This window comes from Chiloscyllium plagiosum, unplaced genomic scaffold (assembly GCF_037043375.1).
Source record: "Chiloscyllium plagiosum isolate Xiang-an unplaced genomic scaffold, Cpla_swu_hap1 HiC_scaffold_18, whole genome shotgun sequence".
Lineage (NCBI taxonomy): Eukaryota > Metazoa > Chordata > Chondrichthyes > Orectolobiformes > Hemiscylliidae > Chiloscyllium > Chiloscyllium plagiosum.
Window position 1 is genome coordinate 69,708,580 of NW_028270156.1, and position 62,016 is coordinate 69,770,595.

A 62,016-nucleotide genomic window follows, 5' to 3' on the forward strand; every position below is an offset into this window, starting at 1 on the left:
TCCATGTACTGTAGGTAGACCCACATGCCATTATGGAGGGAATTTCAGGATTTTGTTCTAACAACACTGAAGGAATGGTGACATGTTTCTACTCACAAGAGAAGGCTATACAAGGAAGGTGGCATATTGTAAAGCTCCAAGTCTGGGAGGGAAAAATCCTGGAAATTCAGAACTTTGAATCAAAGCATATTGATATTGTGGGAATTAAAACATTAGGATGAACAGGGGATGGATTCTGTGATACGCATTTCAGTTGAATCATTCAATGATTGAAGTCTGTGTACCTTCTTAGAGATAGGATGTTGTAATTGTAATGAAAATTTACCCACTTCCATCTACAAAAGCTAAACATTGTAGAGGCAGGAAATTTAAAATCAAAACAGAAATGCTAAAAATACTCAGCAAGTGAGGTAGCACTTCTCCATCCCAACAACAAAAGTTTTATCAGTATCCTTGTAAACCTCTTTTGCATTTGCTGCAATGCCTTTGCATCCTTTTTAAAGTTTGGCAATAAGACTGCATGATAGTGAGGACTGCAGATCCTGGAGAGTAAGAGTCGATAAAGTGTAACGCTGGAAAAGGCACAGCAGGTCAGGCAGCCTGACCTACTGTGCCCTTTCCAGTGCAGCACATTATCAAATAAGACATCCTTAAGTTGTGAAAAGAGGATTTGCTTCGGAAGTGAATTACTTGGTTTGAGATGCAGTGTCTAGACCACAGCAGCTGTTTAAAAATGATCACGGTTGCAATTGAATCACTTCTTACAAAGTTCTGGGAAGGAAGCACTGTCTCCTGACTTCTCCAATGCCATTTTTGATTCACTTTCCAGGAAGCATGGTGAATTAATTTGGGGAAACCTAACCCTCTTTTCACTGTGAAGATTCCCAAACAATCCTGATCCATCTCTCAGCACAGACTCATTCTCATTTCTGGCAATATCAAAACCAACCATTGGCATGACCTTTACTGGTTGACCAATACAAGCAAAGTATTGGTACAATACACAGAACTCTACATGGCCTTTATTGACCTTCATTGATCAATTCCACCTCAGAAAGTCCCAGATGGCCTCCTTCTTCCATGATTGTAACTTCCCTTCCCATACGGTTGACAATGCCCTCCAGTGCATCTCCTCTACTTCACGCATCACCGCCCTGGAACCCCACCCCTCCCAAAGCAACAAGGGCAGAACCTCCCTGGTCCTCACCTTCCACCCCATCAACCTCTGCATACATTGCATCATCCTCCACCACCTCCAAACAGACCCCATCACCAAAGATATATTTCATCCCCACCTCTATCAGCATTCCGGAAAGACCATTCCCTTTGTGACTCCCTTGTCAGGTTGACACCCCACACCAGCCCAGACCCTACTCCTGGCACCTTTCCCTGTCATCGCAGAAAGCGCAAAACCTGCACTCACACCATGCCCCTCACCTCTGTCCAAGGCTGCAAGAGATCCTTCCACATCCGTCAGAATTTACCTGTACCTCTACCAAAGTATAAATTGCACCTGGTGTGGTCTCCTCTACATTGGGGAGACAGGATGCCTTCTTGCAGATCATTTCAGAGAACATCTCTGGGACATCCACACCCATCAAACCCACTGCCCCGTGGCAGAACACTTCAACTCCCCTTGCCATTCTGTCAAGGACATGCAGGTCCTGGGCCTCCTCCACCACCAAACCATTACCACCCGATGCCTGGAGGAAGAACACATCATATTCCACCTTGGGACGCTGCAACCAGATGGGATTAATGTGGATTTCAACAGTTTCCTCATTCCCCTCCCCCCACATTGTTCCAGTCCCAAGCCTCCAACTCTGCACCACCCTCCAGACCTATCCACCACTTCCCCCCTTTGACCTATCACCTTCTCCCTCACCTTCATCCACCTATCGCTTTCTCAACTACCTCCCCCCCCCGCCCCACCTCGTTCCTACTTATCTCTCAGCCCCAGCCCACAAGTTTCATTCCTGATGAAGGGCTTATGCTCGAAACGTTTGTTCTCCTGCTCCTCAGATGCTGCCTGACCTGCCATGCTTTTCCAGCAACACACTCTCAACTCTGATCACCAGCACGGAGACAGTGAGGTCTGCAGATGCTGGAGATCAGAGTTGAGAGTGTGCTGATGTGTGTCTCAACTCTGACCTCCAGCATCTGCAGTCCTCACTTTCTCCTCCTTTATTGACCTGTGAAAAACCTTTGGCCCCCATTAACCACGAGGCCCTTTGAAAGTTCTCCTGAGTCTTGAATGCCCAATAAAATTTCTTAGTACCCTTCGATTCTTTCAACTTTTGATTCCTTGATTCTTGTGTGATTCCATCGGCTCTCATCATCTTTAATCCAACGCCTGGTCATTTGCGAGCTGCTTCCATCAAGGGATGATTCTTGGAGCCTTGACTTGACAGGGAGCTTTTTAATCTCAGCAGGGTGAAGAGTCCAGCCTAGGGTCACATGAGTCAAAGCCAAGTTCCCAACACACAAACATTTCACCATGGGCAAGGCTGTGCAGTTCACATGCGGGTCGCAAGGTAGTTCCAGCGCCAAAACTGCGAAGTGTTGACAGTACGTGGATTTGAAAGTGAAGCCTGACTGAGGTGAAGTGAGTCCACACTCTTTCCCCACTACATACACAAACACACACACAGACATCTTGACACCAAACCGACTACAGCTCCCAGAATACAGTGCGCCGCTCACCGCGCCTGCGCACTGGCTGTCCGTCCGGCGGCAGCAAGATGGCGGCTCGGCTGGGCAGCCTCCCGGAGCTTGGAGCCCTGCAGCTGCTCTTGAAGGTAATGCGAGAGAGGCTCAGAAACCCTCACTGGTACCGATGGATCCCACTAGCGGCCTGGCAAACTCAGAACCTGCTCACCCTTCCTGATCAATGACCCGAAACCACCGAGTTTGCTCCCAAAACGTTCGGCGTGTGTGTAATTTTCCCCAAGATACGGGGCGGGGTGGTCAGGCAACTGTATTGATGCATGTACTTTTTTTTCCCTTCGGCGGATTTCTCTGTGTGAAATCGTCACGTTTTAAAAAAGTATAGGAACGCAAAATAAAATCAAAGTACAGGAAATTCGGCCTACAAGCAATTGCGCAAGCAACTTGTTAAAGTTTTGATAGAATTATGAAGGATGAACAAGACTAATTATTTCCTCTGCTTGTAGTTCAGTGACCAAGGGTCGTCAACTTAAAATTCATCACTGAGTGAGGAGAAGCAGTTCTTTCGATCTAATCTTTAAATCCTTACAGTGTGGAAGCAGCCAATTCAGCCCATCAAGTCCACACCGACCCTTGGAAGAGCATCCCACCCACACTGCATAACCCTGCATTCCCCATGGCTAAGTCACCTAACCAACACATTCCTGGACACTATGGGTAATTTAGCATAGCTAATCCACCTAACCAGCTCATCTTTGGATACCTCTGTGGGAGAAAACTAGAGCACCCAGAGGAAACCCACACAGTTACCCAAGGGTGGAATCTAATCTGGCTTCCTGGTGCTGTGAGGCAGCATTGCTAACAACTGAGCCACCGTGCAAACATTAATAGATTATTTACTGCTCACAATGACGACTTTATATTGGCAAGGCCAAATGCAGACTAAATGCCTTCTTTTTGGAACACCTCTGTAGGAATGATTGTGATCTTCCAGTTGCTTGCCATTTCTGTAAACCATCTGATGCTTTTGGTAACATTTCTGTCCTGGGTCTGCTGCAATGTTCCAATGAAGCATAATGCAAGCTTGAGGCTTAGACACCTTACAGCTTCTAGGACTTTATGAATTGCACAACTTCATAGCCTACTACAAAACATTGTCCTCTATATGTTCTTACTCCCTCCCCCAGGCCTTGTTTACTTTGCTCTTGGCAAAGAGGACTCATTTTCTCCCTTTCAAACCTTAATTTACACCCATTTTACATCTCTCTCACAACAATTAAAACCTCTTTTTCACTGGGCCACCACATCATTTGTTCACTTGCTACCAGCCTTTTGTCAAAAGTACACAATATACCATTTTCCAAACCCTTTCAGTTCTGAAGGAGAGTCACGTTGGACTCTGTCTCTTTTATTACAGATGCTACCAGACTTGCTGAGTTTGTCTAGCATTTTGTTTTTATAGCAGTTTAGTGAGATCCATTTACAAAATGATGCATAGAGGTTATAAAGGAAGAATAATAAACGTTTGAAGGAAAAAGAACAGGACGTGTTTTGAGAAAGTAAGGCAGCAGTTTGGATTTTTCAAGCACTCATAAGAGTCCTGTACTATAAGAGGTTATAAGCAGTAATTTTACTTAAAGTGCCACTGGCACCAGTACAGAGAAGGGTCTTCAAATTTTTAAATTGTGTTATAACATTTAATTGCATCAAAAGTTGAGTGCTACGAAGAAACAAGGGACAGAAAGGAATTAGTTCACAAACTCCTGAGCAGTAACATAAATCAGTGAATCAGAGGTACATGTAACAAGGATGATACAATAATTATGGGTGACTTCAATCTTCGTACAGATTGGACAGAGCAGATTTGCAGCAATAATGTGCAAGATGAGATCATGGAACAGTATGTCTGGGAACCAACCCAACGATAGATAATTCTAGATCTAGTTTTGTGCAATGAGACAGGAATAATAGTAAAGGGATGTCTTGGGAAAAGTTATCAGGGAAAGGTGACTATAATGTGGTAGAGCGTTATATTGAATTTGAAAATAATTTACTAAAGTGTGGAACTAAATCCAGAAATTAAGCTAATAGATATGGAATCATAGTTTTACAGCACAAAAAGAGGCCTTCAGCCCATCATGTCTGCAACAGTCATTAAACATAGGAATGTTGTGCTCGGCCAGCACTAGTTGCACTTGAGAAGGTAATGTTAAGTTATAAGTAATGTGATAGCAAATTACAGTTTCCAAGTTTGAGGATATGAGAGAAACTCACCAGCTACTAAAGATTTGTTTTTAAAAAAACACAAACTTTCCTTTCTAGTTTTTTTGAAAAATGTTTACAAAGTATTCTCTTAACCACTCTGTGCTCCATTCTCTTCACTCAGAATCTGACAATGATTTTCCATTTGTTAGCTTGAAACAATAATGCAAGCTAAGTCAAACTGCAATATACATTAAGAAATTTACAGAAGAGAATGGAAATTTTGCATTTCTCCCAAGAGAATATTTCAAGGAGAAAGCATCCTTTAAAAGGTGGTTATTTTTCTGCATTGACTATATGTTTTTAGATGGTAAGAGATTAAGAAGCATTTACATTCAGAGGGCTCCTTGTACAAGTTAACATATAGGTACAGCAAGCAGTTAGGAAGACAAATGGTATGGTAGATTTTATTACAAAATGATTGGAGTGAAAGTGTAATGAATTACTCCAATTGTACAGAATGCTGACCACAATTGGAGTACAGGCTACTCTTTGAGTCTCCTTGCCCTAAAGTGAATGCAGCGAAGTTTCACTAGATTGACTGAGTCAAGACAAGGCAATGTTCTATGGAACTGAAGATAATGAAAACTCATCCAATTATTAAAGGACTTGGCTGAGTCTATCAAGGGAGAGTGTTTCTCCTGATTGGATCCAGAGTGTTACTGCTTCAGGCTAAGATGAGAAATATTTTTCACTAAGTATCATAGAGTCATAGAGATGTACAGCATGGAAACAAACCCTTCGGTTCAACCTGTCCATGCTGATCAGATATCCCAACCCAATCTAGTCCCATCTGCCAGCACCCTGCCCATATCCCTCCAAACCCTTCCTATTCATATACCCATCCCAATGCCTTTTAAACGTTGCAATCGTACTAGCCTCCACCACTTCTTCTGGTTGCTCAATCCATACTCCTACCACCCTCTGTGTGAAAAAGTTGCCCCTTAGGTCTCTTTTATATCTTTCCCCTCTCACCCTAAACCTATGCCCACTAGTTCTGCACTCCCCAACCCATGGAAAAGACTTTGTCTATTTATCCTATCCATGCCCCTCATAATTTTGTAAACCTCTTATAATGTCACTCCTCAGCCTCCGACACACCAGGGAAAATAGCCCCAGTCTATTCAGCCTCTCCCTATAGTTCAAATCCTTCATCCCTGGCAACATCCTTGTAAATCTTTTCAGAACCCTTCCAAGTTTCACAACATCGTTCCGATAGGAAGAATGGTGGTAGATCTTTGGAATTTTCTCCTCCAAAATGAGCCTGTTGTTCAGTTGCTGAGTGTATTCAAAACTGGTGGATTTTTAGTTTGTGGATCTTAAGAGGTCAGGGAGAGTGATGCTGCAGTAGAAGATCGGTTCTGATGTATGACAGAGTAAAAACTGAAAGAGTCCAGATCCTTTTTATGTTCACGATAGTGATGCCCCTTTATAATTTGTTTTCATCTATGTAAAAATCTTCAGCTTGAAGAGCTCAGTGGTCATCTATCTAAATTAAAGAATATGATGTCTATGTTTTTGTGTAAGGAATCAGTCTCTTTAATTCATGTTGCAGGATCATTATGGCTAAAATTTCACCCGATATAACTTTGTTAGTGTTGGTGCTGTGGTGACTTCTGAGCCTGAAAGGATTGATGAGGGCAGACCAATGGAAATCATCTTTATCGACTTCAGTAAGACATTCAACAAGATTTCTCATGGTAGACTGATTTGCAAGATTGGAAAAAGTGAGGACTGGAGATGCTGGAGAATCAGAATCAAAAAGTGTGATGCTGGAAAAGCACAGCAGGTCAGGTGACATCTGAGGAGCAGGAGAATCGACATTTTGGGCATAAGTCTTTCTTCAGGAATGTGAAGGGAGAAGGGGACTGAGAGATAAATAGGGGAGTTGGGATGGGGGGGAGGTAGCTGGGAAGCCAATGGATGCAGGTGGGGGAGTAATTGTGATAGGTCATTGGGGAGGGTGGAAACTGGTGAAATTGATGTTGAAGCCATGTGGTTGAAGGGTCACATGGAGGAAGATGAGGTGTTCTTCCTCCCATTGGTGGGTGGCTTTGGTTTGCAGAAGAGCAAACACAGGATTTGCATGTCCTTGGGATAGTGGGAGGGGGAATTGAAGTGGTCGACCACAGCGCGTTGGGATTGTTTGGTGCATGTGTCCCAGACATGTTCTCTGAAATGTTCCGCGACTTGGAGCCCACTCACAGCATTTCAAGGAACATCTCTGGGACACGTACACCAAACCAACCCACTAACCTTTGGCTGACCACTTCAACACCCCCTCCCACTACCCCAAAGACATGCAAACCCTGGGCTTGCTCCACCACCAAACCAAAGCCACCCGCCAACTGGAAGAAGAACGCCTCATCTTCCGCCATTGGACCCTTCAACCACATGGCATCAGCATCAACTTCACCAGTTTCCAAATCTCCCCTCCCCCCACCTCATCCCAGATTCAACCCTCAGTATCACCCTCTTGATCTGTCTACCTGTCCATCTTCCCTCCCACCTATCATAATTACCCTCCACCTGCACCTGCCTGTCACCTTCCCAGCAATCTTCTTCCCAGCCTCACCGCCAGCCCCATTTATCTCTTAGCCCCCTTCCCCCTCCAAATTCCTGAAGAAGAGCTTATGCCCAAAACGTCAACTCTTCTGTTCCTTGGATACTACCTGACCTGCTGTGCTTTTCCAACCCCACACTTTTCGACGCTGACTAGCAAGGTTAGACCACACTGAACACGGGGAGAACTAGCCATTTGGATACAGAACTGGCTTGAAGGAAGAAGACAGAGGGTGGTGGTGGAAAGATGCTTTTCATTCTGGAGGCTTGTGACCAGCAGTGTTGCACTGCTGGATCCACTGATTTTCATCATGTATCTAAATGATTTGGATGTGAACATAGGAGATATGGTTAGTAATTTTGCAGATGACACCAAAATTGGAGGTGTAGTGGACAGTGAAGAAAGTTATCTGAGTACAACGGGACCTTGATCAGATGGGCCAGTGGGCTGAGGACTGGCAGATGGAGTTTAATTTAGATGAACGCAAGATGCTGCATTATGGAAAGGCAAATCAGAGCAGAACTTATACACTTAATGATAAGGTCTTGGGAAGTGTTGCTGAACAAAGCAACCTTGGAGTGCAGGTTCATAGAGAGTGGAGCCACAGAGATGCACAGCACAGAAACAAACCCTTTGGTCCAACTTGTCCATGCCAACCAGATATCCTAAATTGATCTGGTCCTATTTGTCAGCACTTGGCCCATTATAACTGGGACCTCTAAACCCTTCCTATTCATATATCCATCCAAATGTTTTTTAAATGTAATTGTACCAGCCTCCACCATATCCTCTGGCAGCTCATTCCATACACGCACCACCCTCTGCGTGAAAAAGTTGCCCTTTAGGTCCCTTTTAAATCTTTCCCCTCTCACCCTAAACCTATGCCCTTTAGTTCTGGACTCCTCCAACCCAGGGAAAAAAGACCTATTTACCATATCCATGCCCCTCATGATTTTATAAACCTCTATAAGGTCACCCCTCAGTCTCCGATGCTCCAGGGAAAACAGCCCCAGCCTATTAACCTTCTCCCTGTAGCTCAAACCCTCTAGTTGCAAATAGACAGAATAGTGAAGAAGGCGTTTAGTATGCTTGCCTTTATTAGTCAGTGCATTGAGTATAGGAGTTGGGACGTCATGTTGTGGCTGTACAGGACATTGGTTAAGCCACTTTTGGAATATTATGTGCAATTCTGGTCTTCCTGCTATAGGAAGGATGTTGTGAAACTGAAAGGGTTCAGAAAAGATATACAAGGATGTTGGCAGGGTTGGAGAGGTTGAGCTATGGGGAGAGGCTGAATAGGCTGATGGTACTTTCCCTGGAGCGTTGGAGGCTGAGGGGTGAACTTACAGTGGTTCGTGAAATCATGAAGGGCATGGATAGGGTGAATAAGTAAGGACTTTTCCCTGGGGTGGGAAAGTCCAAAACGAGAGGGCGTAGGTTTAAGGTGAGAGGGGAAAGACTTAAAACGGATCTAAGGGGCAACTTTTTCACGCAGAGGGTGGTGCATGTGTGGAAAGAGCTGCCAGAGAAAGTGGTGAAGGCTAGTACAATTGCAACACTTAAATCTGGATCAGTATATGACCAGGAAGGGTTTAGAGGGATATGGGGCAAATTCTGATAGATGTGACTAGGACATCTGGTTAACATGGACGAGTTGGACTGAAGGGTCTGTTTCCATGCTGTACAGCTCTCTGACTTTAAATGACATTCAGACTTGAACCCATATTGTAGGTGCTGAGGGAAGGCCTCTCCCTGATGAGGCTTTAAAATGAGTCGCAAGTGAGGACTGCAGATGCTGGAGATTAGAGTAGAGAGTGTGGTGCTGGAAAAGCACAGCAGGTCAGGCAGCATCCAAGGAGCAGGAGAATCATCAGGCAGGGCTTTTGCCTGAAACATTGATTCCCCTGCTCCTTGGATGCTGCCTGACCTGCTGTGCTTTTCCAGCCCTACACTCCCAAGCTTTAAACTGCAGCCAGGTTTGCTCTCTTAGGTGGAAGGAAAAAAGATTCCATAGCACTATTGTAGGAGTGGGGAAATTCTCCTCAGGAATAGTAGTTGACTATCCAGTTACTTATCTCCCTGTTATTTGCATGTGTGCCTATTCGCTTATATTACAATCATTGAACTACTTTGCATTGATATAGAGAATGAATGGTGAGTAAATTGAAGTTATTTGCTAAATGATTCTAGTGGTCTTGCCTCTGTCCTGTTTGGAAGGTTCTTTCAAAGATCTGTCTGATGTAATGTGGATTTTTTAGTATTGTGCAGAATTTTGCTTTATGCCTAATTTGCGTGTCCTTTTTCGAGAGCTACATTTGTATTGATTCATGTGTCTCTGGAAGAGTAATCCCAGCTCTCTTCCAATGAAAGGATTTACACTATTTCAGCTTTTTTTCTGTTGGCAAGAATCCCAGAGCTCTTTTGGAATGCTGATCACCTTTGCACAGTTCCCAGTGAAATAAAGGAAATGCAGTCATTCAGTCTCCCAAGTGCTTTGCTGCTAGCGAGACCTCTGCTTTTACCATGTCGCTGATACTTGGAACTGTAACATTGAAGTCTTGTGCATTTCAGTCCGTGAGGCGCCTCTGTGAGCTCTTGAGTAGTTTTCATTTTTTACTTCTGTGAGAGGAACTCTGATTCCTGTTCCATTACTCAGTAACAGGCTAGTGATTCTGATGGAAGGAAAGCACTGATAATCAAGCTCCATTACTCCATGAGCCAAGCCAAAAGTGTAAATGCTTTATTTAATCATCAAAATATTCAATTTGTTCATTTTTATATTATTCGAGATAAAAGAAATGTACACCAGGCATTAACTTATCAAAAACTAAACCAAACTTACTCCTCTTATGTTAAGTGGTTAAACCAATTACTAGCAAGGCTGTTATGCAAAAGTAAACTCTATTCCATTATTCTCAAACGCACGCATTCACGCTATTGATAAGACAATGCAGTTCTATAGGGATAATATGTTTAACAAAAATCCCCAAAGGGAAAAAGCAATGAATAAGTGTTAAAGTTCTCTTACACGTTCTCAACATTTCTGTGCGGGTTTCCCCCAGGTGCTCTGGTTTCTTGCTCCAGTTCAAAGATGTGCAGGTCAGGTGGATTAGCCACGGGAAATGCAGGGTTACAAGGCCAGAGTATGGAGGTGGGTCTAAGTGGGATCGTCTTTGGAAGGGTGGTGTGGACTTGATGGGCAGAATGGCCTGCTACTACACTATATGGTTTCCTGTGGTAAAGGATACAAATAGGAAGAGTTCTTAACAGTCCAGTCATTAGATTAGATTAGATTAGATTAGATTACAGTGTGGAAACAGGCCCTTCGGCCCAACAAGTCCACACCGACCCGCCGAAGCGAAACCCACCCATACCCCCACATTTACCCCTTACCTAACACTATGGGCAATTTAGTATGGCCAATTCACCTGACACTGCACATCTTTGGATTGTGGGAGGAAACCGGAGCACCCGGAGGAAACCCACGCAGACACAGGGAGAACGTGCAAACTCCACACAGTCAGTCGCCTGAGGCGGGAATTGAACCCGGGTCTCTGGCGCTGTGAGGCAGCAGTGCTAACCACTGTGCCACTTTCCACTGACAGAATCAAGATACTGACTGCCATAGAATTGATATGGTCTTCAAATCAGATTTGAGTTCAGATGAGAGTTAGTTAGAAGTCATGATATTTAATGTTATCATGCTCCCACAATATTTCAGCTGAGGGAGAGTGAGTGTGGGATCCTTGTGGCTGATTCAGCTTTAAGATATTCTGCTTATGTTTCAGGAGAGTCAGAACCTGGTCTGTCCAGGCTGGAAGACTTTCTTCAACGGACTCAACAAATGGAAAACAGCAACTGCAGCCCACAGGCTGTTGCCATATAACCTTTAGCATGGGTCTTCTTTCAAGCCAGTTTTACAGCAATTAAAGTAATAAAATCCATCACTTAACTGTCTCAAACGTTTTGCTTGCCTTCAAAATGCAAAGTCATCTGATTTTTTTTGTAAGCAGTTTTGTAAACACTCTAATCATTTGACTTTTCAATTTCAAGAAGTCATATAGTAAACCCTCTTCAACCCAGACGTTGTTGAAATCTTCCATCTCTCTGCCTCTGTTATGAAGTTATTTTTTAAGGATAGTATATTTTCAACAGTAATCACAACTATTGTATAAGGTGGTATATTTTATTATGTTCGAATTGTAAGCTATTCAGATCCATTTGGATTCTATTCGAAAACATTTAGGAGCTTTACCCTTAGTGAGAAATTCAGATGTTTTGTATTGTGAGCAACATTGTCTATACAGTGGATCCAATTATCCAATATCCTCCAATGAACTTTTGCTGTCTCCATTTACAGTTTTAAATTAAATTTCTATTTTTTAAGCAGTGTCAGTTTGTAATTGTAACTTCTATGCCTTCACTTCCTTGATAAAACTCTGTAGCTCGTTTTCTGCTCTGCTCACAACTAATCTTCTTAAAGTCATCAACAACAAGTACTGGCTGTGACAAGAGAAACTTCCCCCTTCAAGTCATCTTTAATATCCATGTTTTGAATATCCTTTAGCCCCTGCTGTTCCTCTCTTATCCAGCTCCATGTGACTGGTCTTTCTCAGTCTGTTGCTTCTATTCCAGTGCAGCTACTGAATGTTGAATAGTTTCTCCTTGAGCTGCTTCATAATCAACAATTCAGGACTTCCACTTCTCCTCTTGAGTTTATGCTGTATAATGTTCTCCATGTATTCTGATAACACCCAGTTCTCCCTTTTTCAAAGAACTCATTAGAGTTTGCCTGATTGCTTGAGGATAAGCCAGAATTTCCTCAGAGCCAGAAATTGCTGGAGACACTCAACAGGTCAAGCAGCATCTATGGAGGGAAGCACAGTGAATGTCTCAAATCCAGTGACTCTACTTCAGAATTGAACTTGAAGACTCTCAACAGATGCTGCCTGACCTGCTGAGGTCCTCCAGCAATTTCTGTCTTTGTTTCAGACATCAGCATCCACAGTTCTTTGTTTTACCTCCTCAAAGCTATCCTGTTTAAATGCTACCAAAACACCACCATTGTGTTTTCCAGACTACCAATGTGAGTAGAGACAAACTCTTTTTAAATATAATATGTTTGAACAAGATTTGAGTTTTTAAATGCATGGCTTAAGGAGGTACATCGATCCAAAAGAATCCTTATCACATGCTATGACCTTTCTTCTTATCCTACACCTTTACCACTGGTACCTCATGATCTATTCTTGGCCCTTTGTATTTCACATCCGTACCATCCATTGTTGATATCATCATCCAAAGACACAGCGCTAGTTTTCACGTGCACTGATGATGACACTCCGATCTGTCTCCTTGCTGCCTCTCGCCCCTTTTATTATCTACAAATTATCAAATTGTTTATCTGACATCCAGTGCTGGATGAGCCGAACTTTGCTCCAGTTAAGTACAGTAAACGCCCTAATAACTGGCATGCATGAAGAATAGGGGTGTGCCAGTTATGAGAATGCACCAGTTGCAGTGAGGACCACTCGTAAATACCGACAGTGAGATTTGATCAAAAGGAGAGAGGAAGATCAGTTCCCAGAGCGAGGAAATATACTCCTGTCGATTGGTGGTTACATGAGAATTCCTGATAACACCTTTGTCTCTGTTCCCTGTTGCAAACTGCTTTCCTTAGTCACCAACTCGTTCTTTCTATCTTCCTGGCTGAACCAGACAATTACCAACCTAAGTACTATTTTTGACCCCATAATGAGTTAAAACTTAAATCCGCGCCACCAGGAGAACCAACTTGTTCCACCTCCTGAACACAGCTCAATTTTACTCCTGTATCAATTTGCATAATGAAACCCTCATCCATTTTCTTTTTTTGTTCCAATGCATTTTTCCTGGCCAAATTTCCATATTCTACTTTCCCTAAATTTGAGGTCATCCAAAATTCCACCTGTGTAAGAGTCCCATTTGTCTATTATCCCTGTGCATATCTGCCTACTGCTCAAACAATCTTTTGATTTTAGAATTCCCTTTCTAGTTTTCTAATCTTCCTGTCACCTCTCCCAGCCCCACAGCCCTCAGAGATATCTGTACTTCTCTACCTCCAGTCCCTTGAACATTCCTGATATTGATCCATCCATTATTGACAGCCATGCCTTCAGTTTTCCAAGCCTAAAGTCCTGGAATTCCTCTCCAAAGCCTCTGCTTTTCTACATTTCCTTTTCCATTGATCTTCCTTAAAACCTAACTGTTTGACCAAACTTTCAATCTGCAATTTGACTTATGTGGTACAGTGTCTCACCTTTGCTTTATGGTGTTCTTGTGAGGCACTCAGGATGTTTTCTTACATTAAAGATCTTACAGAAACACAAATAGTTATATCATCAAAACACATTCGTTCAATTTGGCCACATTTCCCATTCTACCCCAGTTTCTGTTCCTGTGGCTGGTTCCAGATTGAATATTCCAGAGTCTACTCTCTAGCCTCCCAATCTCCACAAATCGAACTTGTTTGTTAATCTGTCACCAGCGCAGAGAGTTTAAAATCATTGCATTCATCCATATGGGCTCATCTCACTATAGTTCTGTGACCTAATATTCATGGTGTTTTACATAAGTGTAAATACAGATAATTAATGATTACCTACTTGGATTTCTGTTCTTTTTAGGCTCCCTCAAAGGATGTGGTGAGGCAGTTATGTCAGGAATGTTTTTCCACTTCAGCAACCAACTCAGTCAGGTTAGTTGACAGCACCGCCAAAAGTTTATCGGTGACCCCTGAGGAGGCAAAGCAGGTAGGTGAACCTCTGAGTTTTTAAGTCTGTACAATAATGATGCATTTATGGACAGCCTTGTCTGCACCTAAAAAGTAAATTACAGAGGAGCCTCGATTATACGAACGAGATGGGCGGGCATAATTTCATTCGGAAAATCGATTATTTGGTTAATCGATTAAATACCTTTCCTCTGGGACTCGGAGTTTTTAAAGTCTGCTTCCAATACAGGAGACTAGCGGCAGCACACAATGCGCGAGCCCCCGCCCCCGCTTCAACCCCGCCCATCCCCCAAACCCCTTCCACCTCCCAAACCCCTTCCAACACTGTCCCTGCCCCACGCCTACCTCCAGAATACCATCAAACCCCGCCTGCACCCGCCCCCCCCCCAACCCCGTCCAACACTACCCCGCACCTGCCCTCGGCCCCAATCCTGTCCAACACCGCACCCCTCCCCGCTCCCCAGCACAAAGCGGGCGAACCTCCACCCCAACACCACCCCCCCCCCACCCACACCCAGAACCCGTCCAACCCTGTCCCCTACCCTGAACCCCATCCAACACTGCGCCCCCGCTCCCCAACCTCATTCAACATTGCCCCCCCCACACCCCAATCCCGTCCTACCCTGCCCCCTTGTTTTAAAAAAATTCTCAAGGTCAAGGACCAGGCTCGCAGGAAAGTAGTCTGACACAGAACAAACAGCCAAGAGGCGAGTCTGCTAGAATATAAGTGTTTTATTCCCCGCAGCGTCGCCACAACCAGGTCTCGTACTTACAACGGGTCTGGTTTATACTCACTCTACGTGTTACCGGAACTGGGAGCCGTCAGTTCTCGTAGAGCGGTTGCCAACAACCCACGCTCGGCGGTTAAACGCAACCCCGGAGCAGACTCGACCGAACTGGAGACTTTTCCAGCTGATATACTCTTTTCGAGATCTAAACATTCATGTGAACAGCAGAGCAAGGCTGAAAAACACATTCCATTCTGGTCACATACAGATAAGAAGATTCACACGGGAAGGTGTGTAATAAGATTCACACGGGACTAAGCGACACCTTCCATTTTCGGTTAGATTCACACATGTATTGGGACACAATTTTAACCCTTTCACCACACCCCTCACTAGGGCAGCCGGACTGGTCACCAACATGGAGACTACTACTACTGCTGCTGCCTTTGTGGGGTAAGTCTCCATATGGTGTGCGCGCACAAGCACACTCGCACACACACAGCCACAGCCACACACACAACTTATTACTGCAACTTTTTGACAGGTTCCACATTTGCCATGTACAGAACAATGTTGGAGAGATTATCTGTGGAAGGGAGAGGGGGGTGGTTAGGGCACACAACTCTGTAGAACTCCACGGAAAGTGTGGGGGAGAGAGCGGGCGGGAGGTCAGTCATTTGGAGACGGTGCCTGTTTAATCACTAAACAAAAGACGCGATCACTGTTGGAAACACGTCTTTGATATAATGTTTCTATCGGGACCTCGAGATCTCCTTCGGATAATGTGATTTTCGGATAATTTGTATTCGGATAATCAAGGTTCCTCTGTAATGCTTTCCTGCAAATTTAGTGAATAATATGAATTGAGAAAGTAGAACATGGAGCAGTGTTTTGGGATCCAACATAAAAAGTTAGAGACAAACATGACTTTGCAAGAATCACAAAAACATCTTGTGCATCAGATACATAAGAGTCTGTGTCTGATGGACTTACCAAAAACATTGATTTGAAGAGGAAGTCTCTGTCTTTTTGCAGAAAACGTGGCCTCTTCACTCCTGATCTTTAGTGATTCAGATTCAGCACAAAATAACGGGATGAGGGTCCCTAAAATGTCTATAGATTAATTGTATCAGTTCCCTCTCAATATAGTGTCCTGCAAATGTTCCAGATGCAATGTTTCTTTTAACTGTGGGGCAGATTCTAAAAACCATCAGCATTTGCTATTTGTTATCAAACCTCACTGGGGTGGTGCGGTGCGGTGCAGTGGAAATCAAGCCCCACCATTCCTGGGGTCATCACACAAGTTAAAGATTTTTAAAACTTTTGCAGCAATTTCACAATTTTCCCGATTTTCAGATCTAGGTTGACAGAAAGTTGGGCCATGTATCTGTACTTAAAAGGAATTACTATTTATTAAAAGTAGTTAGACTCTAGCTAGAGGTAAATAACATCAACGTATAACACTAAGTTAAAAGAAAAAACTGTGAATGCCAGAAATCTGAAACAAAACAGAAATTGCTGGAGAAACTCAGCAGGTCTGGTATTTTCTGTGAAGAGAAAAACCCTCTGAGTCTCTGACTTATCATTTAGAAATCACAGTTTACAGCTACTGATGAAGCAAAGGTAAGCTGATTCGCTTCATGTTTATTGTTACTTGCTGCAGTGAACAAAGTGGGAGCTCCTGGTTAGTGGAGACCTTATAGATTCTCTTGTTCCCAACCTCAAGTTGTTCAGTTACCTGAGAACCAATCACCTGATTGTTAGCAGACAGAAGATGTTTGACATTGGGGTTTTAGACAATGGCCAGTTTTTAATCAGCTTGTTGCCACTCAAAGCTCCAGTTCCTCTGCAAACACCAGTGTAATCCACAGCTGTAAAAACAGTGTTCACAATTAATATCAAATGTCTTGATTTTAAACCGTGCAGCAATCTTCAGATTTAAAACTTTTCTTTTCTCATTTCAGCACACGTTTAAAAAAAAATGAAAAGGTATTATCTTTACAGTGTGCAAAACCAAAGTTTTTAACTCTGGATATTGATTACGCTGGAGGGGCAAAATATCGGGCAGTCTAGGGGGGTCCACTAGAATCAAAACTTACTAATTTGTCAATTTTATTCCGATTACAAAATAGCAAAAAAAAAACTCTGATGCAATAAAACTGAAGTAGATCGTTCACGTGAAGAAATTTGGACTTGTCACATTGATGCATGGAATTTTCAATTGCTTTTTCCAAAAATGTACTTTATTCACTTACAGAAGTACAGAAGAAAGTTGACATTTGAAAAGTTGCAAACTAAATCCGTTTCTTCCAGTACTATATATTACCATTATATTTACAGTATGCATTCACAATATTTATTCAGTGTCAAACAGACAACCCAAGAGGCTTTATCCAATTTTCAGCCTCTCTGTGAAATTATGTGAACTGGCTGAGATTTTGGATGCACCGGATGGATCTGACTGGAAGGGTACTTGTCAACACCAGCCAATGTTGGCGTTGAAACTTCTGGAGATGAGACATTGTATGGAATGACATTGGCAGTCTAATTAGAGTCATAGAAATGTACAACACAGAAACAGACCGTGCAGTCCAACTTGTCCATGCAGACCAGATATCCCAACCTAATCTCGTTCCATTTGCCAGCACTTGGCCCATTTTTCTCTAAACCCGTCCTATTCATAAACCCATCAAGATGCCTTTTAAATGCTGCAATTGTACCAGCCTACACCACTTCCTCTGGCAGCACATTCTGTACATGTGCCACTCTTTGCGTGAAAACGTTGCCCCTTGGGTCCTTTTTATATCTTTTCCCCTCTCACACTAAACCTATGCCCTCTAGTTCTGGACTCCCCCACCCCAGGGTAAAGACTTTGTCTATTTATCCTGTCCATGCCCCTCATGATTTTATAAACCTCGATAAGGTCACCCCTCAGCCTCCGATGCTCCAGGGAAAACAGCCCCAGCCTTTTTAACTTCTCCCTATAGCTCAAATCCTCCAACTCTGGCAATATTCTTATAAATCTTTTCTGAACCCTCAGTTTATAGAAAGTGAGGGACTGCAGATGCTGGAGATCAGAGTCGAGAGTGTGGTGCTGGAAAAGCACGGCAGGTCAGGCAGCATCCGAGGAGCAGGAGAATCGACGTTTTGGGCATAAGCATTCAGGCATTTCTGATGAAGGGCTTATGGACGAAACACCAATTCTCCTGCTCCTCGGATGCTGCCTGACCTGCTGTGCTTTTCCAGCACCACACACTTGACTTTGAACCCTCAGTTTGTTGATTTTAAAAAGTGGACCAATTTATCCCAAATCCAGGATTGGCTAACAGGGCAAAGTGGGACCAGCTAAACTTTGTAACTTGCAAATTCTGACGTAGGGCAAGGAAAGAAGTCCATTTTCTCAGAGTTGGGTATTTTGCTGGGGTAATAGTTTTTAATCAGCTTGTTGCCACTCAAAGCTCCAGTTCCTCTGCAAACACCAGTGTAATCCACAGCTGTAAAAACAGTGTTCACAATTAATATCAAATGTCTTGATTTTAAACCGTGCAGCAATCTTCAGATTTAAAACTTTTCTTTTCTCATTTCAGCACACGTTTAAAAAAAAATGAAAAGGTATTATCTTTACAGTGTGCAAAACCAAAGTTTTTAACTCTGGATATTGATTACGCTGGAGGGGCAAAATATCGGGCAGTCTAGGGGGGTCCACTAGAATCAAAACTTACTAATTTGTCAATTTTATTCCGATTACAAAATAGCAAAAAAAAAACTCTGATGCAATAAAACTGAAGTAGATCGTTCACGTGAAGAAATTTGGACTTGTCACATTGATGCATGGAATTTTCAATTGCTTTTTCCAAAAATGTACTTTATTCACTTACAGAAGTACAGAAGAAAGTTGACATTTGAAAAGTTGCAAACTAAATCCGTTTCTTCCAGTACTATATATTACCATTATATTTACAGTATGCATTCACAATATTTATTCAGTGTCAAACAGACAACCCAAGAGGCTTTATCCAATTTTCAGCCTCTCTGTGAAATTATGTGAACTGGCTGAGATTTTGGATGCACCGGATGGATCTGACTGGAAGGGTACTTGTCAACACCAGCCAATGTTGGCGTTGAAACTTCTGGAGATGAGACATTGTATGGAATGACATTGGCAGTCTAATTAGAGTCATAGAAATGTACAACACAGAAACAGACCGTGCAGTCCAACTTGTCCATGCAGACCAGATATCCCAACCTAATCTCGTTCCATTTGCCAGCACTTGGCCCATTTTTCTCTAAACCCGTCCTATTCATAAACCCATCAAGATGCCTTTTAAATGCTGCAATTGTACCAGCCTACACCACTTCCTCTGGCAGCACATTCTGTACATGTGCCACTCTTTGCGTGAAAACGTTGCCCCTTGGGTCCTTTTTATATCTTTTCCCCTCTCACACTAAACCTATGCCCTCTAGTTCTGGACTCCCCCACCCCAGGGTAAAGACTTTGTCTATTTATCCTGTCCATGCCCCTCATGATTTTATAAACCTCGATAAGGTCACCCCTCAGCCTCCGATGCTCCAGGGAAAACAGCCCCAGCCTTTTTAACTTCTCCCTATAGCTCAAATCCTCCAACTCTGGCAATATTCTTATAAATCTTTTCTGAACCCTCAGTTTATAGAAAGTGAGGGACTGCAGATGCTGGAGATCAGAGTCGAGAGTGTGGTGCTGGAAAAGCACGGCAGGTCAGGCAGCATCCGAGGAGCAGGAGAATCGACGTTTTGGGCATAAGCATTCAGGCATTTCTGATGAAGGGCTTATGGACGAAACACCAATTCTCCTGCTCCTCGGATGCTGCCTGACCTGCTGTGCTTTTCCAGCACCACACACTTGACTTTGAACCCTCAGTTTGTTGATTTTAAAAAGTGGACCAATTTATCCCAAATCCAGGATTGGCTAACAGGGCAAAGTGGGACCAGCTAAACTTTGTAACTTGCAAATTCTGACGTAGGGCAAGGAAAGAAGTCCATTTTCTCAGAGTTGGGTATTTTGCTGGGGTAATAGTTTTTAATCAGCTTGTTGCCACTCAAAGCTCCAGTTCCTCTGCAAACACCAGTGTAATCCACAGCTGTAAAAACAGTGTTCACAATTAATATCAAATGTCTTGATTTTAAACCGTGCAGCAATCTTCAGATTTAAAACTTTTCTTTTCTCATTTCAGCACACGTTTAAAAAAAAATGAAAAGGTATTATCTTTACAGTGTGCAAAACCAAAGTTTTTAACTCTGGATATTGATTACGCTGGAGGGGCAAAATATCGGGCAGTCTAGGGGGGTCCACTAGAATCAAAACTTACTAATTTGTCAATTTTATTCCGATTACAAAATAGCAAAAAAAAAACTCTGATGCAATAAAACTGAAGTAGATCGTTCACGTGAAGAAATTTGGACTTGTCACATTGATGCATGGAATTTTCAATTGCTTTTTCCAAAAATGTACTTTATTCACTTACAGAAGTACAGAAGAAAGTTGACATTTGAAAAGTTGCAAACTAAATCCGTTTCTTCCAGTACTATATATTACCATTATATTTACAGTATGCATTCACAATATTTATTCAGTGTCAAACAGACAACCCAAGAGGCTTTATCCAATTTTCAGCCTCTCTGTGAAATTATGTGAACTGGCTGAGATTTTGGATGCACCGGATGGATCTGACTGGAAGGGTACTTGTCAACACCAGCCAATGTTGGCGTTGAAACTTCTGGAGATGAGACATTGTATGGAATGACATTGGCAGTCTAATTAGAGTCATAGAAATGTACAACACAGAAACAGACCGTGCAGTCCAACTTGTCCATGCAGACCAGATATCCCAACCTAATCTCGTTCCATTTGCCAGCACTTGGCCCATTTTTCTCTAAACCCGTCCTATTCATAAACCCATCAAGATGCCTTTTAAATGCTGCAATTGTACCAGCCTACACCACTTCCTCTGGCAGCACATTCTGTACATGTGCCACTCTTTGCGTGAAAACGTTGCCCCTTGGGTCCTTTTTATATCTTTTCCCCTCTCACACTAAACCTATGCCCTCTAGTTCTGGACTCCCCCACCCCAGGGTAAAGACTTTGTCTATTTATCCTGTCCATGCCCCTCATGATTTTATAAACCTCGATAAGGTCACCCCTCAGCCTCCGATGCTCCAGGGAAAACAGCCCCAGCCTTTTTAACTTCTCCCTATAGCTCAAATCCTCCAACTCTGGCAATATTCTTATAAATCTTTTCTGAACCCTCAGTTTATAGAAAGTGAGGGACTGCAGATGCTGGAGATCAGAGTCGAGAGTGTGGTGCTGGAAAAGCACGGCAGGTCAGGCAGCATCCGAGGAGCAGGAGAATCGACGTTTTGGGCATAAGCATTCAGGCATTTCTGATGAAGGGCTTATGGACGAAACACCAATTCTCCTGCTCCTCGGATGCTGCCTGACCTGCTGTGCTTTTCCAGCACCACACACTTGACTTTGAACCCTCAGTTTGTTGATTTTAAAAAGTGGACCAATTTATCCCAAATCCAGGATTGGCTAACAGGGCAAAGTGGGACCAGCTAAACTTTGTAACTTGCAAATTCTGACGTAGGGCAAGGAAAGAAGTCCATTTTCTCAGAGTTGGGTATTTTGCTGGGGTAATAGATGGCCATAAAGAATCTCTCTGAAAATGCCTTTTCCTTTGAGTACTTGGGTTGGCATTTATTTATTAAGGTTTATTAGATTATTGTGGATTTTTGGACTTAATGCTAAACCCCAAAGGTCATAATCTTTTGTTTGGAAATAACCATACTGACATAAAGACAATCGCTAATTGAGAGGGCAAACTAACAGGGTTAATTGGACAAAGCATAATATTTGATTTTCCATTACAAAGATATGATGATGTAGAAGGCCAACATGGTCGATCGCTCTTTTAAATTCCCATGCTTCTAGGATCTTCTTTTCTTCACCCCTTCAGGCTGACGCTTTGATAACTTAAACGTTTATATATATATATTTCAAACACATACACACGTGGGATTCAAGATTTGCGACAAATGCCACCAAGGTGGGGGGGGGATAGGAACAGAAAATATGGGATGGTATTCAATTGAGAGAGGTAAAATTATACTGCTATTCGACAGGAGTTGTGGAGTATAAACTGGAACAATTGTTCTACAGGAAATGCATAACAGAAATGTGGAGACTGTTTAAGGAGCACTTGTTACAATTGTTGGATACCTTTGTCCCACTGAGACGGACAAGGAATGGTAAGGTGAAGGAGCCTTGGATGACAAGAGAAGCTTCTTGTCAAGAGGAAGAAGGAAGTTTACTTAAGGCTGAGGAAGCAAGGGTCTGGCACAGCTTTAGATGATTACAGGGTAACTAGGAAATAACTCAAAAATGGACTGAGGAGAGCTAGGAGGGGCAGGAAGGATTAGGGAAAACCCAAAGGCGTTCTACACTTATGTGTGGAATAAGACAATTATCAGAGAGAGGGTAGGGCTGATCAGGGATAATGGAGGGAACTTGTGCCTGGAGTCTGAAGATGTTGGGGAGGCCTTTATTGAGTTTTTTGCTTCAGTATTCACTAGACGCGAGGGACCTTGTTGATAGTGAGAACACTGAACTGGGTTAATGGCCTTGAACAGAATTATACTAAGAAAGTGGATGTGCTGGAAATTCTGGGAAGCATCAAGATAGATAAGTCCCCAGGCCCAGACCAGATATATCCAAGGTTACCATGGGAAGCAAAGAATGCGATTACTGCGTCTCTGACGATGATCTTTGCATCCTTGCTCTCTATGGGAATAGTACCGGATGATTGGAGGGAGGTGAATGTTGTTCATCTGTTCACAAAAAAGAATATGTAAATCCCTGGGAAATACAGACTAGTCAGTCTTACATCTGTGGTAAGCAAGGTACTAGAAATTATTCTGAAGATTGGATTTAAGACCATAAGACCATAAGACATAGGAGTGGAAGTAAGGCCATTCGGCCCATCGAGTCCACTCCGCCATTCAATCATGGCTGATACGCATTTCAGCTCCACTTACCAGCGTTCTCCCCGTAGCCCTTAATTCCTCTAGACAACAAGAATCTATCAATCTCGGCCTTGAAGACATTTAGCGTCCCGGCTTCCACTGCACTCCGTGGCAATGAATTCCACAGGCCCACCACTCTCTGGCTGAAGAAATGTCTCCGCATTTCTGTTCTGAAATGACCCCCTCTAATTCTAAGGCTGTGTCCACGGGTCCTAGTCTCCTCGTCTAACGGAAACAATTTCCTAGCATCCACCTTTTCCAAGCCATGTATTATTTTGTACGTCTCTATTAAGTCTCCCCTTAATCTTCTAAACTCCAACGAATACAATCCCAGTATCCTCAGCCGTTCCTCATATGTTAGACCTGTCATTCCAGGGATCATCCGTGTGAATCTCCGCTGGACACGTTCCAGTGCCAGTATGTCCTTCCTGAGGTGTGGGGACCAAAACTGGACACAGTACTCCAAATGGGGCCTAACCAGAGCTTTATAAAGTCTTAGTAGTACATCTCTGCTTTTATATTCCAACCCTCTTGAGATAAGAGACAACATTGCATTCGCTTTCTTAATCACGGACTCAACCTGCATGTTTACCTTTAGAGAATCCTCGACTAGCACTCCCAGATCCCTTTGTGCTTTGGCTTTATTAATTTTCTCACCATTTAGAAAGTTGTCTATGCTTTTATTCTTTTTGCCAAAGTGCAAGACCTCGCACTTGCTCACGTTAAATTCCATCAGCCATTTCCTGGACCACTCTCCCAACCTGTCTAGATCCTTCTGTAGCCTCCCCACTTCCTCAGTACTACCTGCCTGTCCACCTAACTTCATATCATCGGCAAACTTCGCTAGAATGCCCCCGGTTCCCTCATCCAAATCATTAATATATAATGCGAACAGCTGTGGCCCCAGCACCGAACCCTGCGGGACACTGCTCGTCACCGGCTGCCATTCTGAAAAAGAACCTTTTATCCCAACTCTCTGCCTTCTGTTAGACAGATCCTGTTAGACAATCCTCAATCCATCCCAGCAGCTCACCTCGAACACCATGGGCCCTCACCTTGCTCAGCAGCCTCCCGTGTGGCACCTTATCAAAGGCCTTTTGAAAGTGTAGATAGACCACATCAACTGGGTTTCCCTGGTCTAACCTACTTGTTACCTCTTCAAAAAATTCCAACAGGTTTGTCAGGCATGACCTCCCTTTACTAAATCCATGTTGACTTGTTCTAATCAGACTCTGCTCTTCCAAGAATTTAGAAACCTCATCCTTAATGATGGATTCTAGAATTTTACCAACAACCGAGGTTAAGCTGATTGGCCTATAATTTTCCATCTTTTGCCTTGATCCTTTCTTGAACAAGGGGGTTACAACAGCCATCTTCCAATCATCCGGGACCTTTCCTGACTCCAGTGACTCTTGAAAGATCTCAACCAATGCCTCTGCTATTTCCTCAGCCTCCTCTCTCAGAACTCTAGGGTGTATCCCATCGGGGCCAGGAGATTTATCAATTTTAAGACTTTTTAACTTTTCTAGCACTATCTCTTTCGTAATGGCAACCATACTCAACTCAGCCCCGTGACACCCTTTAATTTTTGGGATATTACTCATGTCTTCCACTGTGAAAACTGACGCAAAGTACTTGTTAAGTTCTCCTGCTATTTCCTTATCTCCCATCACTAGGCTTCCTGCATCAGTTTGAAGTGGCCCAATGTCTACTTTTGCCTGTCGTTTGTTTCTTATGTACTGAAAGAAACTTTTACTATTATTTCTAATATTACTGGCTAGCCTACCTTCATATTTGATCCTCTCATTTCTTATTACACTCTTTGTAATCCTCTGTTTGCTTTTGTATCCTTCCCAATCTTCTGATTTCCCACTGTTCTTAGCCACTTTATAGGATCTCTCTTTTTCTTTAATACATTTCCTGACTTCCTTTGTCAGCCAAGGTTGTCTCATCCCTCCCCGGTTAATCTTTCTTTTCTTGGGAATGAACCTCTGTACAGTGTCCTCAATTATACCTACAAACCCCTGCCATTTTTGCTCTACTGTCTTCCCGGTTAGCCTCTGCTTCCAGTCTATTTTAGTCAGTTCCTCTCTCATGCCCTCATAATTACCTTTATTCAACTGTAACACCATTACATCCGATTTTGCCTTCTCCCTTTCAAACTCCAGACTGAACTTTACCATATTATGGTCGCTACTTCCTAAGGGTTCCCTTACTTTAAGATTTTTTATAGAGTCTGGTTCATTGCAAAGCACTAGGTCCAGAATAGCCTGCTCTCTTGTGGGCTCCATGACAAGCTGTTCCAAAAAGCCATCCTGTAAGCATTCCATGAATTCCCTTTCTTTAGATCCACTAGCAACATTATTTACCCAGTCCACCTGCATATTGAAGTCTCCCATGGTCAATGTAACCTTGCCTTTCTGACATGCCTTCTCTATTTCCTGGTACATGTTGCGTCCCTGGTCCTGACCACTGTTAGGAGGTCTATACACAACTCCAATTATGTTTTTTTTGCCTTTGTGGTTCCTCAATTCCACCCACACAGACTCCACATCATCCGACGCTATGTCATTCAATACCATAGATTTAATTTTGTTCTTAATTAACAAGGCAACCCCACCCCCTCTGCCCACCTCTCTGTCTTTTCGATAAGTTGAAAAACCATGGAGGTTTAACTGCCAGTCCTGACCCCACTGTAACCAAGTCTCTGTGATGCCGACTACATCATAATCATTCACTATTATCTGTGCCATTAGTTCATCGGCTTTGTTATGAATGCTACGAGCATTCAGGTAAAGTGCCTTAATGCTAACTTTCTTATCATTAGAGATGTTGGAAGTCATATGTCCTAAGTTATCCTTGCTTTTTACTGCATTCTCAGTCTGCCTCAATTTTAAATCCGCCTGGAAACACGCTATCCTGCTGCTTATCTTGCCATTTACCTCCATACTCCCTGTCGCTTTCACTTTCCCTTCCCCCCAACTCAGAAGTTTAAAGTCCTACTGACCACCCTATTTATCCTCTTCGCTAGAACATTGGTACCTGATCGGTTCAGGTGGAGACCGTCCCAACGGTACAAATCCCCCCTGTTCCAAAACTGATGCCAATGCCCCATGAAGTGGAATCCCTCTTTCCCACACCAATCCCTTAGCCACGTGTTTACTTGCCTAATTTTCTTGTCCCTATGCCAATTGGCACGTGGCTCGGGCAGTAATCCGGAGATTATGACCCTTGAGGACCTGTGCTTCAATTTCCTGCCTAGTGCTTCGTAATGCCCAAACAGGTCCTCCACCCTAGTCTTGCCTATGTTGGTACCGACGTGGACCACAACAACTGGATCCTCCCCCTCCCGCTCCAATATCCTTTCAAGCCGGTCGGAGATGTCTCGCACCCTGGCACCAGGCAGGCAACACACCATGCGAGACTCCCGATCCGGCTTGCAAAGGATACTATCTGTCCCCCTAATTATAGAATCCCCTATAACCACTACTTGTCTATTAGCTCCCCCCTCTTGAATGGCCTTCTGCACCATGGTGCCTTGGTCAGTTGGCTCATCCTGTCCAGAGCCCTTTTCCTCATCCGAACAGGGAGCAAGAATCTCGTACCTGTTGGACAAGGTCAAGGGCTGAGGCTCCTCCACTCCTGAACTCCGGTTCCCCCTACCTGCCTCACTTACAGTCACACTCTTTTGTGCCTGATCACTAGCTGAATGTGAATTACTTAATCTCCCAGGTGTGACTGCCTCCTGAAACAAAGCATCCAGGTAACTCTCCCCCTCCCGGCTGTGCCGCAGTGTTTGAAGCTCAGATTCCAGATCATCAACTCTGATCCGGAGTTCTTCCAGCAACCAACACTTGCTGCAGATGTGGTCACTGCAGTTCACAATGGGATCAGCCAGCTCCCACATCATACAGCAACAGCACATCACCTGCCCAGCCATCTCTGCTTAGTTAGTTAATTACTTACTTTGTACAAGTATGAGTTAGAATACCTTCTGATACCTCTCTGCTATAGTTTTTTTTACCCTAAATAAGGACTTGATGTACACACACACAAAAAAAAACTAAGTAAATTTTTAACTAGTCCCTGGTAAGGAAATAAAAATCCTTACCTTAAAAGAAAAAGCAGAGTAGTTAAGAAGGTTAGAGGAGGAGGGTGGGTGGGAGATACTACAGGTGTAGAATCTCGGGTTTAGCCGCTTTCCTGACTTATATACTCACTTTTCCTTCCCGGCTGCCCCTCTGCTTGCCGTCACTTCCTCTGCTGCTCCCGCTCTTTCTGTGGAGAGAGAGTAAAAAAAAACACACCGCTGCCCGCTACAGGTAAGCAATTTTAAAACAAACTGTCTTACCTTTGCTGTAGTCTCCCGGGTTCGCTTTTACTTCGACGCTGCTCCCACTCAAATAATTTATGATTATTTGGAAAAACAGTTTGATTAAAGAAGTCATCATGGCTTTGTGAGGGGCAGGTCATGCTTCACAAGCCTTATTAAGTTCTTTGAGGATGTGACAAGACAAGTTGAAGAAGGTTGAGCAGTGGATGTGGTGTATATAGGTTTCAGTAAGGCATTTGATAATGTTCCCTATGGTAGGCTCATTCAGAAAGTTAGGAAGTGTGGGATACAGAGAAATTTGGCTGTCTGGATGCACAATTGGCCAGCTGAAAAACGACGACAAGTGGTAGTGGATGGAAGATATTCTGCCTGGAGGTTGGTGACCAGTGGTGTCCCGCAGGGACCTGTCTTGGGCCTCTGCTCTTTGTAGTTTTGATGAATGAATTGAATGAAGGAGTGGAAGGGTTGCTTAGTAGGTTTGCCGATGACACACAGGTCGGTGATGTTGTAGATAGTGTCGAGTCTAATGCAGGCTCTAACAAGTCATTGACAGGATACAGAGCTAGGCTGAGAAATAGCAGATGGAGTTCAACCTGTATAAATGCGAAGTGATTCACTGTGGAAGGTCAAATTTGAATGCTGAATACAAGCTTAAAGACAGGATTCTTGGCAGTGTGGAGGAATGTTGGGATCTGGAGGTTCATGTACATAGATCGCTCAAAGCTGCCACCCAGGTTGATAGGGTTATTGAGATGGCATATGGTGTTTTGGCTTTCATTAACAGGGGGATTGAATTTAAGGGCCATGAGGATTTGCTGCAGCTCTATAAAACCTTGGTTGATGAACCACGTAACAATGCATCAACTTCATTTTCTGTAAGGCCTCAAAGACACTTGATGCAGACCACTGTCTGATGGACTTGTGGTCAAAGGTGTTTTTCTACACAAACCAGTTTGTATGGCATTTTCCAACTGGTTGGAGTGTGCTGCAGCAACATCGCCAGATTCCCCCTTCACATCCAGAGAACCTTGGCACAATGTTTTACCTTGATGCAGTTGGACATAAACATGGCCATCGGGATGTTGGTTACATGGTTACACACACCCTCATATATTATGTTCCTGTAGAACAGGTCTATTTTCAATCTCCAGACAAAATGGTAGAGAGCTCAGTTGATTATCGCAGTGCAGGGCCAAACCTGTATCATGTAAACCAACATCTTGATTGCCTCCCATCTTGTCAGCCCGTTACCCCCCCTCAGTCGAAGCAAACGCTCAGAGACATAGTATGGTTTAACCACCTACATCTTTATTCTGGGTCCTGGAAGGAGAGAGAACGATTGCCCATGTGCACAGAGACGTCAGTTCACAGTCTTCTCTGAAACAGCAGTTTCTCAATGAACTATATAGTCATTTTACAGGGAAGAACATCCATAAGGCAACATTCATATTAATTGGGTGACAGTTACAATCAGTGAGTGTCAATAGTAAAGATTAAGCCATCTGCTGTTACACAATGAATAATTGACTTCACATAATGAATACTTTTCAACTTGTTAATTGATGTTACATACTGATTGCTACTTCATCTTGTTAAATGGCTCTACGTAATGACTGCTTTTCTACCTTGTTAACCCATTATCCTTACTTCCAGCACCCCATTGTTAACTGTAAGTTTTTATCTGATCTGAGTCATGCTCAGCTGAGCCTCATGTTTAACAAAACTCAAAACTTAACTCTTTCCCTTTCTGCTCATACCCAATACACATTCTCATTCCTTTTTATCATTTTATGATAACCAATGGCATTACCAGCTTTCATAAGACTCTAACAGCCAATATTTAAGCAAGTTATTGACACACAGCATACAATGATTAAAACAACAAAATTACTAGTCCATTACAGTAATTAGAGTTTGAAGAATCCTCTCTTGTGGAAAAGAAATTCACCAGTAAAGGTCTTAAATCCTCAGTCCTTAGTGACTGCTCCATACCCTCCAAGTCGAATGGAAATGAGCCAGTTCTCCCAAATCTCCTTTAGTAAACTCCAATCTGAAAACAAAATTCAGTCTGTTCTTGCATTACTCCTCGGAGAAATCTGATTTCTTAGGTAAAGGCAGTTAATACTTAACAAAACTGACGAGACTTCCAGCCTTCTGGAAGTGCTTCAGATGGAGGATACCAGTGCATCTGAGTGTGCTGCAGCTGCAGGCTAGGTGGATGCAGCATTATTTGCTGCTTCTGCTCCCGCTCTCTACTGTTAAATGTAACAAAGCCAACTGGCTGTTGTGATGTTAGCTTGATCAGTGAACTTTCATAACTCTTAAATGATCGAAAGAGAAGGTAAAGTTCACGTGGTTTAATGTCCGTAGGAAGGCCACTGACAAAAAGCATACAGATCTCCTCTTTCCCTTTGTTAGCTGCTTCACTTTTCATGCTCATGACTGGGAGCTGATTGAATCCGTTGGGTCAGGTTGTGGAGGGGTGGGCAGTGGTCCAAAGACATGCTTTACCTGAATATGGAGAAACTCTAGAGACGATGTTAGCTGCTGAAAGTATGTCTGCATTTTCTCTCTCATTCTTTCCTTGCCAAGGTGGTTATCAGTATGAAAATAGTCACACATTTAACTACACTAATTTGTGGCTGCTTATTTTAACCTCCTTTGAATTCTTGAAGTCTGTTACTTTGTTCACTATTTTTGACATTATCAAGTTTTATACAATCCATAAACTTCTAAATTGTACTGCTTAAACAATTGAGTCATTTATAAACAACAATCACTGGTCCTAAAATCAAACCCTCAGGGGACCCTATTCAGGTTAGTAAAAAATTATTTTCTTTTAACAAATTGATACTTGGCTAATGTGAAAGCTGTCAGGATAAGTATTTCAAAAGTTTAGAACAGCAAGAAAACAACAAAATGTTTTCTTTGCTTTAGAAATTGAAGAGGTAGTTTCAGTTCAGATTTAAATCTCAAATATTCATGGGAAACAAATGCTGAATATTTTAAAATATGTTCTCCAAATGAAACTTCCCAAATAAAACAGTTGGAATTACAGTGGCAACTTTGGTAGAGATCAACATTTTTTGAATTTGCATTATGAAGGGGACCAATGAAGTCTGAACAATAATTAAAAGAATTTAAGCAGCTCAGCCTCAAGTTCTGATAGTCTTTAATATCCTATTAAAACGTCAAACTCAAAATGCAGTCTTCTTTTTATGAATGCTCTGCGTTAAAAACACAGCAACAGAGTTATTTTACTACAATGCTCTCATCTGGCTAAAGCATGACCCATGACCCAACTTTTTTTTTTAAACAGGCATTGTAGAATTTCAAATACATCAGGAGCTCAAGATCCTCAATCGATTTATTTTACTTTAGAAAGGTCATAATGTTGTACAATTTCAATATAAAAACAAAATCTGCCCCACTACACAGCCCACAAAACGCATTGAATTGAGATCCTGATTCAAACAAGGCGAAACAGTTATTTATTGGGATTTTGTGATCCAGTATTTTAATAAATCAAAATTGTTTAAACATCAAACACTCAGCATGGCACAATTTACATTGAAACTTACCCTTTTCAACCCAAGTATTAGAACAACCTTAATTTCAGCGTTTTCTTGTTTTTTTTTCATCCTCTCACTGAAATTACACTTATAAAAAGAGAAAGCCCTTGCAGCGGACCACATGACCACTCTCTTCCCCCAGAACAAAGACTCTCAGAGCTTCAAATTTCACCATTGGGGACTTTAACCCCTTTCTCACTTTACTCCCCACGAGGGGCTGGAATCCCACTTAAACATAGAACTCAAATCCCACTTAAACACAGAGAATTCAAATCGCACTGAAGCACAGAGAACTCAAATCCCACTTAAACACAGAGAACATGGAATGAGCTGCCAGAGGAAGTGGTGGAGGCTGGTACAATAGCAATATTTAAGAGGCATTTGGATGGGTATATGAATAGGAAGGGTTTGGAAGGATATGGGCCGGGTGCTGGCAGGTGGGACTGGATTGGGTTGGGATATCTGGTCGGCATGGACAGGTTGGACCGAAGGGTCTGTTTCCATGCTGTACATCTCTATGACTCTATAACTCAAATCCCACTTAAACACAGAGAACTCATATCGCACTGAAACACAGTAAACTCAAATCCCACTTAAACACAGGTGGCACGGTGGCTCAATGGTTAGCACTGCTGCCTCACAGCACCAGTGATCTGGGTTCAATTCCAGCTTCAGACAACTGTCAGTATGGAGCTTGCACATTCTCCCCATGTCTGCGTGGGTTTCCTCCGGGTGCTCCAGTTTTTTAATTAAGGGCTACGGGGAGAATGCGGGTAAGTGGAGTTGAAATGCCCATCAGCCATGATTGAATGGCGGAGTGGACTCGATGGGCCGAATGGCCTTTCTTCCACTCCTATGTCTTATGGTCTAACTCAAATCGTACTGAAACAGAGAACTCATATTAAACACAGAGAACCTGAATACCACTTAAATGCAGAAAACTGAAACCCCAATTAAACACGGAAAATTCAAACCCCAGTTAAACGCAGAAAACTCAAACCTTGCTTAAACATAGAGCTTAAAGCTCAAACACAGCGAACTCAAAGCTCACTTAAACACAGAAAGCTCGAACCTCAGCACAGTGCGGAGGACTTGAACCCCCCCCCCCCCGGGATTCTAACCCAAGTATTGCACAGAAGACTCGAGTCTCAATCAAATCTAAATCCAGTACCACGCAGAGGACTCAAACCTCAATCACATCCCCCTCCCCCAATGCAGAGCAGAGGACTCAAGTCTCTGCCTGCCAGCGTGCTTATAAAACTGTGTCTCTGGACTTAACTAATTACCATTCAAGGAATCCATAGAACAGAGAGTGATTGAGCGAGGGGACCGTCTCCAGCACACAGGAATATCGAGGGGGACCAAGGTTTAAAATCTTGGCCCATCTGTCTCAAGGCAGTGATGTTCCAGGTGGCCACTGACACTGTCCGATCATAAGTATTTGTTTGGATCCTGCCGATCGTAACTGTTCATTTGGATTCTCCCCCCCCCCCCCCCCCGCCCTCAGTCAAATCAAAACACTCATAGACACAGTGTAGTTTTACATCCTTCATCTTTATTCCGGGCCTTGGAGGGAGAGAGAACGATCGCCCACATGCACAGGGACATGAGTTCACAGTTTTCTCTGGAACAGCAATTTCTCAATGAACTGTATAGTCATTTTACAAGGAGGAGCATCCAGAAAAGGCAACATACATATTAATTGGGTGACTGTTACAATCAGTGAATATCAATAGTAAAGATTAAGCCATTTGCTGTTACACAATGATTAACTGGCTTCACATAATGAATACTTTCAATTTGTTAAACTGATCTCCTATACTGAATGCTACCTTATTGTGTTAAATAGCTGTGCATAATGAATGCGTTTCCACCTTGTTAACCTATTGCCCTTGCCTCCAGCACCCCATTGTTAACTGTAAGTTCTTATCTGATCTGAGTCATGCTCAGCTGAACCTCTTGTTTCACAAAACTCAGAACAAAACTCTTTCCCTGCCAGATCGTACCCTATACACAATCTCAGTCTGATGACCAGGTTCCTATCTTGCAGTGGTTTGGGACTGTTGTTCCTTCATGCACAACTTGTCCTCTGTAGAGGGAGAAAAAAATTCTTTCCCAAAACAAATGTATCTCATTTCTGTTCCAAATCATTTTCTCCCTACAGTTGATCTACTCCCTCCATGGCTTCACAAGGCAAGTTGTATTTCAAGGGCTGACTTCAGCTGAAGAGATTATTCCACTATTTCCTGATAGCTTCCATCAAAACCTGAAAAATCTGTTAACTAAAATAATTGTTGACAACAGGTAAGTGCTTTCACTGCCCGCTCATTTTTCACTCAGTGTTGCTGTCTGCACTGCTACACTTAGCCTCACCACTCTGTTTACTTGAAAGTGTCCACCATTAAAATGGATGGTTGATCCAATACTGATCAGACCTAACTTACTTGGGTTTTGTATTCTTATTTGAGTACAATGTAATTTAAAATATTAGGCTTTTGAAATTAGTAAAAAAAAACCTCTTGTCAGAACCTGCAACTGAGCTAAATGGTTACAAATACAGCAAATGCATGTGTTCAAATATTGACTGGGTTGAATATAGAACTCTGATCCCTGATAAATATCTGTAGACAATTCAGACTCTGTTTCAATAATGAGCTGTGAAGTTAAAATAGAAGTTCATTTATTGAGACCAGACAGTTCATTGTTTTCAAATAAGCATTATTAAGATACCAGGTCTTCAAACTGGCAATATAATTTGTGACTCTTGATACTTCTGTCCAGCCAACTGACACTTCCATTTATGTAGATTCATGGGAAATACTATCTTTATTTGCTATCTCTAAACTTGAATATTCAAATGCTCCACTGACTGGTCTTTCACGTTGCACCTTCTTTAAGTTTGAGCTTATCTAAAACAGTTCCACATAAACCTAACTTGCATTAAATCAAATTATCCATCACCGTGTGCCAGCTGATCTCAATTGGCTCCCAGTCAGATATTTTAAATTTCTTGTTAGTTTCAAATTGATCCATATCTGCCCATCTCTAATTTCCTTCTATCATGAGAATGTCTGCATTTCACCAACTTTGACCTCTTTTCCGTCCCTGATTTTCATATGTCTACCATAACTGCCATACCTAGGACCTAAAATCTGGGATTCCCTCTCTAAACCTTTCCATTTTCCTACCTTTGGAGAAAGTGAGGACTGCAGATGCTGGAGAGCAGAGCTGAAAAATGTGTTGCTGGAAAAGCGCAGCAGGTCAGGCAGCATCAAAGGAGCAGGAGAATCGACGTTTCAGGCATAAGCCCTTCTTCAGGAATGAGGAGGGTGTACGAAGCAGGCTAAGATAAAAGTTAGGGAGGAGAGACTTGGGGGAGAAGCGTTGGGAATGCGATAGGTGGAAGGAGGTTAAGGTGAGGGTGATAGGCCGGAGAGGGGTTGGGGCGGAGAGGTCGGGAAGAAGATTGCAGGTCAAGAAGGCGGTGCTGAGTCCGAGGGTTAGGACTGAGAAAAGGTTGGGGAAGGGGAAATGAAGAAGGAGGAGAAATCTGCATTCATCCCTTGTGGTTGGAGGGTTCCTAAGCGGAAGATGAGGCGCTCTTCCTCCAGACGTCGTGTTGCCATGGTCTGGCGATGGAGGAGGCCAAGGACCTGCATGTCCTTGGCGGAGTGGGAGGGGGAGTTAAAGTGTTGGGGCGGTTGGGTTGGTTGGTGCGGGTGTCCCAGAGGTGTTCTCTGAAACATTCCGCAAGTAGGCAGCCTGTCTCCCCAATGTATAGGAGGCCACATCGGGTGCACTTCCACACACATCATTTACCACATCCGCTGCACTTTCCTACCTTTACCTCCTTTAAAAAGCACCTCTTGGAGGGTTTTGGCCATCTATCATAATATCTCCTTCTGTGCCTCAATATCAAATTAGAACTGTACTACAGGAGTTTTGTTTCTTTGGGAAACTGCATTTATGTGTGAAATTGGATGCTTCACCCCTAGTAAGCATTTGAGAGAACTGGGACAGAATCTCTACACATTCTGTGGGATCACAAGAATTGATGTGTCTGCATGCAGGAAGTGCAAGACTACCAACCTGAAAAAAAATCTGAATTAAGATAATGCATAATTCCACCTTTTGCTGTGTCGGAGAATTGTCTAGCTATAAATAAAGCCCTGTACACTGATCTTGTGAAATTGACACACACACTGGTTTATTTCACGATGTTGTGGGAAGAGGAATTGACTGCTTATATACAGAAAGGGCAGTCTGTACACATGAGTCTCAGCCCCTCTTTCACTAGCTCCAGCTACAGTGAGTTCTTATAGGGTTACAAGTGATCAATGTTAATTACAAGGCAATACAGTTTCAATCACATTTGATGGAAACAATGCTGCTCGTCCAGCAGTATCAGTCAGTTAACAATGGAAACAAGAGGTTAGTTAATCTACAGAAATAGGTGCTAATATTCAGCATCCTGGCTGCTATAATTTCATAGGGCAGTGAGCATTCGTATCAAGTACCCTTGTGCCATTTGTCTGCATGGTCATTGTGATGTCTGGGTTCCTGGGGAGACAGGGAGCGCCCTTTGGGCTTCAGGAGCTTCAATGCCATTATGAGGCAATGAATCTCATTGGCAGGTCATCTAGGTAACATGTTCTTTCAGTCAGCAAGGGCTTAGGGTAACGTCTCTTTTACGGTCTGTTCTTGAGTGTGGCCAAGTTGACGTAGCAGTGGCTTTCTGGTCCTCTTTGGCTGAAGACAACTATAGTTTCTGTAAGTAAGTGGTCTGTAGGCAAAGTGGTTTTTCCTTCTCCCACAATCTGAAATTATGCTGTCTCAGATGTTGTGGTAATTTGGTGGGGTGACATGGTGTCTGTTCTCTTAAAAGTTAATTTTAAATGTTTGTTTCAGAGCTGCCTGGCGGAATGAAGCACTGACAAACCAAAGTAAGTGGAACTTTGTTTACCTTCCTGCTTCAGTCTACATTCTGTCAGTGTGTATTCTGAGACGTATCCATTGTCAAGTGATGAGATTTGTAAGATGTGTATTTCTTCCCCATTGGTTATCATTATCTTAAGAATGTTGGTTCTTAACCGTTTTGGACTGTTGCTTCTTTCTCTTCTCCTAGTTTCCTTACCTCAACTCATTGACATGGATTGGAGAGTAGATATCAAAACTTCCTCTGATAACATCAACAGAATGGCAGTGCCTACGTGCCTGCTCCAGATGAAGGTATTACTGTGTGATTCATGACTGTGATATTTAGAAAAGGCAGAGAAATCTTTTTTTTAGATTTTTTTTTCCCAAAAGCAACTTGAAATAGGATTGGGCTGGTTGACCCGTAACAATCACACTCATCCCCCAGAGACATTGCGCAATTTTAACTGGGCAAATTTGATCTCTCCCTACAATACTGGTGACAGTGTTGACATGTAATCATGTGGTCAATCATTCCTCGCCTATGTAGCATAATAGGATAGGACAGCAATTTGCTGAGGATGACTTTTAGCTTTCAGTGAAGTGGATACTTTGGAGATAGCAAAATCAGACTGATTAATTACGGTTTGCAGTCAGATTAGATTGTTTTGATCTCATAGAGCAGCCTTTTGCCTTCAATATTTTCTGGTGTAAAATATTAAGGGGCATGAATGATATGTAAAATATTCCTCCATTAAACCCGTAAATATTGTTTTAAAAAATGGATCAAATTCCTATAAAAATGCAGAACGTGCAAAAAATGGTCTGCTAATATGTGGGTGCACTTCATAATGTAAAGTAGAATTCATGTTAATGGTTTGATTTGTTATGGGGATGTGATATTTTACTTGGGTGAAAGTGTGTTTCTCATTCTTGATGAGTGGTGACATTAATGCAGGATTAATAGCTTTGAGCCATCAGTTGTAATCTTATAGAAAATAATTACTGATTATCAGGAAGTTGTGTTTATTAATTTTTCTTGTTCTGCATTAGACACACACAGATTGTTATTTTTTAGATATGTTGAAATTCAAAGCTGCACTTGCTGATAGTCATACAGGATAGTTGCAGCTCTCTAAATAAGACAGATTGTATCTGTTTGCCTCAGAACTTACATGCACCAACACAGAGTTGTCCAATAAAAGTTAAATTGCTGTGAGCCCATGAAATTACTTGGATGTAGCCTGGTGTAGGGAAAGGTCACTGTCATTTGATCAGGTTCGGTCAACAATAAATAACCATCTCTGAATCCCACTGGAAGAAGCATCTTGCTATTTGCATCCAACAGACAGAGTATTAGTGGAGCAAACCCTTCCTCTCTCAGAGATAGAATTCTAATTTAAACTGACATAATTCCTTGGTTACCCACTTCTCAGCTTTGAGAATAATCCATAAACTGATCGTGGATAGAGGAAGCAATAAATTTGTCCAAATAAATCAACAAGTTGACCATGTTATGTAAGTGTGCAGTCTCTTGGAAAGCTAGTTACCTACTTATTGGGATTCATCACAACTCTAGAGCAATCCCCTTATTAAATTTAAATGTGCTTGTGCTATGTGCAACTAAAATAAAGCTGCAAATAAAATGTAATGACTCAAGATGTCACTGCCATTTATCAGCAAAGCCAAGATTGTCTTTTCTAACTGCACTGTGCTTCTTGCAGGTTCAGGATGATGTCAGTGCCTGCCAAGGTGGACCCATCATATCCACTGTCTGTCTTGAATTAAGTAAAGAAAAACTGGATACAATGTTGGATGGACTCGGTCGAATCCGGGATCAGCTTTCAGCTGTCGCAAACAAATAGCATGTTTGCTAACTGCATCAGAGGAGTTACAAGCATTGGAAATGTCTAAAAGCATCATGTTTGGACCTGAAAAATTGTTCTATTACCCTGTTTTGTTATATGGGACATTGCAATAAGTTTTCACCATGTCTGTGATTTCATTTCAAGCACATTGAATCTATGATTTCCATAATTTTCCTCTCCACACTTATTGCCATTTGATTAAAGATACCGTATCAATGTTTCGTAAAGTGTTATTTGTCCTGTGTATTAAAATTTTCATTATATATATTCACTCATGTCTCATATTGCTTGCCTAAAAACCTCCAAGTACAAAGAATAATGTTAGTAAAAGACTTGCACTTTTGTAGTTTAAAGGAATGTCAAAATCTCTTATTTTTTGAAGCCCTCATTCCTTTAATTGAAAGATTCCTTAACATATCAGAGACAAAGCATGTAACTTGTATGTAATTTATATTTTATAGAAATTAATTAGAATTGTATAAGTAATTATATTGTCCAGACTTGGATTTCACTGGAATATATTGATGTGTGTAGCTCCATGTAATTCATGTTCACCTGAGCTTTGCAGAGCTGAACAGGATACACTGTTTAATTCAGCCTCGGTTGGGATTTAAGCAATAACTATATTGTACTGTTAATCTTTGATCACAGAATTGAAGCATTGAGGGACTATTTTGCCATGGTGGAATGAGTGCATTTGGGAACATCAATGCAGAATGAATAGGGTTAGGATGTCTGCACCTCTCCACTATTTTATGGTAGATTTTATAATTTGTTTTACCAGATTCTGAACGTGCAGCAAGTATGAAGTTATTGAGTATTGGGTGGAAAAAAAACATTTAATTGGCTTAGATCTAATTCTGTAATTTCAATGACAATTGAGATAATGTGACCTTTGCCTCCCTCCCTTCTCCCATTGTTTGTACTTCTCTTGCTACATTATATTTAACTATATTGCTTGTTTCAAATGTACTGACAATTACTGTGCCAATTAGCAGTCTATTCTGCAGATGTGCTTTTGCAAACGTGAAGAGATTATCTTTTTGGCTAAATTTTAGTTAAAGATTTTTTCTGTCCTGTAGTTCTTCATCTTTGTATAATGTACCTTTTCAGCCATCGTTCTTTCCTTATTTTGTTGTATGTCCCCTATTTTTTTTAATGGAGTACATTTACTTTTCTTAATACCACATTATATAAATGAGAAGAACCTGTGTAATTTTTTTCCAGTTATAAAAAACTATGAGTAAAGTTAATATTTCACTGGTTACCTCTGTGTCTTATTCCTTCGTTCCTTGCTCTTACTTTCAAGGATTTCTTTCATTTTCTCGCCTACAGATCCTCATGCTGAGGATATAGTTTTAAAGGTACCAGCAATGTTTGATCTGATCTTCATCAGTATATTAATATTGACCAGCTATTTCCCCACTTAGAGTCATAGAGATGTACAGCACGGAAACAGACTCTTCAGTCCAATTCTTCCATGCTGACCAGATATCCCAACCCAATCTAGTCCCACCTGCCAACACTGGCCCATATCCCTCCAAAGCCTTCCTATTCATATACCCATCCAGAATTTAAATGTTAAAATAACCCCCACCACATCTGGCAGCCGATTCCACACACACACTACCCTCTGCATGAAGAAGTTGCCCCGTAGGTCCCTTTTATATCTTTCCCCCTCACCCTAAACCTATGCCCTCTAGTTCTGGACTCCCCTACCCCAGGAAAAGGACTTTGTCTATTTATCCTATCCATGCTCCTCATGATTTTATAAACCTCCATCAGGTCACCCCCTCTGCCTCCAACGCTCTAGGGAAAACAGCTCGAGCCTATTCAACCTCTCCCTATAGCTCAAATCCTCCAAACCTGGCAACATCCTTGTAACTCTTTTCTGAACCCTTTCAAGTTTCACAACATCCTTCCGATAGGAAGGAGACCAGAATTGCACACAATATTCCAACAGTGGTCTAACTAATGTCCTGTACAGCCACAACATGACCTCTCAACTCCCGCACTCAATATTCTGACCAATAAAGGAAAGCATACCAAATGTCGTCTTCACTATCCTATCTACCTGTGACTCCACTTTCAAGGAGCTATGAACCTGCACTCCAAGGTCTCTGTTCAGCAACACTTCCTAGGACCTTATCATTAAGTGTATAAGTCCTGCTAAGATTTGCTTTCCTAAAATGCAGCACCTCAAATTTATCTAAATTCAACTCTATCTGCCACTTCTCAGCCCATTGGCTCATCTGACCAAGATCCCGTTGTAATCCGAGGTAACCTTCTTCACTGTCCACTACACCTCCAATTTTGGTGTAATCTGCAAACTTACTAACTATATCTCCTATGTTCACATCCAAAACACTTACATAAATGACAAAGAGTAGTGGACCCGGCACCGATTCTTGTAGCACGCCACTGGTCACAGGCCTCCAATCTGAAAAAAAAAACCCTCCACCACCACCCTCTGTCTTCTACTTTTGAGTATCCGAATGGCTAGTTCTTCCTGTATTCCATGAGATCTAACCTTGCTAACCAGTCCTCCTATGGGGAAACATGTCGAACGCCTTGCTGAAGTCCATATAGATCAGGTCTACAGCTCTGCCCTCCTCAATCTCACCACCGACGTCAGGCTCACCAGTCTATAGTTCCCTGGTTTGTGCTTACCACCTTTCTTAAAAAGTGGAACTACATTAGCCAAACTCCAGTCTTCTGGCATCTCACCTGTGACTATCGATGATACAAATATCCCAGCAAGTGGCCCAGTAATCGCTTCCCACAGAGTTCTAGGGTACGCCTGATCAGGGCCCTGGGGATTTATCCACTTGTATGCATTTCAAGATATTCAGCACTTCCTCCTCTGTAATATGGACATTTTGTCACCATCTATTTCCCTACATTCTATTATCTTCCATATCCTTTTCCACAGTAATCACTGATGCAAAATACTTGTTTAGTATCTCCCCGATCTCCTGCAGGGGAAGTAGCACTGGGAGTAATCCAGATATTACTATACTCAAGGATTTCCTTTTTAAATTCCTGCCTAACTCTGTATTCTCCCTTCCAGAAGGGTACTTTAGATAGCAATCACGTGTGTGAAGTCTAGCTATTAAATAATCATTACTCTGTCAGAATGAAGGCAGGTTTTTGTCCTGGTAAAGATCTGGTACACTTGTAACCAGAAACTGGTAACTGATACTGGTTATTCTGGATGAAAAAGTTGGAGCTATCCACACATTCATAACTAAGAACAGTAGTAGATAATTCAGCTCCTCCAACCTGCTCCACCATTTGATAAGATTCTGGCTGATCTCACCTCGTCCTCAACTCCACTTTGCTGCCCGCTCTCATTGACCCTTTAACTCATTGCTAATTAAAAATTCTTAAATTTACAGGACTCCATGTCCCAGCATCCTCTACACTCAGGGTCAATGAATTCCACAGATTCAGGATGCTTTGAGAGAAGTAATTCCTCCTCATCTCTGACTTTAGTCTGCTACCCGTTTTCCTAATACTATAATCTCTTGTTGGAGGTTGCCCCATTTGGGAAAACATCCTCTCTATGTCTACTTTGTCAATCCTCTTCATCATCTTCTATATCTCAATTAGATCTCTCATCTAAACTCTAGAGAGTATTGGCCTAAACTGCTCCATATCATGTCATAAGACAAAGCCCTCCTCTTGGGATCAATCTTATCAACTTCCTGTGAACTGTCTCCAATACAAACACCCCGCTCAAGTAAGGGGACCAAAACTGTATGCAATACTACAGGTGCGGTCTCACTAATGCCTTGCAAAGTTGCAGCAACACCTCTGTTTTTATACTCAATTCCTTTAAGCAATAAATATCAAAATTCAATTTGCCTTCCTTATTACCTGCTGTACCTGCAGCTTAGTTTTCTGCAATTCATATTTGATATGTGGAGCTTCAATCAAGGTGCAGTTTGATATGGTTACAGGTAGAATAATAGACAATAGGTGCAGGAGTAGGCCATTCTGCCCTTCGAGCCTGCACCACCATTCAATATGATCATGGCTGATCATCCTTAATCAGTATCCTGTTCCTGCCTTATCTCCATATCCCTTGATTCCACATTCCTTGAGAGCTCTATCCAATTCTTTCTTTAATGAATCCAGAGACTGGGCCTCCACTGCCCTCTGGGGCAGAGCATTCCACACAGCCAGCACTTCCTGGGTGAAGAGGTTTCTCCTCATCTCTGTCCTAAATGGTCTACCGCGTATTTTAAGCTGTGTCCTCTGGTTCGGCACTCGCCCATCAGCGGAAACATGCTTCCTGCTGCCAGAGTGTCCAATCCTTTAATAATCTTATATGTCTCAATCAGATCCCCACTCAGTCTTCTAAACTCAAGGGTATACAAGCCCAGTCGCTCCAGTCTTTCAGTGTAAGGTAATCCCGCCATTCCAGGAATTGACCTCATGAACCTATGCTGCACTCCCTCAATAGCCAGAACATCTTTCCTCAAATTTGGAGACCAGAACTGCACACAGTACTCCAGGTGTGGTCTCACCAGGGCCCTGTACAGCTGCAGAAGAACCTCTTTGCTTCTATACTCAATCCCTCTTGTTGTAAAAGCCAGCATGCTATTAGCCTTCTTCATTACCTGCTGTACCTGCATGCTTACCTTCATTGACTGGTGTACAAGAACACCCAGATCTCTCTGTACTGCCCCTTTACCCAAATTGATTCCATTTGGGTAGTAATCTGCCTTCCTGTTCTTGCCACCAAAGTGGATAACCATACATTTATCCACATTAAACTGCATCTGCCATGCATCTGACCACTCACCTAACTTGTCCAGGTCATCCTGTAATCTCCTAACATCCTCATCACATTTCACCCTGCCACCCAGCTTAGTATCATCAGCAAATTTGCTAATGTTATTGCTAATACCATCTTCTATATCATTAACATATATTGTAAAAAGCTGTGGTCCCAGTACTGATCCCTGCGGTACCCCACTGGTCACTGCCTGCCATTCCATAATGGAGCCGTTTATCACTACTCTTTGTTTGCAATCAGCCATACAACTTTCAATCCAAGTTAGTACTTTGCCCCCAGTACCATGCGCCCTAATTTTGCTCACTAACTTCCTGTGTGGGACTTTATCAAAAGCTTTCTGAAAGTCCAGGTACACTACATCTACTGGATCTCCCTCATCCATCTTCAGAGTTACATCCTCAAAAAATTCCAGAAGATTAGTCAAGCATGATTTCCCCTTCATAAATCCATGCTGCCTCTGACCTATCCTGTTACTACTATCCAGATGTGACGTAATTTCATCCTTTATAATAGACTCCAGCATCTTTCCCACCACTGGGATCAGACTAACTGGTCTATAATTTCCTGCTTTCTCTCTCCCACCTTTCTTAAAAAGTGGTACAACATTAGCCACCCTCCAATCGCAGGAACTGATCCTGAATCAATCAAACTCTGGAAAATAATCACCAAAGCATCCACGATTTCTCGAGCCACCATCCTCAGTACCCTGGGATGTAGACCATCAGGCCCTGGGGACTTATCAACCTTCAGACCTAACAGTCTCTCCAACACCAATTCCTGGCAAATATAAATTCCCTTCAGTTCAGGTCCTTCAGTCACTGTTACCTCAGGGAGATTGCTTGTGTCTTCCCCAGTGAACACAGATCTGAAGTACCAATTCAATTCTTCTGCCATTTCTTTATTCCCCGTAATATATTCCCCTGTTTCTGTCTTCAAGGGCCCAATTTTAGTCTTACCCATTTTTTTGCCTTTCATATACCTAAAAAAACTTTTACTATCCTCCTTTATATTATTGGCCAGTTTACCTTCGTACCTCATTTTTTCTCTGCGTATTTCCTTCTTAGTAATCCTCTGCTGTTCTTTAAAAGCTTCCCAGTCCTCCGTTTTCCCACTTATCTTTGCTATGTTATACTTTTTCTCTTTTAACTTTATATGTTTCTTAACTTCCCTCGTCAGCCACGGCCACCCATGCCTCCTCCTAGGATCTTTCTTCCTTTTTGGAATGAACTGATCTTGCAACTTCTGCATTATACACAGAAATATCCGCCATTGTTCCTCCACTGTCATCCCTGCCAAGGTATTGCACCATTGAACTTTGGCCAGCTCCTCCCTCATAGCTCCATAGTTCCCTTTATTCAACAGAAATATTGTCACTTCCGATTGTACCCTCTCCCTCTCAAATTGCAGATTGAAGCTTATTGTATTATGGTCACTACTTCCCAATGGCTCCTTCACTTCGAGGTCCCTGACCAATTCTGGTTCGTTGCACAATACCAGATCCAGAATTGCCTTCTCCCTGGTCGACTCCAGCACCAGCTGTTCTAAGAATCCATCTCGGAAGCACTCCACAATGTCTCTTTCTTGAGGTCCAATACCATCCTGATTCTTCCAGTCTACCTGCATGTTGAAATCCCCCATAACAGCTGTAGTAACATCTTTGCGACAGGCCAATTTCAGCTCCTGATTCAATTACGTCTGACATCCAGACTACTGTTTGGGGGCCTGTAGATAACTCCCAAGAGGGTCTTTTTACCCTTAGTATTTCTCAGCTCTATACACACTGACTCTACATCCCCTGATTCTAGGTCCCCCCGCGCAAGGGACTGAATATCATCCCTTACCAACATGGCCACCCCATCCCATCTGCCCGTCAGTCTGTCCTTACGATAGCACGTGTAGCCTTGAATAATTATTTCCCAGGCCCTGTCCACTTGAAGCCACGTCTCAGTTATCCCCACAATATCGTATCTGCTAATTTCCAAAAGAGCCTCAAGCTCATCCATCTTATTTCTAATGCTTCGTGCATTCATGTATAGTATTTTTAATTTATTACTGCCCTCACCCTTCCCATCAACTCCTATTCACTCAACCTTACAGCATGATCCCTTTCTGAGTTTTCTGCCTCATTGATACAGTTGTCTTTCTTGACTTCCCTTGTTCTAACTTTCCCTTCAATTTCCTTCTTAAACATCCAGTTTGTCCCCTCCCCCCCCCCCCAACGTTTGATTGACAGACCTGGCCACCTCGCGGACTGGCAGTGTCATCTGTCTCTACTGTTTCCAAAAGATAATGTAATTGGGTAGACTATACACCAAAAACGTGCATATCATGCAGGGGAGTATTTCAGTACATTTGCTGTAAAGAATCAAAAGAATTCACCCCTGACCTGGCCAGTAGAACTACATAGGGCCATACAGCACGGAAACAATCCATGCTGAACATAATCCCAAGCTAAATTAGTCCCACCTGCCTGCTCCTGGCCCATATCCCTTCAAACATTTTCTATTCATGTACTTATCTAAGTGTTTCTTAAAAGTTTGTAACTGTGCCCGCATCCACCATTTCCTCAGGAAGTTCATTCCATACATGAGTCACCCTCTGTGTAAAAAATTTGCCTCTCATATCTTGTTTAAATCTCTCTCTGGTCACCTTAGAAATGTGCCACATAGTCTTGAAAAGTCCCACGCTAGGGAAAAGACAACTGTCATTAACCCTGTCTACACCCCTCGTGATTTTATAAAACGCTATAAGGTCAACGTCCTACGTTCCAGTGAAAAAAGTCCTAGCCTATCTAGCCTTTCTTTATAATCCAAACCTTCCATACCTGGTAACATCCTGGTCAATCTCTTCTGAACCCTCTCTAGCTTAATAATATCCTTCCTATAACAGGGCTAGCAGAATTGGACAGAGAACTCCAAAAGAGGCCTCATGTTGACATTAAGTGGGTACTGGGAGATATGTGTCTCACTTATTGTGGGGCTTTTGTATTCAATCATATTTGGAGGTTGGAGAGGACTTTTTCAGCTTGATATTTTTTGTTTCTCTGACCTTTTCTCTGTTGGTGGGGTGAAGGATGTATAAGTGAAGGGGAGATGGTGAACTGAAATTGCCCAGTGATAACGTACAGGCTTAGGACTAGGTGATCATGTCAGCTTAGACTGAATTCCTCTCCCACCTGCTTGATTTGTATCACAAATTGCTCATAGACCCCTCACCCTGCAACTGTTGACCAAACTGATATTAGTCAATTTAGCAAACACCTGATTTAATAGCATGCATTGCATTTACCAACCCAACCATTGTGGGGAATCCTAATGGAGAAACAGAGTCTGCTTCTATTAGTGCCTAATGTTTGTTTGAACTCTCATATCTGAGGTGGATGCTGTAATGGGAGTCTCTGCACAATAACCCAACCCATGGGAATGAAATTAAATCTTGAGGTGGAAAATTCATGTGTGGGCAGATACCTGGAACGTATACTAATAGATATGTTATTCTCTTTCCCTATCCTCAATATTATTCTCTTTTTAATTAGGGTATTATCTGTCACAGTAGGATTTTTGCAAAATTGGAAGTTATTATCTTTTTGAGTTTAATTGATTTGTTGAATGGTTTCTCTCATTTTCAGCTTTTTAATTTAACCTACGAATACAGTTTGTGATCTACCTGTTTGCCACCAGGGGGCACACATGCACTTCATAAGTATTTAGGTTTACTCGGACTAGACAGTGTCTGAAAGTCCCGCAGTAAATGTTGCTGGGTCTGGTTTAATGGCTAGATTTCTGGGATGTTTTACTGTGCTATATAAGTGCAAGAGTTGAGAGTGGGGTGCTGGAAAAACACAGGAGGTCAGGCAGCATCTGAGGAGCAGGACAATCGACGTTTTGGGCCCTTTGTCAGGAATGTAAATGCAAGGTGATGGGTGACAATCAGGACAGCATCATAACCTGCTTTGTGCTTATTCAGCTAAATTCCTAATTCTAACTGTGACATTGTTGTGAGAGGGGTAGAACTGCAGTGGGATTTGCCCCTAATGCCTCTGCATTTGATTTTCAAACGTGCACATTTAATTAACAAAATCTATGAACAGAATCTACAACATTTCAGCAGGTATATCTGCTGTAGCATGTGTTACTTGAGTAAAGTATGCTTAATCTGAATGGATACATGATCTCTCTCTATTCATTGTGTAATACTCACTCAGGCCGGAGATTCTAGATCAGCAGGACTTTGCTTTTGCCTTTGCCCCTTTTAGGTGCAATAATAGAACTTAGAACGGGGGTGGTGTTGGGGTTTATGTGGTATATGTGTAATATTTCCATTGGTTCATCTATTTGGTGTAAATGCAGTCTTTCCATTATTTAATTTGATGAGGAACTATATTTGCCAACAAAGTAGTTAGCAGATAAGCGTATGAGCAGCAAGGTAACCTGGAGAGGTCAGGATTTTACTTCATTAGCAATGTTCTTGTACCGCTGCATCTGTACCTGGAGTATGAACTTTGGAGGTGAACAGTCATGGTCTTGCCTTCTGATGTAATACAGATTGTCTGCCCGAAGGATCTTTCGCATTCATTAAAGCGGAGCTGAGGTCCCTGCTGTACAGGCAGGCACAATAGAGCATGTCGGTGCAGGAATGCTGGGTTGCAGACTGATCGAATGCCTAATTATGTCTGCTTCAGTCAGCTGTGAGCGTCTCCTGGTAGATGTGCTAGTCCTGCACTTCATAATGAGAATAGTTTGAAAGCCCTGGGGGGAGAGGTAGGGATGATGTGAGTTTATTCCTGTATATTCAAATGGCTGATAGGGAATGTGAGACTCCTTTACCAAAGACCAACTGGAAGAAAGAATGTGGCATGCAGAGAATCTGAGAGCAAACAGAGAAGATAAGTTTTTATGAGTTATAAAGTAGTTTGTTCTCACACTCTACAGATGTAAACAGAGACATGCTGTCTGGAATGGGATAGATTACTTACACCATGTTGTTGATGGTGCCTGAGCTCTATGGAATCTTGAATTCAAGAAACCATTGTGTGGCACGTTCTGTCTCTGACCAATGACCTTTTAACTCCTCGCCACTATCTTTCCCACTTGCAGTTACCTTGAGACATCGTCAGCAGAAAGTTGGGGTATACTTAGAGAATCATACAGCATAGAAAGGGGCCCTTCAGTCAGTTGTCTGTGCCGACCAGACATCCCCATCTGACCTAGTGCCATTTGCCAGCATTGGGCCCAAATCCTTCTAAATCCATCATATACCAATCCAGATGTCTTTTAAATGTTGTAATTGTACCTGCCTCCACCACTTCCTATGGTCGCTCAGTTCCATGTTTATTTGCACCAGTCTATTACCTGCAGAAGACCCACCAATCTGGTGACTATTTCAGCAAGCAGCTCTGTAGTATACAGCAGATAGCATGGACTTTCGTCATGGTGTTTGTAACATAACATTTCTTCACCTGAACACCTTGTTTTAAATTCCATTAGAGTCAGCAGCACTCAGTCAGATAAGGATAAATATCTTAGCGCTGTGGTTAGGCTGGAGCGTTACACCTCTGCCATTATAGTGAGTCATTTTTCAGGACTTGATGAGGTCTTGCCAGCTAAACACAATAAAGCCACGGAATTGAGTGCCCATCAGCAACATTTCTGGGAATGTGGGTTTGCTGTGACACTAACCCACCTTTCTGCAATTAACTCGAATGTGACAAGTCCCTGGATGTGAGAGATGAGTTGGCTAATTCAATAATGCCCTTTTGATTCACTTAACTCCCCACAGTTTTCATGAATGTCTCAAAAAGCAAATATTATGGATGTTGGAAATCTGGAATGTCACTGCTTGTCATTTGAATTCTCCACCTCGCTTCTATTCTGACTTTTCGGTGTACGGTTTACTACGCCTTTTCAGTGAAGCTTGAGGAACAACATTTTTGGATTCAACGTTAAGTACAACATCTTTAGATCATAACCTCTGCCTTTATCTTGCACCGTGTTGTTTCGTTAAGTTGGAGGGGGGTGAACACAAGTCCATCTTTGGTAGTGAGTGAGTTAATCAATTATTCTGCAGCAATTCGTGCTTCAGAATTAATTCATTGCACGTCGTGTTTGAAACACTTCAATGTCACAATCAGGTGAGATGCAAATATAAAAGATTGCAAGCTGAAGCAGCTGTTCTGTAACCAACATCAGCCCAGATTGAAACCTAAACCTTCCAGATGTATAGACCTGGTACTTGTAACCCTGCCCCTGCTGCACGTGTGACTTTTTCTCAATTAGGACTTTGCCCAAGACGGCTCAGCATAAAATTTACAATAGATGGTGCTGATAAAAATAAGTTACATTATGCAGAGGTTTCTATTGTTTGACAATGTCAAACTTCGCCTGTCTTCAGGGAGCTTGCTTTGAGCAGAATGACATTTAAACGCATCACACGTTGTAGACCGTGAAACTTTTACACAGCTGCAGCTGCACAGGCTGATGTGATCCTCGGCTTTGTTTTAAGATTATCTGGGTTTTTTTGTGTCTGTGGGCTGCTTCTATTTATCAGTTTGGTAAAGAATGGTATTTTGTACTGGAGGAGGTGGAACTGCCCTCTTGGGATAATTTAATGCATCGGTGCAGTGTATTTTGTGATGCACTAATGTTTGGTTTTATTCCTCTTTCTGGAAAGGTGTCACACATGGGCACTTGTTTATGGGAAAGGTTGGTACCCTGGCATCCCGCCATTGCATTTTCACAGCGAGGCAATTCTGATGCCAGTGTAAAAGAACAAAAAGAACTTGGGAAGAGAGCATATCACCAAGACATAAGTGGCTCAGAAATCAGATATCATTTAAAAATTTGCTTCGATGTGCCCTGATAGACAGATCAGAATAGACTCTAGATTAGAGTGGTGCTGGAAAAGCACAGCAGGTCAGGCAGCATCCGAGGAGCAGGAAAATCGACATTTCGGGCAAAAGCACTTCATCAGGAATGATCGCCTAGATCAGAATAGAGGTTTGAGCTCTGATTAGGGGACTGTAATATTTGACTTTTAGCTTTATTTCTTTATTTTTCTATTTAATACTAAGAATTACTTCAATGGTTACCTTTTAATCTTGTTCTTTCTTTCTACCTTGTTCATATGATCCTGTATCTAAGTTCTTTGTTCCTAAGATGGTACCATGTGGGGCGACATTATACACTTTTCACTGTACTGCTGTACTTGAGTACATGTGTCAATAAAATCAAAATCTAAAACCATCTGGGATATATAACCTGAAAATGTGGTGGAAACAGATTGTGACTGAAAAAGGGGGAAGAAAACCAACCCTGTATTGTGAGGAAAGAGCAGAGAAGCTGTCGTGAAGAGTTGGCAGGGCCACACTGGGCAGTTCTCTTACTCTACATCAGTCAATGTAGAACGGCCCCATTTCTATCACCACAAAGCAAACTGCACCTCAGGTTTAGTATGGCATTTTAGCTGCCCTGCATTTCAGTCACCTCACCATCGCCTTACATTTGACAATAAACACGACAGTTGTCAAGCAGAGCAGTGGATGTGGTGTACATGAATTTCAGCAAGGCGTTTGGTAAGGTTGCCCATGGTATGTTCATTCGGAAAGTAAGAAGGCATGGGATACGGGAAATCTGGCTGTCTGGTACAGGATTGGCTGGCCCATAGAAGACAGAGGGTGTTGGTAGATGGAAAGTATTCAGCCTGGAGCTCGGTGACCACTGGTGTTCCACAGGGATTGATTCTGCGACCTCTGCTCTTTGTGATCTTTACAAATGACTTGGATGAGGAAGTGGAAGGGTGAGTTAGAAAGTTAGCCGATGACATGAAGGTTGGTGGAGTGTGGATAGTGCGGAGGGCTGTTGTAGGTTGCAATGGGACATTGACAGGATGCAGAAGCTGAGATGAGAAGTGCCAGATGGAGTGAAGTGATTCACTTTGGAAGGTCGAATTTAAATGTAGATTACAGGGTTAAAGGGAGGATCATTGGCAGTGAGGAGGAACAGAGGAATATTAGGGTCCACATCCACATCCCTCAAAGTTGCCACCCAAGTTGATAGGGTTGTTAAGAAGGTATATGGTGTGTTGGCTTTCATTAACAGTTTAAGAGCCATGAGGGTATGCTGCAGCTCTGTAAAACCCTGGTTAGACCACATTTGGAATATCGTGTTCAGTTCTGGTCACCTCATTATAAGAAGGATGTGGAAGCTTTAGAGAGGGTGCAGAGGAGATTTATCAGGATATTGCCTGGACTGGATGGCATGTCTTATGAAGAAAGGTTGAGGGAGCTAGGGCTTTTCACATTGGAGTGAAGAAGGATGAGAGGTGACTTGGTAGAGGTGTTCAAGATGTTGAGAGGCATAGATACAGTGGATAGCCAGAGACTTTTCTCAGGGCTTCTGGGGTGAGGCGGCGGTGGAGGGGTGGGGGTAGTTGCATAAATTTAGGTGATTGGAGGAAGGTTTAGGGGAGATGTCAGAGGTAGGTTCTTTACTCAGAGAGTAGTGGATGAGTGGAATGCACTGCAGCGGTGGTAGTAGAGTCAGATACATTACGGACATTTAAGCAACTCTTGGATAGGCACATGGATGATAGTAAAATGAAGGGTATGAAGGGCTTATGCCGGAAATGTCGATTCTCCTGTTCCCTGGATGCTGCCTGACCTGCTGCGCTTTTCCAGCAACACATTTCAGCTCAGGTATGTAGGTTAGTTTGATCTTAGAGTAGGATAAAAGGTTGGCACAACATCAAGGGCTGAAGGACCTATACTATGCTGTACTGTTCTATGATTTATGAATTCACTAAAGATCCTCAGGCAGCACCTTCCAAACCCATGACCACTTCCATCTAGAAGGACAAGGGCAGCAGATACATGGCAACATCACCTCCTTTAAGTTCCCCTCCAAGCCACTCACCATCCTGACTTGGAAATATATTGCCGTTCTTTCACTGTCACTGGGTCAATACCCTGGAACTCCCTCCCTACACACATTGTGGATCAACCTACAGCAACTCAATCTCCACCTTCTCGACGGCCATTAGGAAAGGGCAATAAATGCTGGCCCAGTCAGCAACACCCACATCACACAAATAAATATAAAAAAACTTCTTTCCCGAAACTGTTTCGTGCTTTCTTTTCCAAAACAATAATGTTTCTAATTCATGAATTCTTGGCAGAAAAGAAATATTCGAGAAGTGAAGCGAGGGTGCAAGTTGTGGTAAGTATTTTGGAAGTTCCCTGGGCAACAGCAACTTGGACACTCTTGAGGTCATTTGTATTGAAGTTGTTGAGTGTGGAGCAGACCAGGCTAACTAGGGGAACCTGAAATCTATATTCTGCTAAAGCACATATTGTGATTACCCTGCAGTATTTTTCATGTGATCATACATCTTCATAATTGATTAGATTCTCTGAACTATTAATTTCCCTGACACTAATGTGAGCCAGCTCACATTGTATTTCAGTTACATTCTCCAGCACCTTCATTTATTTTAATCCCAGTTTATTGTTACTCATGCATCTAATTTTCAACTGAACAGTGCCCCATAAATTCCTGAGTTCTCAATTTTGTGAAATTCTTTAACCAACTCCCACAAGCAAGCTGAGCCAGATGGACTGTATTCCGAACTATTGCCAGTGTCTGGAAATGCTCAAAGGATCCAAGATACACAAATTGGACAAATGAACAATGTACTGAGAGCCATGCAGTTTTAACATTGTAACCTTAGATGTCAGTAGGACATTTAGTTAGTACTAAACACACACTATAAATTGTCGCTGGAGGATGTTGCAATGTTCCCATTTTACATTTGGATCCATGAATCTGAGAGATTGTTGCTTTGAGTCATTACATTGTACAGATTCTTAGGTGGTTTGCCAAACCAATAATACGTTTTTTAGGGAGACAGCCTTTTTAGTTTTATTGTAAAAAAAAGTTACTTTGCAGCCAGAATATACAGTAACATCCTTCATTGTGCGGTAAAAAATTAAACTGAGTGTCAGCTCTCACCTTATAGCAGCGACTTCATTGGCTGCAAGGTTCTTTGGGAAGTCCTGAGGTCACAGAAAGTTCTACATAAATGCTATTGTTTACTTCCTCAGCTACTGATGTCAGAAGCAGCATTGGCAAAGCAAGGAGTGTGGCTAATACATTTGATAACAACATTGAACTGTATTATATTATATATATGGTGCCCACTGTTCTCAATTCACCTATGGGACTCTTTATAATTGACCATGTTGCTATGTCATTGTGTGAGTACACACAGTCCCAGCTCTATTAGTTTACAGACTTTTTTTGATATGCTGACTGTGACATGGATTTATTAATTCACTGGTACCAACTTCTCTTTCAATTTTTGCTGTCAATTGCCGCTACTGCTGCTGTATTAGTTTATTGATTCCCTGGTGCCCACTGCTATCTCAATTTATTAACTCATGCCCACTGATGTAAGATCTTATTGAGTCCATGATACCTGTTGTCCCACTCATTTATTCACTCTTTGTAATATTCCACAGTGTATTCTGTTGTCATTGAGTTGCATGTGATGGGTGTTGGTTGCTTTTAACATTTCATGATGTTGAGAGAAGTACAATTGAAATAGTGCATCCTGAATTTTCCATCCTCACCTTACTGCAGTTTCTGTTTAGGATGCATTGTCTTCACGCTCTGAGAAGAACATAATAATACTCTTCAAACATTGCACAGAGACTTGACTCCCCATGTGTAACAGCACAGATCATTGGTTACAAACATACATGTCACACACACTAAAGGCTGGGGCAGCTGCCGCCAAGGCGCAATGGGGAAAGCCCACCATCAAAGTTCTGAGGAAGGGTGACTCAACTTGAAACGTTAACTCTGATTTCTCTCCATAGATGCTGCCAGACCTGCTGAGCTTTTCCAGCAATTTCTGTTTTTGTTTCTGCTTTTCAACATCTGCAGTTCTTTCAGTCTTCACCGTCGAAGGTATTTCTGCCAAAGTACAACGGAGGTCCGTTCAGTTAACGGACCCTCCTGATGCCTCAGAAACATACAAGGAGTTCCTGGTACTTAGCATGATTAAAAAACGTCTTTAGATTGGTTGCAACTATCAAGAAAGTCAAACCCCAATGTTTGTTTACTTGCCTGTACCTAAACTCTGAACTGCTTTAATAACTGTGTATGTACATAAAGATTTCCTTTTTTAATGAATAAAGTATATTTCAGCAAAAATCAAAATGGCCACTTTCCCACCAAATTGTAACTGAGCATCGTGACCAAGTGTAACCAAAGTTAAATACAAAAGTCCTTGAATGTACTAACTCATTACTGGCTGTTCCCTTTCCTGGCAAAGTTTCAGCTATAAAACTCCCAATATCTTTCCAGGATTTGAAAGGGACTAAACCTTTGGAATTTCCTTCATGCTTTTCGAGCCTAGCATCCTGACTGTATGAATATTCAAAAATTAAATCTGTTAGCTGGCTTTTTGACCTCCAGTTCCTTTTGAAAAGGCGGCTCCACTCTTTCTGACATGATTAAATCCAGCACAGTTCCTTTCAAAAACCTTACATAGATGGTTCAGGCTTGACAGACTTTTAAATTGTGCTGGACACAGTCTCTGCATGCAGTGAATTTTCACCATAAAACCCATTTATGACTAAAAGATCGAGATTTTTATAGACGGGCGAAGTAATTCACGATAGATTGTACACTTGCCAGGGTCTAGCTTGATTTGCATCACTTATTTAACTGGAGTACGAAGCTAACTGCGCAAGGACAGAGGAATAAAAGACATAGGGGAAGCCGTAGAGGCCATTCAGCCCTTAAGCCTGATCCAGGACTGATTTGATTGTGGTCTCCTGTGTGTCCCACCACCACCACTGCCACCTCCCCCACTTTCCTCCCCTCCACCACCACCCCCACCTTTTGGTGCTTTTTCCAGCTTTATATCCACATGTAGGTCGAATGTTCACCCTACGTAGGTTCATGGAGAACAGAGTGTTTGTTGATTCTCTCTGTTGAATCCTGTCGTGGCTCTCTGTATGGTTCCTTTCTTCTAACACTGCCAATATTTGTTGTCTGTCCTTAATTCCCCCTGAGCTAAGTGCCTTACTGGCGATTTCAGTGGGTATTTAACAGTCAACCACATTGCTGTGGACGTGGAGTTTCATACAGGCCAGACCAATTACAGGTGGCAGATTTCCTTCCAAAAGGATATAGAATCCATACAAGTGTGCAAGCAGGACATTTGGCCCATCATGGCCACACCAACCCTCTGTACAGCATCCTGCCCTGACCCACCCCACCATCCTATCCTTGTACCCCTGCATTTCCCATGGCCTGTCCACCTAAACTGCACATACATTCCTGGACACTCTGGGGCAATTTAGCATGTCCAATCCACCTGACCTGCACAGCTTTGAAGTGTGGGAGGATATCGGAGCATCTGGAGGAAACCCATGCAGACACTGGGAGAATGTGCAAACTCCACACAGACAGTCACTCAAGGGCGGAATCAAACCCGGGTCCCTGGCGCTGTGAGGCAGCAGTCACTAACCACTGAACCACTGTGCAGGCTAATCTTGGGCCTAGATCATCTTGAGATCTTAAACTTATACACTTTGCTATTACTTTAATTAGTCAGACTCTTATTGTACTGATGGTTCTATTTGGTGCTCATTTTAGTGTTCTCAAATCTCAGTCAAGGTTTTTAATGTAGAGTTATCATTATGTTCATTTGATGCTTCAAGACACACTTTGCATTCTGTTTGTCCCCCCACCTAGTGGAACAATCTGCTAGCTATCACTAAATATTGTGTCTGGAATGACTTCTAAAGGAGTTACTAACTTAAAAAGATCGCAGGCCTTAACATCAAATCACATATATTTTAAGCATGAGAATAGCTTTATGTGTGTAAATTAAATAGGAAATACACCTAAGTTATTTTTAGACAAGGCAGCCTAGAGTCTTTGATTGGGGTTAGTACTGCAGTAATTTGCTTCTTTTCTCCAACCTTGCTGTTTCCAATTCTGTTTGGATCTTAATTTGCGAAGATGTTCTGATTCACTTGTCTCCTCAGCTTTGTTAACTGTAATCTGCCTGCCATCTCTGAGGAAATAAAATGGCTTTATAAAGGGGCTTAAATACATTTTTGGAGGGGAAGGAGGGGGAGGAGGCAGGGTTCTGAAGGATCTGAAGAAGTAATAAAGAGGATTGATGAGGGCAGAGCGGTGGATGTGATCTATATGGACTTCAGTAAGGCATTCAACAAGGTTCCCCATGGGAGACTGGTTAGCAAGGTTAGATCTTATGGAATACAGGGAGAACTAGACATTTGGATACAGAACTGGCTTAAAGGTAGAAGACAGAGGGTGGTGATGGAGGGTTGTTTTTCAGACTGGAGGCCTGTGACCAGTGGAGTGCCACAAGGATCGGTGCTGGGTCCATTGCATTTTGTCATTTTATATAAATGATTTGGATGTGAACATAGGAGGTATAGTTAATAAGTTTGCAGATTACACCAAAATTGGAGGTGTAGTGGACAGCGAAGAAGGTTACTTCAGCGTACGATGGGATCTTGATCAGATTGGCCAATGAGCCGAGGAGTGGCAGATGGAGTTTAATTTCGATAAATGTATAAGTGCTGCATTTTGGGAAAGCAAATCTTAGCAGGACTTGATTTGGAGGTGCTGGGTGTTGGACTGGGGTGTACAAAGTTAAAATTCACACAACACCAGGTTATAGTCCAACAGGTTTATTTGGAAGCACTAGCTTTTGGAGTGGTGCTCCTTCATCAGGTGGTTGTGGAGTATAAGATCATAGGACACAGAATTTATAGCAAAGGTTTACAGTATAATGTACAGTTACGTGAGGTTCCATGAATTGGTGAATTTAAAACGGTGTCTGGTTGTGAAGGGTTGTCAAGGTTAGTGCCAGGTTAGTGAAGAAGTCAATCAGAAACATATGAGACAAAACGTTACCGGTCTTGAATCTACTGTGACTGCAGACAAGGCATCTGCAGAATGTAGATGCCAAAAGTTCAGTTGTTAGCCAGAGTTTTACAACATTGTGTGTAGAGTGGAATGAAAGCTGGGGGAGAGGCAGTAAATCATGGTGGCAAGTTGTTCATTGAGCATGACTGCATTTGTGGCATAGAGAGCTGGTCAACCGAAGCACTGTCTGCTTGAGGTTCCCTCCTCAACCCCTAACAATGTTTGTTTAAGGCCCCAGTATTTTACTTGACAATGATATTAAATACCACTGATGTAATCTGGCATAAACCTGCACACAGTGGAACTTAATAACTAAAATAGAAATGATTAAATACCCCTTGCAGGCATCAGCAATTGCTGTCATCCGGGTCCCCTCTCACTGGATCCTCTGGGAACGCAGACTGCATGGGGCTCTGTGCAGTTACCTGGTCCTAATGAGATCACTGCAGAGTCAAACACTGGAGAGATTGAATGAATCAGGCTGTGTCCCTCAAAGGCCAAAGACAGTGATGTCCTGAGCACACTACATTGATGATCAAAACACACCGCCCAAGAAAGATCCTTTAGTCCCTGGACTCAGCTTCAGGTTTCAAAAGATGCCTGAGCTTGGGAAAATGGTCAGCTGTCGATTAACATCCCCCTGGCCAGGTATTCCTTTATGTCCTCATGGCGAAACCTGGATGGGGAGTGTGTGCAAGGTGCCATGGCAGTGCCATGAGTTGTGATGCCACATGTTACTGAGTTCCCTGTTGCTGCAAGGAGTCGTATTATTGAATCCTTACAGCGTGGCAGCAGGCCATTCGGCCCATCTAGGGTACACCGACCCTCCGAACAGCATCCCACCCAGACCCCCTACAACCCTGGCCTTTCCATGGCTAATCCACCTAACCTACACAAACCTGAACTGACAGTGTTCAGGGATATAGAAATTTAGGGTTACAGGGATCGGGTAGGAGGGTGACATGGTCTTTGGAGGCCTGCTTCCGACACTGTCAGGAATTCTACAATTAATCTCTGGACAGTGGGAGGAAATGGGAGCACCAGGAGGATACACACGCAGACGCAGGGAGAATGTGCCAATGCCACACAGACAGTCACCCGAGGCTGGAATTGACCCTGGGTCCCTGGCGCTGTGAGGCAGCAGTGCTAACCACTGAGCCAACTAATTGTCCCTGGTTTGTTATTTGCCCTTCACTACACACTTGGTTCAGAATTTCTCAGCTCAGCCCTGGAAGCAGTTCCTTTTCATTTACTTTAACGTAGTTCTTGTTGGAAGGAGTCCGAGTTCGTTGTTTTTGACTTTTGACAGGAAATAAACCCCCCAGAAGGGACTGGTTTCTGTCTGTTTGGATAGAAGTGACTTGGGTTTTCTGAGTTTTAAATTATGTATTGGTTTATTTCTTCATTGCACTGTTGGCTCAGTCTCAGGAAATAGCCACTTGGATTGAGTGGGCCAGTTCACTCAGTCTGAATGCTGACAGCCACGCGATGTTCTTCCTTGCCCCTGGTAAACTCTAATGATGTCCAGTCCATCTTCTCCATCACAGAGGCGTGTGCTCATTCCTTTCCCGCTGACGGATTCAAGCCGCTGTTGTTAATGTTGTTAAATGAGGACCTGGAGATTTGGATCAAGGTTTGACATGACATTGGGTAGTGCTTCATGTAGCTGCCTCTATTCGAATAATCTGGCACCCTTCCTCTCTCTGATGGCAACACGGTTCACGTGAAAAACAGTTTAATTGAAACACAGTGATGTTGGCAGATGCCCGTGGTACTTACATATCTTCAAGTTGCTCTGTTCCAATCTGGTGCATTGTGTTATTTGCAGCACTGGCTAAAGTAAGGCTTTAGTTTAAACTGTTTGTAAACCTCATGACATTCTGATACAATAGAGAAGGTTGGGGAGGGGTGTAAGGCCCTGGTTAAGGTTGAGGGGAGACAGTCAGGTTGGGTCATGTCCAGAGTGGGGAAGTGGTGGGGGTAAGATACCTGGGAGAAGGAGCAGGTTAGGTTAGAGGATAGTAGGGAGGTGTACTTGGGAGTGTGAGATGCACATGGAGCAGTTAAATAGCTATTCAGGAGTTAGACTATATATTTCATAGCCTAACTTTTCCTGAGTAACTATTTAATTTAATTGGAACCATCCAAAGTCTCCCATTTAATGGAGAATTCAGGAAGGTTCCAGATCTAGGGGTGGAAAATTTAAATTCCCGGGTAATTCATTCTATGCCTTCTCCATCTTACACTGGCATAATGACTCTGTGGCCATCAGAAAACCAGGCCAGTGAGTCAGAAAACCATCCCACCCAGACACCAATGAAACTGCGCTGCTTTTCCTGGTGCTATGCTTTCAGCTACTTGGTTACATCCTTAATCTGCATATCCAAATGCCAGTTTTCAGGTGGGTCAGGCAATAATGCAGAGGTTATAATGCTTGAGGTCCTGTTCCTTAATTTAGCTTCTAGCTCCTGCAACTCTCCAAACTAGTTGTGTTGTCAACTCTTTGCTATGTTGTTAGCTCCAATGTGAATCACAATCCACCCTCTCCCTCTCCCTCTCCAAAACCCTTTCAAGCTGCTCCAACAGGCCCTTAACTCCAGGAAGAAATGGGTGATCCTTCCTGTAAGCCTTGCGCCACTGCACACTGCCCTCGAGGTGGCTGTGTGGGGTTGCAGGGTTGAGACTGTCATGCATCTCCTCCTGGAATGTCCTTTGTGAAGGAAGTCTGGAGAGAGATACGGTGGGTTTATCGAGGTTCATCCCAAGGAGCTCCGTGACACAGGACTCTGTGTTCTACGGTCTGTTTTCAGGACACTCGCCGAGAGAAATATTGATTGCGCCCGGAGGACCATCAACTCAGTGAAAAATGCTCTTTGATCTGCTTGAAACTTGATGGTCTTCCAGAACAAGGGGTTGACCCTGACTGAGTGTTGCGGACTGGCACATTCCAGGGTTCAGGACTACGTGCTGAGGGACATACCACTGTCTGAGGTCTTCCTGCTGAAGGTAACTGGGGGTCCATTCAGGTATTGGATCCTCCTATTGCCTCAAAAGCATGTAAATATAATCTTGTATGTGTAAGTGATGACTTTGGTTTGTTTGGATAGAATCAAACTCCAATGTTTCTTTGTTTCCTTGATATATTACTGTACAGAACTAAACTACATTTGTGACTATGTGTGTATATCTATCTATATATATCTATATATATATATATAAAAAAAAACAAACATACATATAAAGATATTTTTTAAATAAAACAAAAGACTCTGACCCCCAGGGTCTTGATACCATGAAAATGTCGCTAGTAGCTTTGATTGGCATGTGGTTCAATGGACCTTGCTGGGAAGAAGCAATGTGGGTCTCTGGTCAGCTCTGTCTGCAACCAGAAGATGAAACCTACTCCCCCACCAACCCCCTCCCCCCACACCCCACCTCCATTACACTGACACCTCAACACAATACCTCCCAGAGTACCGTTGTCACATACAGATGTAATGATTCGAATCCTCTTCTGTCTGCCCTGTCCCTAACACCCTCCCTGAACCCAGCGAAAACCTCTGGTCATCTAACGTGCAGAACAGAACATTCCCAGCTCTTGACTGGCATGGGCAAGAAACACGCAGGAATACAGTGAGAATGAAAAACTGATTCTTGATATCAATTAGAAAATGGATGATTTTTTTTCCCTTAAGCATCAGCACGGAATTTGAAAGCTTGCTAGTAAGCAGCAAACACCTTATTTCTGTGCATTTTGTTGTCAATATAGGAGAGTCTTGCTTCATTTTATGCGTCTCACAATTCACCAATGGACTGCTGAGAAACTAGACAGCGTCAAATCCCTACTTGAGAGTCTGAAGGGTTAACTGGCAGATACAGCTCGCCACATGATTCTCTGCATCTCCATCACCAATATCCCACTGCACATTGCATAGGTAGTGAGGTCTCCTCAGGGCTGAGTCATATGTTTTTGTTAATTCACTCTTGGGCTCATCTTTTATCACATGTTGCAGTGTTAATAATACAGTAAAATGTACTTTAATATTTCTAATGTGTTTTGCAATTAGACAAAAAAGAGAGATGAACATAGAATATAGAACATAGAACTTTACAGCGCAGTACAGGCCCTTCAGCCCTCAATGTTGCGCTGTCCTGTGAAACCAATGTGAAGCCCATCTAACCTATACTATTCCATTTTCATTCCATATGTTTATCCAGTGACCATTTAAATGCCCTTAAAGTTAGCAAGTCTACAACTGTTGCAGGCAGTGAGTTCCACGCCCCTACTACACTCTGAGTAAAGAAATTACCTCTGATATCTGATCTATATCTATCACCCTTTGATTTAAAGCTATGTCCCCTCGTGCTAGCCATTGCCATCTGAGGAGAAAGGCTCCCCCTGTCCACCCTACCTAACCCACTGATTATCTTATATGTCTCAATTAAGTCACCTCTCAATCTTGTTCTCTCTAAAGAAAACAGCCTCACACCCCTCAGGCTTTCCTCATAAGAGCTTCCCTCCATAACAGGCAACATCCTAGCAAATCTCCTCTGAACCCTTTCCAAAGCTTCCACATCCTTCCTGTTATGCGGTGATCAGAACTGTATGCAATACTCCAAGTGCGGTCGCACCAGAGTTTTGTACAGCTGCAGCATGACTTCATGTTTCAAAAACTCAACCCCCCTAGCAATGAAAGCTAACACACCACATAGCTTCTTGACAACCCTCTCAACCTGGGTGGCAACTTTCAGGGATCTATGTACCTGGACACCGGGATCTCTCTGCTCATCTACACTGCCAAGAATTTTAATATTAGCCCAGGACTCTGCATTCCTGTTACTCCTTCCAAAGTGAATCACCTCACACCTTTCTACATTAAACACCTCTCAGCCCAGCTCTGCAGCTTAACTACATCCCTCTGTAACCTACAACATCCTACAGCACTATCCCCAACTCTACCGACCTTAATGTCATCCGCAGACTTACTAACCTACGAGACAAAGTTAAACATGGAATTGATGTTACATAGGCGAGAATTTAATTAATGGTGAGAATGCTAGTTATACGTTAATAGTTAGTTTAATTGGATTCAAACCAAGAGAGGTCATTATTTGTGACCTGTTTTGCTTGGAGCTTCAGGATCAAGAGGAGGGAATGTGGTCAGGTGACCAGCAGCAGAAAAAGACTGGATAAGAGTTACAATCAATCATGCTGGGAATTTTGGTCAGGCTAATTTAAACTCTGATCTCGACGAAAAGTGCAGTCAGGGCACGTTGTGAGCAGTTCTGTCAGCTGTGGCCTGCAGTTTCCTGTCTTGACCAAATAAGGCAGGTGTCATGGTGGTCCACTGGACATGTTGCCACCATTATTACCTTATATGGAGTGTATGGAATGTTTATGACTTGGGAGTTGTTTACCAGTAATCCCCATTGGCTGGGATTGAAAAATATGATCAGGCTTTGATCAATTCATTGGCCGAGCCCTAGAGATCTCTCTGGAAATGG

At 42.6% G+C, this 62,016-nt stretch overlaps 1 protein-coding gene across 2 annotated transcripts; it reads left to right on the top strand.

The window, feature by feature from the left end:
• Positions 1-2,735: 2,735 nt before the first annotated feature.
• Positions 2,736-39,002, top strand: commd9 (COMM domain containing 9). Of its 2 annotated transcripts, none has more exons than XM_043706261.2 (6): positions 2,736-2,798; positions 14,158-14,283; positions 33,120-33,259; positions 35,864-35,898; positions 36,081-36,184; positions 37,594-39,002. In XM_043706261.2, the coding sequence occupies exons 1-6, from the start codon at positions 2,742-2,744 to the stop codon at positions 37,732-37,734; spliced, it is 603 nt and encodes a 200-aa protein (XP_043562196.1). In that variant the 5' UTR covers positions 2,736-2,741; the 3' UTR covers positions 37,735-39,002. The 2 variants fall into 2 exon arrangements, with proteins under 2 accessions (XP_043562196.1, XP_087852905.1); XM_087996779.1 differs by having other exon boundaries at positions 2,750-2,798; positions 14,158-14,228.
• The last annotated feature ends 23,014 nt before the right edge of the window (positions 39,003-62,016 follow it).

What these genes read in the sequence shown, in the direction of transcription:
- commd9 (XM_043706261.2), top strand. Translation starts at nt 2,742, where the DNA reads ATGGCGGCTCGGCTGGGCAGCCTCCCGGAGCTTGGAGCCCTGCAGCTG. An exon ending in AAAATAATTGTTGACAACAG is followed by an intron (nt 33,260 to 35,863) that starts GTAAGTGCTTTC and finishes TGTTTGTTTCAG; the next exon opens with AGCTGCCTGGCGGAATGAAG. An exon ending in TGAAGCACTGACAAACCAAA is followed by an intron (nt 35,899 to 36,080) that starts GTAAGTGGAACT and finishes CTCTTCTCCTAG; the next exon opens with TTTCCTTACCTCAACTCATT.